Source organism: Amphiprion ocellaris, chromosome 22 (genome assembly GCF_022539595.1).
Source record: "Amphiprion ocellaris isolate individual 3 ecotype Okinawa chromosome 22, ASM2253959v1, whole genome shotgun sequence".
Lineage (NCBI taxonomy): Eukaryota > Metazoa > Chordata > Actinopteri > Pomacentridae > Amphiprion > Amphiprion ocellaris.
Genome location: NC_072787.1, coordinates 11,370,574 through 11,442,662, shown reverse-complemented (window position 1 = coordinate 11,442,662; position 72,089 = coordinate 11,370,574). Strand labels below are relative to the sequence as shown.

General features: G+C 39.9%; 5 protein-coding genes and 1 long non-coding RNA gene across 8 annotated transcripts; 4 read left to right on the top strand and 2 right to left on the bottom strand.

Moving 5' to 3' along the window:
- Nucleotides 1–8,809: 8,809 nt before the first annotated feature.
- On the bottom strand, nt 8,810–12,203 carry LOC129347975 (uncharacterized). Its single transcript, XR_008600348.1, has 2 exons — nt 11,547–12,203; nt 8,810–10,152 (listed from the first exon to the last, which is right to left on the bottom strand). It is a non-coding gene; the product is annotated as an uncharacterized LOC129347975 (long non-coding RNA).
- Nucleotides 12,204–14,828: 2,625 nt separating this feature from the next.
- On the top strand, nt 14,829–20,267 carry LOC111565921 (beta-1,4-galactosyltransferase 1-like). The gene is made up of 2 exons (XM_023266231.3): nt 14,829–15,531; nt 17,234–20,267. Exons 1-2 carry the CDS (start codon nt 15,091–15,093, stop codon nt 17,900–17,902), a joined length of 1,110 nt encoding a protein of 369 aa, XP_023121999.3. The 5' UTR covers nt 14,829–15,090; the 3' UTR covers nt 17,903–20,267.
- Nucleotides 20,268–25,268: 5,001 nt separating this feature from the next.
- Nucleotides 25,269–41,899, top strand: LOC111569747 (beta-1,4-galactosyltransferase 1-like). 2 transcript variants are annotated; one of them, XM_055007293.1, is made up of 3 exons: nt 25,269–25,697; nt 39,372–39,468; nt 39,589–41,899. In XM_055007293.1, the coding sequence occupies exons 1-3, from the start codon at nt 25,320–25,322 to the stop codon at nt 40,038–40,040; spliced, it is 927 nt and encodes a 308-aa protein (XP_054863268.1). In that variant the 5' UTR covers nt 25,269–25,319; the 3' UTR covers nt 40,041–41,899. The 2 variants fall into 2 exon arrangements, with proteins under 2 accessions (XP_054863268.1, XP_054863267.1); XM_055007292.1 differs by having other exon boundaries at nt 39,372–41,899.
- Nucleotides 41,900–47,167: 5,268 nt separating this feature from the next.
- On the top strand, nt 47,168–50,173 carry LOC111569749 (beta-1,4-galactosyltransferase 1-like). The gene is made up of 2 exons (XM_023272077.3): nt 47,168–47,569; nt 49,373–50,173. The coding sequence occupies exons 1-2, from the start codon at nt 47,174–47,176 to the stop codon at nt 50,039–50,041; spliced, it is 1,065 nt and encodes a 354-aa protein (XP_023127845.3). The 5' UTR covers nt 47,168–47,173; the 3' UTR covers nt 50,042–50,173.
- A 4,946-nt stretch (nt 50,174–55,119) lies between these two features.
- LOC111569748 (beta-1,4-galactosyltransferase 1-like) lies at nt 55,120–59,927 on the top strand. Of its 2 annotated transcripts, XM_055007317.1 has the most exons (3): nt 55,120–56,389; nt 57,154–57,250; nt 57,371–59,927. In XM_055007317.1, exons 1-3 carry the CDS (start codon nt 55,988–55,990, stop codon nt 57,820–57,822), a joined length of 951 nt encoding a protein of 316 aa, XP_054863292.1. In that variant the 5' UTR covers nt 55,120–55,987; the 3' UTR covers nt 57,823–59,927. The 2 variants fall into 2 exon arrangements, with proteins under 2 accessions (XP_054863292.1, XP_023127844.1); XM_023272076.3 differs by having other exon boundaries at nt 55,121–56,389; nt 57,154–59,927.
- Nucleotides 59,928–65,313: 5,386 nt separating this feature from the next.
- Nucleotides 65,314–70,605, bottom strand: amer2 (APC membrane recruitment protein 2). Its single transcript, XM_055007278.1, has one exon. It carries the CDS (start codon nt 70,404–70,406, stop codon nt 68,319–68,321), a length of 2,088 nt encoding a protein of 695 aa, XP_054863253.1. The 5' UTR covers nt 70,407–70,605; the 3' UTR covers nt 65,314–68,318.
- Nucleotides 70,606–72,089: the final 1,484 nt, after the last annotated feature.

The following is a 72,089-nucleotide window of genomic DNA, read 5'->3' as shown; positions in this document are numbered from 1 at the left end:
CATCAAATATGCTCCATTTGTTTTCCTAAGTTTTCAGCAAGAGAAGGAGTTAAAAAATATATATATAAGGAAAGGGTGACCATAACAGAAGGCATGTTTTTATATATAAATATGTGTCTGTGTGTGGTTAAAAGAGCAAAACTACAAGATCCCATGGATACAAACTGCTGGGCTTGGCTGGGTTGTCAAATACCTATGTATGAAATCTTAAATTGAGTGATCTTCTGTTACTGCATAAACTCAGTCTACAATGTCAGTCTTTTATCTTGTCAACTCTCCTCCAGATACTTTTTAATAAAACACAGAAATCTTTAAGCCAATGCACCACTTTTAAGTTTTGATGTGTTAGAATTCAACTCAGCTTTTTCCCTCCCATAAACCTTGGACAACCTATAATTTTCTCCACTTTTTTGACACAGAGCAAACTGACATTGCAACTTAAATTTACCGGAAAGACTTTTGTCCTTTTCTGACAACTGACTCTTGAAGTCCCCTCAATTATCCTTCACTAAACCTGGATTTACAGAAAGACATTTGTCACGAAACTGCAAAAACATCCCTTTAGAGCAGAAGTATTTAGTGTGTTTTGCTAAATCTCTGTGCCACACCACAGGATCCGTCGACTAGTTTGAGGTGCATCACAATCAGCCTAATTGGACAGGTGTTTGCAAGCCATTATGATACTAAATCGTTGTGTCAGTAGAAGAGCCCCAAAACAGCACGATTCCCCCAAAAACCTGCAGAAGGATTAGCACAGTAGTTAAGATGGGAGGGAAGGCTTTTAGGTGTCAGAGTTGAGAGAAATTAAGATGGGGGAGAGAGAAACACAGAGAGAAAGGGAAGGAGGGAGATTAAAGAAGAGCAGCACTCGCAGTGTGAAGTAAGCCATAATCATCTCTTGTCAGCCACCCCTAGTGGGACTATGTACCCCATACAGAGAAACAGAGACAGACATTAACACTCCACTCAACCACATGTCTCTCATTTATGCAAAGAAAAAAAATAATAAATGAACAGCAATAAACTAACACTTGCCTCTTTTAAAAGTATACACTACCAAAAACATGACGCAAAATAAGTGTTTAAATTGAGCTATTTATTGAAGTGTCAAAATAATATTAACAGATAAACAGAAAAGTCTCATATTTGATGGACTGGCACTAATTGACTTCTGTTTGTTTTGTTTTTTGCTCAACAAATAACAATAGAACCATTAACTATCACTTTTTTCTGTTGATCAACTAATTGATATTACAATTAATTACTCGGCTTAGCAGTACCTTGCTGCAGTGAAGAAAAGACAATCTGCTGGTTCTATCCTCCAGCACAAAGTTTTGATTGACCAATCATTTTAGCATTTAGAAACAATGTCCTGTGTTTCAGTAGAGCCTACAAGTGAGGGACGTAACACACAAGTCAACCTCAGAGGGTGGAAGGTCAAACTAGAAGATCGAACCTCTCTCCCAAGGGTTATAATCTTATCAGAGTTACACATATACACACTGACATACACAAAAAAAAAGCCTTTCTTCACCCGTTATTGGATAAGGCACACAAGCCTGGGGTGAGGCACTCAATGAATAGATCCTTATTGATTTCACCTAAACGCCTTGTACTGTAGGGCCAATTCAGCTTCTCAACAACTCACTCATGCTACATCTCCCCTACAAGCAACTAACCCCTACAGTCAACACACACACATAGTTTCAGTCTTCACTGCACCACATGCACACACACAACAAATCCCTCTCCCCACCACTCCAAGCTCTCCTACATGACCTCATGAAGTAGGGTGAGGCTCTTCACACATCTACCAACAGTAGTGGAAACAGAGCAAAATATCCCCTCATTGATCGGTTGACATCACCCAAAGGTCAACAAGCCAGCGTTCTCAGCGTTTTGAATGACCGACACCAGGTCCTTTTTGCAACCGATGAGCCATGAGAAACTCAGAGTACTCAAATGAGATGAGCTAAAAGTTTGTGTGCAATTTCAATCATTGAAGAGTGAATCTTTTCATTTTATTCCCCTTTTCTGAGTCATGTATTGCTTGTTTCCTAAACTGCTCTCAGCTTGAGTATTGTCTTTAATGAGGTTCAGTAACTTCAAAGATTTTTTATTTTTTGCAATCATGGATTTGACTATTTTTTGGACCATTCAATTAATGATTATGTGAACTTTTCCCAAGGTGTTTTCAGACCTACAATAATGGTGTTTTACCTATTACTGTATTTTCATATATGCACTTCAACCACAACATAATTTAGCAAAAATCATCAAATATCAATATTTTGCCTCTTCAAGTGTTGGTAACTGTGAACGCTCAAGAAAAGAACAAGATATTGGAACCAACAGACAACACACAACTAAAATATCCTAACTGGCCAATTAAAGTGTGCTACATGGATAATTTGTGAGTATACATATATACAGCTCCATTTCAGTACTGGGACTCTGTTTTGAGCAGTGCAAGTGCTATGTACATTCATATAGCAGCAAAACATACAACAAGGAAGTGTGGATATTAAATTGCACTGTAAAGTATTGTGGTTAATAAACTTTCAAATACAGTCTCAATTAGTCTTATTATTGGCTTTATCACTCTGAAACAGCTGTGCCATTCACAGTGACACATTTTAAACAGCAATTGGGAAGAGGTTTTTCCCGAAAACATTGTTGTCTAAATGATGTAATCAAGCAAAACTTAAATGCACAGCAACTTAAAATTTGCAGCCAGAGAAAGATGGTTAGTGGTTTTATTTAATCTGATGATATAAATAAAATGATGTTTCTAATGACAGAAATAAAAAAATGTGATGAATCTGTTTCTATGAGTGCTTCAGTCTGAGCTATATCAGTTTAGTTTCTGTTGTACCTCACATCGTAAGCAGTTACATTGTAGTGTAACATAACGTAATTCAAGAGCAAAACCTGAAATGTTTCTTTTGCTAACAAGAAAGTTGGAAAGGAGGCTATGACACGATGAGCCACTGTAATGGACATTTCCCACATAAACAACAGAATTAGTGATAACCAGTTGGGTGTTTGAAATATTGACAGCAGTTACCGTGTCACAGTCTGGTGTCATTTGCGCATGATTTACTAAAAGGTAAACACAATGAATGGTCATGCATAATGGCACTGCACTCTGGCATGGAAGTACTTAAATGAGAGGCTACTGATCCATCCTGCTGCCTTCAGATTGCTCCAGGGATTTAATGAACTGAAGGATAGGCTTTTCACACAGTATAAAGCAGCTGTGGACAACAGATACTGTAAGAATCACTTATACTACTTTACAGATCAATGCAGACTCTGTGACTGACGTTCAAGCCTCCAACACATAAGTGTTTTTTCTAGCCCAACTGAAACACATTTATTGGCTATGGTGTGATTCATTCAGATTGTTTATTTATATCTGAAGCATCAATCCATTGATGTATTCAGTTCAGTCCATTCTGAGCATCTGAGACCCAACATGAGTATTTTTACTGTTTTTTTCTATGCATTCTATAAATATATCCTATGCAGATTTATGCCACTTAAAACTGACTTTTACTAAAATGTCTTCCATGATGAAGATTTTCAGAAACTCTGTGCTAACCTTATGTATTTATACATAAATGTACAGCTACTCTTCCACTATACTGAAGAACACGTGTCTGCATCCGTCCACACATATGATTTCCCCCTTCTTTGATGTGGCATTGTTAGTAGCCTGCCAGAACTGGTAAGAGCTTTTTTTTCAGACATATATACACCAACATGGCTTTAGGGTTAGGGTTGTACTTCTGCCTTATATTTTGGCATGCTCTTAACAGCGGATTGTGATTTGGCATTTTCATGTTGACATTTTTTTTTTCTTGAGAACAAACCTTTTGAAATATACCTGTGCATGTGTGAACTTGGCCACTTTTTTCACCAAAACACCAATCATTCACACATCTGTGTACACTGCATTCTGTACTTGACTGCAAACAATCATACAGATGTACAAAGCAAATTTGAGGGTCAGAAAACTACCAAAATGTCAGAGTGCTCATTGATCCACCAGAAAAATGGAAGGTGAACATCAGTTTGACAGAAGTATATATCTTTAAACTATTGGAAGCTCATAGCGGGGTTCCAGGCTATCCGGGTTTAGTGCTAGCTTACACTACCTTGCTTTGTGTGTTTTCATGTAAATGCGCATACATGTGGACAATTACTGGTCTTACAGCTCTAGCAGATCATAAATCGCTGCATAAACAGCTCAATAATTTCAGAATGACTTACGAATAAATCCCATGACCTGCAAGTTGCCTTTATTCAGATTTTGGCAGATGAACATTTGACATCTAATTCACCATTTTCCAGCTTTCATGGCCTCCCATGATGTATTCATTTCTTTGTGTGCATGTGTGAGTACATGCAAGGACATCGGTGCGTTGTGTGTGTGTTTGCGTGTATGTATGTCACTGGGGTAATTAGGAATAGGAGGGAGGGAGAGATCAAAGGCACTTTACACCCTCCATTTCAGTTCTGATATGAGTGTATGTCGCTGTGCATGTGTGTCTGTCTGCATGTGTGTATATGTATGCATGTGTTCTTGTGTGATGATCTCCTCCCAGCTTTGATGCTGTAAGCTTCGCCGGTTAATGTACTACGGATAAAAATACTACACCATGTAATCTGGCATTTATCCCTCGAGAGCAGAAGCCCAAAATGTGACACATGTCAAGAGGAAGGAGGAAGCGAAGGGGGGAAGAAGAGCAAGTGCAAGCGGGGGGAGAAGAGAAGGAATAATGGAGGTAAGAGACCTAGAGACCGTTTCTTCTTCTGCTCTGAGATGATTCAAAGGTTGTCAGTGATTCTGCATGTGCAGAACAGTTCCGACTAATTATTAGAAATTAATTCAGCACAGTAAAATACAAAGGGAAGACAGATACCGAGTTCCTCAGAGATGCAATACGAATGTTCTTGCAGAGTCTGTAGAGTTATTGCAATCACAAAGCAGATCCTAAATGAATGAAGGTTCGTGTGTGTGTGTGTGTGTGTGTGTGTGTGTGTGTGTGTGTGTGTGTGTGTGTGTGTTGTCCAAATAATGTATGTCAGTTACATACAAACCTCCATCCACTTCAAAACAGCTCAGAAACAGTTCCATAGCCTCGTCATTCAGACAGGAAACTCTTAACAGCCTTTCTGACTTTTTGTGACTCAGATTCTGTAAACATAAGTATTAATATTGCCTCTGCATTTCTTTAAGGTGAAGCAGTTCTACTAGAACGCGAGCATTAAGCCATCATGAAGAGAGTCTAGATACACTGTGCTTTGTATAGGATGCTGAAAGAGGCATACTGGCTAGTAATGGTAACTGCATGCATTCTCTGCCTATATTATTGGACGATGCCATATTTTTTGTTACCTTTTAATGCAAATGTTATTTGAAAACTATTTCTGAACTTTATATTTTGTTCACATTCCTTATAAAAAAAAAATCCTACCCATGCTTTTCTGCCAAGCGGTTCACAGTGACAAACCTAGAGGAAAGTAAAACACTAGAAAATCTTTAGCAAACTGCTGCATTGCAGGATTTTACCACAGAGCTAAGCAGCTGTCAAACCTATCTACACCTGTTGGCATCTCTTATTTAACGTAAGTCTACTGCTATCCTATCCACAGGTATATTATGGAGGAAAACATAAGCGTCAGACCTCTTAGCAGATGTGAAATTGTTATACTAGTTGCACCTAATAGCCAAAACAAGCCCTATACACTATGTCAAAAACAGTGTGGTGGTAATTAAAAAAAAATTAAACCAAATTACAGCCAACAGATTGGGTATGGGGTGCTTATATCCATGGAAAAACAACAGCTAGACAACAAAGCAGCAGCAGATAACTGCTAACAAACGAACAAATGGTAATGAAAACATAACCTTTGTTAACACACAGCCTACACAATATACCGGCAAGAGTTCATAGTATTTATACACTGACTTTCTTACCTTTCCTAGGAGTCATGCAGCCCCTTAAAATTTGTTCATCTAAGTATATTTTGTCTGTATATATTATATTGAACTTCCAAAAATATATATTTTAAAAGAAAGTGGACATTGTTCTTCGAGGGGGGTTACCCTATGTATAGATAATTAAGGTTAGTTAAGTTTTTCTGTGTTGTTGTTGTTGTTTGTTTTAGTTTTTAAATAGATTTTTTAGTTATATAATTTCTTGGCCAGGGGCAGCTTCTTCTGTTTCTAACCAGCCAGCTGCAATTTTACTTGTCTTTGCCAAGAAATAAGTTAAGTTAGCTGGCAGCCGGAGACAGCAGAAAACACTGATCAAAAATACATATACAGCATGTATGTAAATAGACATCTTACTCAGAAAAAGTTAAGATTAGAAAAGGGCTCAGTTCAGCCAAATGTGTACCAAAAGTTTTTGAAATTCTCAACCACTGTGGTAATCCACCCCTTGGTCAGGTGTAGCTTAAAGGACATTGATCAGACGGTGTGACCAGTACACTTACATTTCTTCAACCAGCGACTATAAAGGGCTGCCTTGAAATGCAGCTTTATTTAAATGACATAAGACAAATAACTTAAAGAAAATGAGGATGGGCTGTCGGCGTGCTGGATGCTGGCTTATCAGTTAAGGCCATAGCCAGGCTTTTCAGCGTCCACAACTCCACCATTCGCCGCTTAAGGAATCTTTTTTAGACAGCATGGTACAACAGAAAATCTGCCACTCTGAATGAATGTGTCAGTGGAGGTGACATTATTTGATCTGGTTCCCCAAAATGTCCACCAACTTTGCCAAGACCTTCAGGAAGTGTAGCAAATTTAATGAAATATTACATGATATTTTTCTTTAAAAAAAGCATGAAATGTGAGCGGTATCAGTGTTTTCATCTGTCAGCAAGAAAAAAAGCTTATTTCTCAGAATGTCAAATGTATACATTAACCATTTTAAATAAAGTAACTTAGCAATTTTTTGAGTAGTGACTATTCCCCTCTGACCTGTGATGACCAAAAACAAAAAAGAAATAGAAGCAATGCTGCTACATTTTTTATAACATTGGCTGCAACTATTACATCAAATTCACCACACTTTCACAGTTGATATTCTCATTCAGCAAAGCAGAATAGGCAGGACCATGTTTTTACATGGTGGCAGGGAAATAAATGAGCATGGAAGTCTATCTACCGAAGAAGGAAAGGACGAGCGTTAATGAAGAGGGAAATGAGTGAACGAGTGCGTGAGTGAGGGAGACAGCTGTTTGAGGTAGGAAGTGTGTGACTGAGCAAACAAGTGAGGGAGAGTGAGCCTCTGCAGCGCTACCAATCAGGGATGGGAGCAGAAGATAGTTAGGCGTGAAGACCATACGTCAATGGGCCCTAATTGAACGCTTCGCCTTCGTTCTCCACTTGCTACTGACACATCACCCCGGGGCCTATTGGGAGAACACCAGCTTCACGTCACGCAGAAAACGAGAGCGATGGATGATGAGGGGAGTAGAGGATGGGGTGCTTGTCATTTTTCCTTCTCTAGGTTCTCGCCCCCAGCCCTCATGACTCACTGTAGGACTGATGTTTCCTACAACTTTTGAACAATTGGAACTGCCAACTCAGCTTTCTCTTAAACACTGCAAATGGTTGTAGGTGAAAGAGTGAAAGACTTTTGACCACAAAACTGCCTGATCAAATTCCTGAACAGGCTGGGAAAACCCCAGAGAGGAGAGAGGAGGAACAGCCTACTGTTCTTGAGCAAGGCAGCATAAATCCTAGTGGTGTTGGTGATGGCAGAGATTCACCAGAGGTCATGTCGCTGCTTGAGATGTGTAGTAATAAATCAAAAGCTGCTGGATCACCACCCCCTTTAAACTATCCAGAAATGAAATACACATTGCAGAACATTTTTGAGACAATAAGATTTTATTTCTGTGTGAATGATGGATGTATCGAGGAGGATTGGATACAGGACTCAAAGATGGCGCCCAATCACTTGAGGAAAATTGCTCATCTGGTGCATGAGGCCTAAAAAGGCTTCTGGCATCCTGGCTTGCTTCAGGCCCACTGCACATGCACATTAGTATTTTCTCTGCTGTCCTCACCTGCGGGTTCCAATATTTTGAATTGTTTGCCACCAAAAAGCTGTGCCCACTTAATAAAAGACTTTTAGCACCAGCCGATACGGTAACACCTGAATGAATTCATCTCCTGATTCACTCTCTAGTATCCGTTGTCATTTCCCTACTTGTGGTATGCAACATCTCCTCTTTCTATTTCAAGTGGCTACTTTTGTTTTGACGAGGGATAAGTTTAATGTTCACATCCAAACATTTCTTTGTTAGGTCTTTGCTGGTTAGACCACCAGTGAAGATAAATACAGCCTTTGAGCACAGTACTGCAGCATGACATTTTTAAAGTCATCAAAATAGACTTTATTTGGATTTTCCCGCTTGGGTAGGAGAAGCTCTGACAGCACAGGATGGCATTTCTTCACAACTGTCCATCGAATAAATTAACTCTTGCTTTATACAACTAAACATTTTTCAAAGCTTGTGGAGTCAATCCATTAACCATAGGTTCTCTCAGACAGCATTAACCCTAAAGATGCTGGAATTTACCTGGTATGAAGACGTTCTTCTGTTTGTGTTGGTGCAACACTGATTCAAATTGGTGTCAAATGTTGACGCATGAATTTCTAGTTCATAATGTACTTGTGATTTTATGAAATGACCTACAATTTAGGTGCGAACACTGGATTTTCTTAGTTTTTTAAAGAGATTTGAATAGGAAGGTTCAATGTAAGAGAAAAGGAAGAGCTAGAACGGTCCAACATCTTGATTCCTCAGTCACCAATTAGTTTCCTCACAGCTAGGAGTCAGGATTGATTTAAAAATTCACAATTACACTGGTTGCTGACAACTCAAAGTATGTGTTGCAAACATGACAAAGAGGTTGAATAAGTGGCTCGACTTCTCTAATAGAGACTGCATATTAATGGATTATTTTCAGTTCAAATAACTCCCATGCATTTCCATCATTTTAACGTCTGTGGAGTAAAAGCAGTGGAATGCAAATACCGAATATATCAAAAAAACAGATTTTGTCAGGCCATTTGGGCAATGAGAAGCAGGTGGAGTGCAGAGTAAGGTTGAAGAGGTGTGTGCACAGACGCACTCACGCACCCACATGCATCCACACACAAAGCGCTTTGTTCCCCGGGGTAGACCACGGAGCCGTCAAAACCACTCTGATTTTGAATTAGCTCTGATTGGCTGTCATTGCAGTGTGTCCCACACAGCTGAGACCACTCAAAACCACACACATACACACACAACACATACACACTTTTATGGTCTGGGCATCATGTTTCACTAAACTGCTGAGTTCTCTAGGCTGTAACTAGGGCTGTTTTAAGAGCTGTGGTTGAGTATAAATGTGAATGTGTATGTCTGAGTGTGTGCTCACATCTGTCTATACAACTGCAGAGAATGCGTGTATGCAGTGTATTCAAATTTTCGTACATGGACATGTTATTATGCCTCTTACAAGCTCTGGATATTCTATGAGGGTCTGCACTAGGACATTTCAAGTTACAAAAATCAAGAAAAACATGCTACATTGACATTTTTTTAAAATAACACCTTGTGCCTATCCTCCACAGACTCTGCTCTTGGTACCATTGTAGTTTCTGTCATGCCTGACTGAAACATCAAAGCTTTTTACAGCCATTTTAGTTACAAATACAGTGAATGCGAGCCATGTGAGAAATTCTTGGTGTTTTCAGAAATGAACATTATCTGCATGTATGTGGTGCTTTGTGTTATCAAAATAATCATCACATCCTACTGCACTGATTCTCTAAATCATCCCTTTATTGCTTGCAGAAGACTGACTGAAACTGCTGAAATGTCATTGCACCAGTTTTAAAATTGTTCTCGTCTATTTAATTAAGAAATTATATAGCTTTTGTATAAATGTCGCTCTGACACCACAAGCATGCATGCTAAGTAAAATGTTGAAACACGGCTCCAAAAAAAGCAGATCCGCCCACTTCCAGACGGATGCCACGGTGCCAGCAAAGGCTTGTGTGGCTAAATCAGCAGGGGTTTACCAGTTCTGCAGGCTCAGTTTGGGTTGGCTGTCCATCCAGCAAGTCAACTTTCCTGGATACAAAAGCAAAATGTGTCTCGGTAAGCATCATTCTCAAACTCAAGTCAGTGGGAGCAGCAAAAATAAGCAGTAAGGGGGATGTGTAAGAAAAAAAATCTATTAAAATTTTCAAACCAAAGCTGGATTCCATCTATACAGGCCTCAGGATCAGGTTTCTCTGTGAACAGCAGCCCATTTATCCAAAAGTGTGGTTAAAAACAGAACATGGAGTTGTCGCAGACAAACGTGCAGAAGCAGTAACACACACAAATATGTAAATACACTATATACACATATATAATATACATAGATATGTGTGTGCATATGAACATGTATTATCAATAAATGACATTGTGGGGGTTTGCTTTTCTCTTGGGGTCATAAAACCAAGTCCTGATAAGGCAAGCGTTAAAATTTAGTATGAGGATTTGGTTTAAGATAAGATTGAGTCGATTTATTGTTTTCCAAAGTAATGGAAATTGAACTGTTAGTGTGTTAGTATAAGAGACGTGAATTCCAGTAGGATGTTGCTGGCAGGCCCATTTCTTATTGGTTATACATTAGCACCATCTACTGGCAACATATATGGCTGCATATACTAGATCTATAGCTTTGTAAACTAAAACTAAAAATAATTTTAAATTTAACTTTACTAAAAAATGTGTTTTTCTTTTGACATTTTGAGCTTCCCTGTGCAGAATGTTGCCTCTGAAATTTGACTAGAAAACTGCTTTTACAGTCATCTATTAAAGTTTTATGTGCATGTGTACATATCAGCAGGATGTTGTAACATCACAACTATTGCAGGTGTGATATGGAAACATTAGAGCTTCTGCATTTCAGTGACATAGGAGGCATAATTTGTCTAGCAATTAAACTTTTGCTATTAAGAATATTTCCATATTCATTGAGTCTGTTTTTACATGACGAAGAAAGAGTACATGCAGTTTTAAAAATTGCAAGATATTGATTTAACTTGGAAAAAAAATCATGCAAAAAAGGAAAACATTATGCTGTAGCGGTTCAACTAAAAGATTTTGTTGTTGCCCCTACAAAGGTACAATGTTGAAACAATGTTGTAACAATATCAAACCTACTAACACAATCCTTCTATACAACAGATAAAGAGCAGAATACACGTTTACAATAATCAACAGCAATTATTTATTTTATAATCCAGTCCTGGTTTTCGTTAGTCCCTTTCGTTTACAGTCCGACCCGTCCAACACAAATAATCCGCTCCATGTTTTCCAACCAATCCCACCAAAGGAAAGATCCAAACAAGGAAGTGGGTTTCGACTGTTCATTCAGTTCCTAAGAAACACATAATCCATAGAAAAGCGCTGCCGTCCGGTTTGGAACGGAGGATGAACCATAAACGATGGAAAAGAAAATAAACCAAACTCACAGGCCCTCGTTGTTTCGGCGGAGATGCATGTGCCGCAGCTGGGCGTCCTCCAAGGAAAGTCCGGCTTGCGCCGGCAATCGGTAGCCGGTGACTGTGGAGAACTTGTTGGGTTTCAGTGGGGAGGCCAACACCATCAACTAACCCTCGCTGACTCCTCCGCCATACTGCTTTGGAGGCCGGCAGATATCAGGAAGTCGCAGGGCCGGCTCTCCCAGCGCCCGGAAAAGCAACCACCTTACTGGCTGGAATGATTATAACAATATCAAACCTACTAACACAATCCTTCTATACAACAGATAAAGAGCAGAATACACGTTTACAATAATCAACACCAATTATTTATTTTCTAATCCAGTCCTGGTTTTCGTTAGTCCCTTTCGTTTACAGTCCGACCCGTCCAACACAAATAATCCGCTCCATGTTTTCCAACCAATCCCACCAAAGGAAAGATCCAAACAAGGAAGTGGGTTTCGACTGTTCATTCAGTTCCTAAAAAACACATAATCCAAAGAAAAGCGCTGCCGTCCGGTTTGGAAAGCAGGGACTTGGTGGGAAATCTTTAATTTACTGATTATTTTTGCACTTCATATTTCTCTGAACAAGCTCATTTTGACAGTCAGAGAAGTTCAGACTGTTGCTCAGTTCAAAATGCTCTTAAAATCCCACCTGTACAGATAAGCATTTAAAATAATTGTATCACTTGTCTGTTTGGCTAGTGCCCTTTTAAATGATTCATTATCTTTGCTAATGTTTCATTGTTGCTTTGTATGTTTGTATGTATGATTTGTATGTTTTAATTTTTTTGTAAAGCTCACTGTAAATCCGGTTGTGAAAGGTTCTATGGATAAAAGTGTATTATAATTATATAATTATAATTATTTTTTTATCATTATTATTACTATTGGAATTGGATAATTTTTAAAACATTTTGAATAGTTCATGTTCGTTATTCAGTCTTGTAAATGTCTATTAAAGGTTTGAGACTGAGAAAAACATTCTAGTGTTTTAGAGGTTAAAAAGTTTGGCTTTATGATTTCTATCAGAACGCTTTTAGACAGAATTATGATTTAAGCAAACATATGATATCGTGGTTTGCATTTCAGGCTGTTTTTCATTCCTCAAAACTCAAGTTCAGTTGAATGCCAACATCAACATATTAACCATGTATATCACATAACTGAAGCAGTAATGAAAACAAAAACAAATCTCCAGGGTGAACACTATGAACCATGGCAAATGGTTTAATCTCCATCAAAGCTCTGGGAAAATTAAAGAATGTGGAAAAATGTGTCTTCAAAAAAAAAATCCTTTACAGCAATGTCAGTAACACTTTGTTAGAGTCACATTTGATGTACTTCAAGTATAATCAGTTGGTGGATAAAATCTAGTGAATACACTACAGAGCCTCAGCAAACCTAATCTGGGTCATATACTGATAAGAAGAGTTGGAAATGACACAAGTTGCACAGTACAAAAGCAGAAAATGCCACAATATGAGAAAACTCTGATGGCAGACGCAGCTCATACAGAGGACATTACATTGCCAAAATTTCAGTTGTCTTTGAACCACACAAGCATTCATTGCTAAAAGGGACACCACACTCCTTTAAGAATCCCATTTTTGACCAAACCCTGCTCAATGTACCAATTTTAGTTCAGACAACCTGTGTTTTTCATGTCAGCTAGGACAATACTTGTATTTAAATGATGAAGGGGTTAGAACGGTGGTGCATGAATTATATGGAGCAGCATGGCCTCCAGGTGTCACACAAAAATTATAAACGCTTCACTGTTGTTCCTCTGTTAAAACAGTGATGCAGTTTAAGGCCGCTGTCCCAAAAACACAGAAGTGCCACTAGAGGTCACTGTTAGTTTAACATCAACCTGCTGTATATATAATGTAAATGAGGTCATGAGTATGGTGTTGTATGGCTGTAAGAGGACTCCTGGGGCTCTCAGAATTATCTGGTTGAGCTTGTTCCAGTCCTGAAGAACAGTAAAGTTTATTCCAGACAGTTCCTACACACTGGGAGCAACACTTATGTAGCCACATTAGTCAGACAGTTGGTGCAAGTTTTATGCTAGCTGACTATGACAAATCCATAACCCCACTTCCTGCTATTGAACTCTCACTGCTGCAGAGCACAGCAAGGTTTGAAATGTAAAAGATTTTGGCTTTAAATCGAACTTAAAGTCTAACTTTGCTGGACAGGTAAGTGGTTCATAGCAACTATTGTCAGGATTTCTTTGAGAAGGGATGATTTCTTTCCCCTCTTCCAAAATAAAGGCAAAAGTTCCCAAAAATAAATCCTAAACAACAGCTTGACTGGAGAACAAATGACATTAGTGTTGCGGACAACATTTCATTACTTGAAAACATACTCTCTCTTACTCTCTGGTAAAAAAAAAAATAAAATAAATTAAAATGATGGCATAGTATAGTTTTATCAATTTTTACCCTTATTTACACTGTTCTGAATGAGATCTTATTGTCAAAGCAAAGACTTGGACAAGGTTTACTGCATTTGTGTGTAGCATTCTCCAAGTCAACGGCAGCATGAGTCTGCAAAAATACAGTAAGACCTTACAAGGTTATCTATGGTGGTTTAAATATCATTATCAATATTTAGTTATTGATCTAAAGAAGACAAAAGTTCAAAATCATTGGTTTTACACCAAATATTAATTTACTAGCTGCACATTGTCCTGATGATTCTGTCTGTGAATCAAAAGTGATGAAGTACAACACGGTAGCTGAAACCAAACAAACAACCTGTAATTCATCACTGTGACCTCAGCAGCTCTCTGAACTTTAATGGAAAAAATGACAAAATGATTGACAAACACATACATATGCTCTTTAACAGAAGTTGAGCACACATATTTGCAGCTTTGTAGCTGATCTAATGACATTTACTGTTGAATTTGTCAATCCGTACGAGTCTAGCTATTTCACTGAAATGAACATCGACTGTTTGTCATGTGGCTCAAACTGGCTGCATACTGTCAGGTGTTTCACACTTGGTGATTGTTCAGGAAACACGCCCATGTCAACAGGGGATAGTCACAACTTAACACAGGCTTCCTGCATGGTTAAGAACGAGTCAGACAACTATTCATTGTCTCACCAAGAACAAAGACAACATAGAAGCACATCCACTGCTGTGTTGTGTGTTAGTTTGTGAGTTCAGTGGAACAGATCCAGAGCAGAACTTTGAGCTGAACTCGGGTTTGTTCTCAGAAACACTCAGACCCTCAGCAGCCTCCCATCAGAACAACACGCAGCAGAACATTAGCTTTATTTGCTAAAATTCATCAGAACAAACTGAGACCACGTTGTCAAAACTAGTCACTCAGAAAACAAGAAAAACTCGTTCGGTCATCCACGTCCTAACCGTCATTTCAGAGCACTTTAACCACTGACAATATATTTTTTTTGGAGGTGGAGACTATCGGCAGTTAACCTGCAAAGAGGAATGCTCTTTGCAAGTCAAAGGCGTTCCCAGTAAAAGAGCCAGCAGATGTTTTTTAATTTTTTTTTTTTATGATCTTGTTTTGTTCAATCAGATCAGGTTGGGCCACACAACACGCAATTTTTAGGACAGCAAAAATGATGAGAAAACTCAGCTTCTTGGTAGCTTTAGTTCTCCTCAGTCTGGTGTTTTTTGCTGGGGTTTTACTCTACAGCAAAGACAGCTTTTTGACTTATTTAACAACAACCTATGCTGTGGCAAATGGAAACTACACATTTTCCGGGAGGGTAAAAGAGACTGAAGACCCAAAAGTCAGCCAAGGAATGACACATATGCCGGCCTCTATGAACAAGACTTTGGGACCCTGTACTGACCCCCCTCCAAATCTTCTGGGACCTCTCCAAGTGGAGTTTAACTTAAGTCTGACTTTGGAAGAGGTGATAAAGGAGATCAGTCCTGCTCTCCAGGAGGGAGGAAGGTACAAGCCGCCAGACTGCATCGCAATACAGAAGGTAGGTGAAGGAGTGGAGAAGCAAATGAATTTACTTTTTAAAATAAGTGAAAATAATGATTAAAAAACTGCTTGATTTGGAAGTGTTTACTATTATTTATAATCCCTGGAATTTATTTTAAAAATAAAAGTATTTAATTTACACTACCAGTCAAAAGTTTGGACACACCTTCTCATTCAGTGGTTTTTATTTCATTATTTTCTGCGTTGTAGATTAATACTGAAGACATCAAAACTATAAAAGAATATATATGGAATTATGTTAAAACCAAAAAGTTTTACAACTTAAATGTTTATTTAAACATTTGTTTTGTCCATTTGAAAGTAAAGCAAAGGTTTTATTTTTCCTTGTAATTTAAAATTCTGTACTGACAACATCAACATTCACAACATTCTACAATAAACTGAATCTGAATTGATTCTATTTAGTTTGATCAGTTACAATATAGACCCTGACAGTTTATAGGTTTTGTTTAATTCACCTTTTTTCTCCCATACACAATATAATTAAAATATACATGTTTCCTTCTCATCAAACTACAATACACCACAAACACATAAGTGCAATGGAACAGTCAGTTCCATTAATTATGATGCATATGAAAAAAAATAAAGACAATTGCAATTAGAAAAAAATGCTACAGTTCTGGTTGATCTTTAATTAGTCCTGAACCTTTGTTGTGAAAGATTTATGTGTAATTAATGTGACCTCATTTGGTGAGATGACTGTGCGTTAAGTTACTGTGTTGCTGCCGTGGCTTTGGATACATGTGATGTGGCAGTTATGTCACTGGACCTTACCTAACCCTTAACTTTAGAGCCTGACTGTACAAGGGCATACAATAAGAAATATGAGAGAAATTCATACAGCACATAAATAACTGGGCTGCCTGAATGTTGTATGTAGTGTTTGATTAATTTAAAGCAATTTCAACTCTTCATCATATGTTGAGCAAATCTGAGCTGCAGATCTGACATTATTCCTAACTGAGAACAAATACTTCTACTTATTGATTTGTATGAATGAGATTCGGTAAAAGAAAAAAAACTGCACCTCCCACTGCAGCCACGATGCCATGAATAGCTCAGCTGTAACCAACAGTCACATGACAAAAAATCAGGGACTTCTCAGCTGAACTGGACTGAGCTTCAGGAGACATATATGGAAACTAAGTTTCAAAAATCTATAGTATAATATAGTATTTTTTTTCCCCAGCATTGTTAACACCTTATGACACTTGAAAAAAGTTGTAGATGCTGATTCTGGGTATTTAAATTTTTTGTAAGTTAGATCATTCAAGAAGTTCAACTTCAGGTTTATAACTTTGCCATTCTGCCCAGAAGACATTGTGGAGTTTTCTCTCTCTCTCTCATCTAGCCACACTTTATATTACAGGTAAATATCAATCTACAATGAGCAAGAATTTCATTTAACAGGGCCAAAAAAATACTCAGTTTGGGGTGCAGAGGGTGAAAGTAATTTTCACACTATCATGCATTTCTTTTACTTAAAAATGGACAAAAGGGCATTTTATGATGTATTTTATGACTTGCTTTATTTTTAATGTTTGATTTTTATGTAAAGCATCTTTGAGTGTTTTGAAAAGCGCTATACAAAAAAATGTATTATTGTTATTGTTGTTGTTGTTGTTGTTATCATTATTTATTCCTTCATTCCTGTTCCTTCATTTTCTTTTGATTAGGTGGCAATCATCATCCCATTCCGAAATCGGCATGTGCACCTGAAACAATGGCTGTATTATCTCCATCCTATATTGATGCGGCAGCAGCTGGACTATGGTGTGTATGTCATCAACCAGGATGGAGATGGACTGTTCAACCGGGCTAAACTGATGAATACAGGATATGTTGAAGCCCTGAAGCAATATGATTATGACTGCTTTGTCTTTTCTGACGTAGACCTGATTCCCCTAGATGACCGCAACCTCTACAGATGTTTTGACAATCCCAGACACTTGAGTGTGGCTATCGACAAATTTAACTATGTTTTACCCTCTGAAACCCTCTTCGGTGGGGTCTCTTCATTTTTCAAGAATCAATTCTTGAAAACTAATGGCTTCTCGAACACTTACTGGGGCTGGGGTGGTGAGGATGACGATATGTGTAAGCGAACCCTCTTCCGTGGGATGTCCATTTCTCGGCCTGACGCTGACATTGGAAGGTACAAGATGATCGTACATAACAGAGACTTGCACAATGAGGCCAATCCAGAGAATGCTGAAAAAGTGGGACACGCCGAGACAAACATGGATGAAGATGGGATTAATTCCCTGAAATACACAGTCAAGGAGATTGTGAAGGGTGCCTTGTACACTTTTATCACTGTGGATATTCAGGCTCCAGCAAGCTAAAAAACATTTAAAACTACATTTGGCATTTAATAAATTTGAGTGAGACATAACATTTTTTTAAAATTTGAAGGTATGTTGAGGTATTTAGAGATAAAATACAACACGTTATCAAAGATTAAACCAGTGATTTTTACATTTTTATTTTTATTTTGCCTTCTGGCATCCTAAAAGAAAGCAGGATACAGTCACGCTGACGGACTGATTCTGATGTGATAGCAGAAGTACTCAGGTCTGCCACTTTAAGGAGGGACAACAATCCAGAATGTATGGCTCGTAAATGATCTACACAGGTTGATGCAAAGATTAATATTTCTGTCTGAGATCTGACGATTACTGATCGAGGTCAAAGTCTATTTTGAAACCAGTCCCTATGAATAAATAGTATATGGTGGTGAAGGGATTTTATATCTTGTTTTACATTTACTTGTACAATTATTAATTTCAATCAATCAATCAATCAATCAATCAATCAATCAATCAAAATTTATTTATAGAGCACTTTACAACACTCAAAGTGACCAAAGTGCTTTCCAGTTAAAATCAAACAGTAAAATTAGAAATAAAAGCAAATTAAAAGAAAGCAACAATAGAACACATAATAAAATCAAATGAAATCAAATAAAATGAGATAAAATAAGATAAAATGTCACCACATTACTGAGTATTAAAAGCCAGTCTGAAAAGATATGTTTTGAGCCGGGGTTTGAAAAGGCCAAAGTCGGTGATGGTGCGCATGTCAGGGAGCAGTTTGTTCCAAAGCCTGGGTTGTACCTGGCATAATTTAGTTCTATTGATTCCTATTGGATGTCTGACAGAAATGCAACATCTTTTATATTTTTATTGTTGTCATATGGGACACAGGGGAAAGGTAATATGTCAGTGAGAAACCTGTTATTACATTTGTTGTTGAAAATTGTTTATACTGTTGTTTTCACTATTTTTGGTTGTCACAGTTTAAGAATGACAATTGGATGATTATTATTGTGGCAGTAATGCAATGGTATATGTATATGTTTCTTTTGGATGGAAGGGGTTGATATTTATTCATAACCTTTGCAGCAAACATAGCATTCTGTACAGTACCCATATATATGATGATGTCTTGTGGTCAGCAAAAATTTTTTTTTAATTAAACAATTGAAAAGAATTGTACTGAAATGTGTTTCTTCTACGGTTTAGCACCTAGCTTGGCCATGAACATCAAAACTAAATAAAGTATGAGCACATTGGGAATGAGACACAATCTACATTAAGTACAATTGTTCAATAGATTCAAGATGCAAGCTACAATATTAACAAACATTATTTACCATCTGATCAGCAGATATACTGTAGCTGTCTTCTTTATTCATTCCCATTTTTACAACAGTGTAAATTTTCCCAGGAGTCAGTTACAGTTTCTTCTTTACTGGGGTGCTTTGCATTCTAGAGACTTTGTAGGTTTGTCCCTCTACGTAAAACTGCCTTTGGACAATCGATCTTCTCCTACAAAGCAATAGCAGAATGGAATAAGCTTCCCACTGAACTAAAGACAATAACTGATTTTAAAAACTTTTGTAAAGAGAATAAAAAATGGATCCGGAGAAACCAAACCTGTCAGCATTGACAGTCCTTGAAATGACATTTTTTTTTTTTTTTAATCGTGTAAATGTGAGAACATGAGATCCTTTTTTAAACAAATGTGATGCATTGCTTTTCTATCTTTACTTGTTTCTCTCTTGCCTGCCCCAAGGACTGCAGATGGAAACTAGCGAGTACGCTATAATCTGGTACAGATTATAGCGTACTCGACCAACACACACCGGCAAAGTAAGGCAGATTAGACTAGCTAGCAGCAGTGTCACACACATGAAGACAATGAGCAGAACGATCTTCAGTGGGAAGTTGACGGGCCGGTGGTACGGCTGGAAACCCACTGGACCGCCCTGCTGCAGAATGGCCTGATGGGCAGCGTGAAGCCCCTCCCCCAGACTGGGAGTCAGGTTGTTGTTATGGCGACCGGGAGGGTTATTTGGTTGGTTGTGTTGCGCCTTGGAATTATCCTCTAATTAAAATTTAAATACACCTGCTAAAAAGTTAAAAACACATGGTATTAAGATATAATTCATGATTCAAGACAAGTTAAAAACATAATTCATAATTGTTTGCAAAGGTAAAAAAAAACATTTAATGCTGATATGTACAATAACATTGATTGTGAATGTGTACCTGCAGTGTTATTACATAGTCCTGTACCTTTAAGAAAGAGACACGCAATGACTTGTGGGAAGGCAAGTCCCGACAGTGTGTTGTAGTAGCAGAAAAACAAAAGAAATGCTTGAAGTTACTGAACCGAGGGTTGTTAATAAAAGTTGCCCAAAACGAAGATGAACCTGAGTCTGGCCGTTCATTTCATGGGTGCAACAGTTGTCCTCGTCTTCATGGTCGCCCAGCAGGTGTGAGTGAAGGTCAAACACATATCCAGCTGTGAATGTCCAACCTTGTGTTTAACGTTCTTCTGTACATGGTCCCTGTGAAATAAACTAATCATAATAAAAAAAAAAGTTTCCATTGTAACTGTCTTGGATCATATCAGGTAATTTGACCTGTCACTTTTGTCACAAAAAGGAAAGTAGGAAAGACAGTGTCAGATTTGCTCATAGTTTGCTCAGCAAAAATCCTGCAATTCTTTTTTTTTCTTTGACTGAAATAATCAGATGTTGATCTCTGCTTTAAATCTGCTCTGGTTTAGTTAGTATGAATTGCTACAGACTGAAATTTATTTAAATGCCAAAGTGCCTCAATTATGTCTAACTTTTTCAGATCTTCATTTCCAATCACCATAACTTTTTGACGGTGTCTATAGTTTTTAAATTACTTACATCAAGACACACAAAGTTGTTTGGTCGTCAATAAGCCAATCATCATCTAAAGTGCACTGCAGTAAAGCCAGAACTTCTTTATCAAAAAGTATGGATGACAATGACAATAATCTATTCATTCTATAACATATTATGTTAAAGGACATAATTAGTGCTTAAACTGTCCATCCATTTTCTTCTGCTTATCTGGGGCTGAGTCGCGGTGGCAGCAGGCAAAGCAGGTCATTCCAGACGTCCCTCCCACCAGCGATGCTTTCCAGTTCATCCTGGGGGATCCTGAGGCATTCCCAGGCCACACAAGATATATAATCCCTCCAGCGGGTTCTGGGTCTGCCCTGGGGTCTCACTGAGGAGCTTCTTAAATATCTTGGCAACCTCTGCCACGGATATGGGCAAAGATACCTCCGAGTCTTCATACTCTGCCTCCTCCAGGAATGACGTGTTTACAGGATTCAGGAGTTCCTCCAAGTGCTCTTTCCACCGCCTGACAATGTTCCCAGTATGGGTCAGCAGTTCTCCACCTCGACTGTACACGGACTGAGTAAAGCCCTGACTCCCTTCCCTGAGGCGTCGAACGGTTTGCGAGAACTTCTTCGAGGCCAACCGAAAGTCCTTCTCCATAGCCTCCCTGAACTCCTTCCACAGCTGAGTTTTAGCTTTCACAACTGCCGCAGCTGCAGCCATTTTGGCAGACCAGTACCTGTCAGCTGCTTCAGGCGACCCCCGAGCCAGCCAGGCCCAAAAGCGTCCTTTTTCAGTCTGACAGCTTCCCTCACTGCTGGTGTCCACCAGTGAGTCTTTGGGTTGCCGCCGTGACAAGCACCAGTGGCCTTCTGGCCACAGCTCCGAACAACCGCCTCTGCCATGGAGGCTTTGAACATGGCACACTCAGACCCCATGTCCTCAACCTCCCCTGGGATGCAGAAGAAACTCTTCCGGAGGTGAGAGTTGAAAACCCCATGGACAGGGTCCTCCGCCAGATGTTCCCTCACTACGCGTTTGGGTTTACAAGGTCTGTCTGGCAGTCTTCCCTGCCATCAAATCCAACTCACCACCAGGTGGTGATCAGTTGACAGCTCTGCTCCTCCCAATCACCCCCTCCAGGTTTCTCCATCGTTGCCCATGTAAGCGTTGAAATCCCCCAGGAGAACTATGGAGTCCCCAGGTGTTACCCCTTCCAGGACACCACCCAGAGACTCCAAGAAGGCTGAATACTCTGAACTGCTGTTCGGCGCATGTGCACAGACAACAGCCAGAGTTTTCCCCTCTGTAACACGAAGTCGCAGAGACGCGACACTCTCGTTCTGCGGGGAGAACTCCAACAAAGCGGCACTCAGCTGGGGGCTCATGAGTATCCCCACCTCTCACCCTGGGCAACTCCGGAAAAAGAGAGAGTCCAACCCCTCTCTAGGATTTTGGTTCTAGAACCCTTGCTGTGCATGGAGGTAAGCCCAACTATATCTAGCTGGTAATACTCCACCTCCTGTACCAGCTAAGGTTCCTTTCCTAAACAGTGACGTGACGTTCCATGTCCCCAGGGCTAGTCTATGTCACCAGGGGGCGGTGCGCCAAGGCACCCGCTCCTTCCTACTGACCGGTGGGCAGAGCACCAGACCCCGATTTCCTGCCCTGCAGGTTGTGGTCCTACTGCCCATGTTTCTTCTTTGGGCTGTGCCCGACTGAGCCCCCCAGGACGCCAAGACTCAGCCACCAGATGCACTCTTGCGATGCACTCTTGCAAGGTAGCGGTTTCACCTTTTTGTGCTGTCATTAGGGTTTTTCTTAATCGCTCTTAGTCTGGTCTCTCCCCCAGGACCAATTTGCCTTGGGAGACCCTACCAGGGCCTAATGCCCAGGACAACATAGCTCCCAGGATCACAGAGACATTCAAACCTCTCCACGATGATAAGGTGGCGATTCGACATCAGGTGCTTAAACTGTGTTTAAAGTAAATATGAGAACAACCTTATAGTTTTTTAGGGGTTAAAAAGGTTGGTTTTTATGATTTGTATTAGAACGCTTTTAGACAGAATTATGATTTAAGCAAACATATGATATCATGGTTTGCACTTCAGGCTATTTTCATGCCTCAGAACTCAAGTTCAGTTGAATGCCAACTTCAACATATTAACCATGTATATCACATAACTGAAGCAGTAATGAAAACAAAAACAAATCTCCAGGGTTAATACGGTGAACTATGGTAAATGGCTTAATCTCCATCAATGCTCTGGGAAAATTAAGGAATGTGCCTGTAAAAAAAAAAAAAAAAAAAAAAAAAAACAGTTCTTCCTTTACAGCAATGTCAGTAATACTTTGTTAGAGTCACATCTTATGTACTTCAGGTATAATCAGCTGGTGCATATAATCTATAGTGTATCATTACCAATATTTAGTAATTGATCTAAAGAAGACAAAAGTTCAAAATCTTTGGTTTTACACCAAATATTAATTTACTAGCTGCACATTGTCCTGATGATTCTGTCTGTGAATCAAAAGTGATGAAGTACAACACGGTAGCTGAAACCAAACAAACAACCTGTAATTCATCACTGTGACCTCAGCAGCTCTCTGAACTTTAATGGAAAAAATGACAAAATGATTGACAAACACATACATATGCTCTTTAACAGAAGTTGAGCACACATATTTGCAGCTTTGTAGCTGAACTAATGACATTTACTGTTGAATTTGTCAATGCGTACGAGTCTAGCTATTTCACTGAAATGAACATCGACTGTTTGTCATGTGGCTCAAACTGGCTGCTTTGTTTCAGTGGAAAAATGTGTGTAAGCGTGTATTGATGTTACATGAAATCCAAATCCCAATGCAGTTTATGCTGTATTTATTTAACACTATGTGTTCTGGATCACGGGGCTGCACAGTGGCGTAGTGGTTAGCACTTTCGCCTTGCAGCGAGAAGATCCCTGGTTCGCGTCCCGGCTTTCCCGGGATCTTTCTGCATGGAGTTTGCATGTTCTCCCTGTGCATGCGTGGGTTTTCTCCGGGTACTCCGGCTTCCTCCCACAGTCCAAAAATATGCTGAGGTTAATTGATTATTCTAAATTGCCCGTAGGTGTGAATGTGAGAGTGCTTGTTTGTCTGTATATGTAGCCCTACGACAGACTGGCGACCTGTCTAGGGTGTCCCCTGCCTTCGCCCGAGTCAGCTGGGATAGGCTCCAGCCCCCCCGCGACCCTAATGAGGATGAAGCGGTGTATAGATAATGGATGGATGGATGTTCTGGATCACACTTATTTGAGTACTTGAGCAATGTTGTTCACATACTCAAACACACAGTAATCCACCTGAAACTGAACCTCTCACTACATTCTCACATTGAACACAAAATAAATGATGCAATCAGGATTATTAGCCACAGGTGTGAGGCCCAACCTGATCTGACTGAACAAAAGAAGATCATCAAAGAAAATTAAAAAACAGTCTGCTGGCTCTTTTACTGGGAACACCTTTGACGTGCAAAGAGGACTGCAGGTGTTTCAGTTTAACCGGTGATCAGGTTAACTGGCGATAGTTGCCGTCTCCAGATGTTTCGTCCGCAGATTCCTCACGATCAGACCTGGATTTACGTGAAATAAAGATACCAGATAAAGAAGACCTCGCCGAAAAACGTCGGCATCACTACTTAATAAAGTCTGTATCCATGTAAATATCATCTACAGACAGTAAAAAGAAACGTGCGGGCCGAAATAAAAAAAACACGTATTTTTCAAGTATGGTGAGAGGATTCGAAACCACGTAATCCAGCGCTAAAATTACGAGGCCACCGTTTTACTCATTGTGCTACCGATCAGCTCTGCAAGCATTACGCTTCATCCACATAGATCACTGCCATCCTGTCAGGTGTTTCACACCTGGTGATTGTTCAGGAAACACGCCCATGTCAACTGGGGATAGTCACAACTTAACACAGGCTTCCTGCATGGTTAAGAACGAGTCAGACAACTATTTGTCTTACCAAGAAAAAACACAACATAGAAGCACGTCCACTGCTGTGTTGTGTGTTAGTTTGTGAGTTCAGTGGAACAGATCCAGAGCAGAACTTCAAGCTGAACTCGGGTTTGTTCTCAGAAACACTCAGACCCTCAGCAGCCTCCCATCAGAACAACACCAACATACATTCCAACAACATAACAACCTTTTTGCTTAGTCTAAAAGCTCTTGGAAGTCAGATACACAATAAACGAGTTCATACAAGGAACTGAAAGCAATGTTGTTCACATACTCAAACACACAGTAATCCACCTGAAACTGAACCTCTCACTACATTCTCACATTGAACACAAAATAAATGATGCAATCAGGATTATTAGCCACAGGTGTGAGGCCCAACCTGATCTGACTGAACAAAAGAAGATCATCAAAGAAAATTAAAAAACAATCTGCTGGTTCTTTCACTGGGAACACTTTTGACGTGCAAAGAGGAATGCCTGCATTCCTCTTTGCACGTCAAAGGCGTTCCCAATCAAATGATCTTGTTTTGTTTAAACAGATCAGGTTGGGCCACACAACACGCAATTTTTAGGACAGCAAAAATGATGAGAAAACTCTTCAGCTTCTTGGTAGCTTTAATTCTCTTCAGTCTGGTGTCTTTTGCTGGGGTTTTACTCTACAGCAAAGACAGCTTTTTGACCTATTTAACAACAACATATCCTGTGGCAAATGGAAAATATTCATTTTCCAGGAGGGTAAAAGAGACTGAAGACCCAAAAGTCGGCCAAGGAACGACACATATGCCGGCCTCTATGAACAAGACTTTGGGACCCTGTACTGACCCCCCTCCAAATCTTCTGGGACCTCTCCAAGTGAAGTTTAACTTAAGTCTGACTTTGGAAGAGGTGATAAAGGAGATCAGTCCTGCTCTCCAGGAGGGAGGAAGGTACAAGCCGCCAGACTGCATCGCAATACAGAAGGTAGGTGAAGGAGTGGAGAAGCAAATGAATTTATTTTTTAAAAGAAGTGAAAATAATGATAAAAAACAACTGCTTGATTTGGAAGTGTTTACTATTTTTTATAATAGTGGAATTTATTTTAAAAATGGATATCTCAACTAAAAGTATTAGTCGTAGTTAAGTTACTGTGTTGCTGTCGTGGCTTTGGATACATGTGATGTGGCAGTTATGTCACTGGACCTTACCTAACCCTTAACTTTAGAGCCTGACTGTACAAGGGCATACAATATGAAATATGAGAGAAATTCATACAGCACATAAATAACTGGATTGCCTGAACATAGTATATAGTGTTTGATTAATTTAAAGCAATTTCAACTCTTCATCATATGTTGAGCAAATCTGAGCTGCAGATCTGACATTATTCCTAACTGAGAACAAATACTTCTACTTATTGATTTGTATGAATGAGATTCGGTAAAAGAAAAAAACTGCACCTCCCACTGCAGCCACGATGCCATGAATAGCTCAGCTGTAACCAACAGTCACATGACAAAAAATCAGGGACTTCTCAGCTGAACTGGACTGAGCTTCAGGAGACATATATGGAAACTAAGTTTCAAAAATCTATAGTATAATATAGTATTTTTTTCCCCAGCATTGTTAACACCTTATGACACTTGAAAAAAATTGTAGATGCTGATTCTTGGTATTTAAATTTTTTGTAAGTTAGATCATTCAAGAAGTTCAACTTCAGGTTTATAACTTTGCCATTCTGCCCAGAAGACATTGTGGAGTTTTCTCTCTGTCTCTCGTCTAGCCACACTTTATATTACAGGTAAATATCAATCTACAATGAGCAAGAATTTCATTTAACAGGGCCAAAAAAAATACTCAGTTTGGGGTGTAGACGGTGAAAATAATTTTCACACTATCATGCATTTCTTTTACTTAAAAATGGACAAAAGGGCATTTTATGATGTATTTTATGACTTGTTTTATTTTTAATGTTTGATTTTTATGTAAAGCATCTTTGAGAAAACACTGTTATGCATGTACTTTGATGTCCTGCTGGATTTCCCTGCTGACGTCTGACGTTACGGTGAGCGTATTGCGTCACTTCCTGTTGTAGCGCTGTGTTTAGTGATGGCTGATCGAGGCTTTGTTGTATGGAGGACTAAAAGTGCCAAAATTAAATAAATAAATACGTCATTAAATAATTAATTAAATATGTCATTAATTAATTAAAATTGGAATTAAATATTTCATTAAATAATTAAAATTGGAATTAAATATGTCATTAATTAATTAAAATTGGAATTAAATATTTCATTAATTAATTAAAATTGGAATTAAATACATAAATGTGTTATTAAATATGTCATTAATTCATTAAAATACCAATTCATTTTAAGTAAAAAACATATTTCATTATTTCACTATTTAATTAATTATTTCATGGTCCTTGTGTTGCAGTGGATCATGAATTTATTTTATCTGTCAACCTCGCCTGTCAAAGTCGGTGGGCGGATCCTAACACCTGATTGGTTACCCTGCACATCAAGTCAAGGCAAATCGATTCCAGATAATGGATTGACGCAGAGCTTGTGAACACATTCCGATACACTGGGTGGCGCTATTCACCTCTACGTTGGTTTGGATACTCAATAAAACAAAACTTTATTAGCAACCGCTAAAGACTCGGTCCTCTTTCCCAAATGTTGATACATGCGGTGCAAGACAAATTTTCCTTTAGCATTTCCTTTAGCATCTACTCGGCGCGCCACGGCTCGTCTCGGTTTAGTTGTTTTTCCATTACATTGAGTACCACCTCATCGTGGGTTGAGTCGTCATAGCACGGTGGCCCGAAAGTCCCTTACCGTCATTTCTGTGCGACACAAACGCAATGCAACAATGTACATGGAGGCGATAGTACACCTGCTGCTCGGTCTGTGGCTTTCTGTCAGATTCAGAGTAATAGAAGAGTCGGAGAAAGCTGAGAGCGGCGAGTCGAAACACTCAGGAGACACACAGGAGAGTTTGGGAGGCGATACAGCAGTATCAAGCTGAAGACGAGGATATGAACGAGACGACATATGAGGGTAAGCTAATGCTAGTTCGCTAGCTATCGTGTATCAGTCCTGTGAACGACCCTGTAATGGCTGCAGTTTGTCGCTATTAGGTATTAAAATATGTATGCTGTGTATGTGTTTCAGATGCTCTCTGATGAGACTTCATGGGATTTACCTGAAGCAGCAGCACATGAGCCTGCAGTGGCACAAGGTGTAGAGGAGGAGGGCAGAGATGTACAGGATGCACTGATGCACTACGTGTCATGCAAAGTTATTCTTCTTGTTATACTTCTGTTTTTCTGTCCCCGGACTGCTATTGTTTTCTTTAATGCAATTCTGACAATAAACTTTTGTAGATGTGTCTATGCTATTGTTTGTTTGTGAAGGTTAGCAAGATTAAATAAAAAATTAAACGCCAAAACATTAAAACAGCTGTTTTAAGAAAATACCAGTTTGATAAATCAGTATTGCTTTGGTGTAATTCAGTCACCAGAATTATGAACCATAAAGGAGTTTGTGTTAAAACATGTTAAATCCCATTAAACACAAATACATTATTAGGGAATATAGAATTGTTTGGTTCAGACTGTTGACTCTTTTCCTACCAGTGTCTTAACAGACAAAATGAAAAGTTATGATGCAATCACATAAGTCACAAAATAGTTTATTAGTCAGCAGCAAAATCAAAACTATTTACAATGTGAAAAGTACAAACTGTGGTGGGCCTCTCCTACAGTGGAGGGCTAAAAGTAAAACTATATACAACTACAGGTGCTGGTCATATAATTAGAATATCATGAAAAAAGTTGTTCATTATTTCAGTAATTCCATTCAAAAAGTGAAACTTGTATATTATACTCATTCATTACACAGAGACTGATATATTTCAAATGTTTATTTCTCTTAACTTTGATGATTATACCTGAATACTAACAAAAATCTCAAATTTGGTATCTCTGAAAATTAGAATATTGTAGAAAGGTTCAATATTGAAGACACCTCTAATCAGCTAATTAACTCAAAACACCTGCAAAGGCCTTTAAATGGTCTCTCAGCCTAGTTCTGTAGGCTACACAATCATGGGGAAGACTACTGACCTGACAGTTGTCCAAAAGACAAGCTTTTTCGTGATATTCTAATTATATGACCAGCACTTGTAAATCTCAAGTCTATGGGAGGTGGACTCGCTCACACTCGCCGGCTGCCCACTGCCTACCCAGCTACCCCAACTGCCCCAGCACACCCAGGAATGACTGGTTGAAGGCAGTATTCTGGGCCATCTCCTCCCGCTGCAAGGCAGCTTCATTCTCTCTTGCCTCGCTGAGGAGCAACCAGATGTTCTCATCATGCTGGGCATGACTCCACTCCTCCTCAGCCTGCATCTCCACAAGTACGCTAGGAAGGTCCAATTTTCTGTGGCCCCCTTTCCTCTTGCCTAGACCAAAGACAGAAAAGTGATCAGAGTCAGCTTTAATGGCCAAGTAAGTACACAATATACACAGAATTTGGTTTCGGCTGTTGGTGTCATCCTAGGAATATGGAAGAGAATAATAAAAAATAAACAATAGAAAGAGGAACAGGGAGGAAAAAGAAATAGTAGTAAAATAGAACACAATATAAACAGAAATGTACAGCTAGACTGGAATGTATGAACACATTAGCAAAATGGTAATTGCTATAAACACAGTAGTGGTGATTTTTGTGTACAGGGCACTGTAGTCCAAATGTCCAGGGTGAGTGGGGTCTCTGATGATGTTTTCTGCAGTCCGTACTATGGGCTGTAGTCTGTTTCTGTCCTGCTGTGTGGTTGATCCTGAGGTGCACAGGACAGATTGTATGACTGCAGTGTAGAACTGGATCAACAGCTCATGTGGCAGGCCATGTCTCCTCAGCTGTCGTAGGAAATACATCGTCTGCTGAGCCTTTTTCAGGAGGTCCTGAGAGATTGTAGTCCCCAGGAGCTGGAAGGACTCCACAGCTATGATGTGATGTGTTTAGCCACCCGTCCATCCATTTTCAATCATGATCATGTCTTTGATACTTTAATAAACTTCTGGCACTCTTCGCTTTAACCAAAGCACAAGCAGTAACTGCTCCACCACAAACAAAAACGACGTGGTGTGAACTTCATTTCATCCTGTGCACATTTTGGAGTTGCTAAGAAGAGCTGTGTTTTCTCATTTTTATGTATATTTTCATTCAGTTTCACAGCTACCTAGTGACTATAAGAAGAATGGTTGCAATACTACACCGCACCAGAACGTAAATTAATTAGAGTGACTTACTTGTTAAATCAATGGAAAATAAATGCAGCTGCATGTGTTCTGTTTATGTGTCACTGTAGCTACATGTAGCTTTCATCAGGCGTTCCTGAGCTGGCTGCTGCACAGTTTGCATTTACACCTGCCTCAATTCTTGGTCATTGGTCTCGTTGTTCTGATCATGCTTGCAGGCATTTACACCTGTAGTAATAATAATACGAAAATCAACCATGCTCTCTGTTTACCGTGTCTTACCGGTGATAAGACGTTGCTGTGACGTGCTGGTGTCGGTGTCCGAGCTGGTGCTGGAGAGGAGACAGGGCAGCCGGGGGCTCCGCGACGGAGGTGGAGTAGGCTTCGCATGTGGAAAGGGATTCTTGAACAGAAATAAACACTCACTCTAAGTACAAGAAAAACACGGCATGCTGACTGAAGTATTAGCTTCTGAGAGCTAAACGTTAGAAACAGCAGCACGAAATACAAGCAGAGCACGGAGTTAGCGCCGATGGCTAACTAGCTATCTTATTGTCTGCTACAGGAGACAACGACGTTACTTTCTAAAAATACTTGTTTGCTTAAAAGAAGGTTGCCACCAATGGAATAAATGATGTATAAGTTTCTTGAAGTCACAAACACTCACCGTCCTCGAACGTCTCCAAAAATGCAGCGGCTGAGTCTCCCTCCTGTTGCTCGCCGGTGCGGTGCCAGTAAATAGCTTCCATTAAACCTCTTCCAACACCTCCTGGTTGACCCACGCCGGCCGTTGTGGTCCTGGGTGGACCGATAGTCACTTTTGAGCTTTTTCAGCTTCTCCCTACACTGCTTCTGTCCTCTTTATATACAGTCTACTGTATATGTGAGCGGCCATCCGCTCAGAGACCTCCTGATAAACTTTCTCCGTCCAGCTCTCTCTGTATTCTTTGGTCCGCCACCAAAGACAAAGTCTCGACCTCTTCATTCACCCACGGTACAGGTCTGGCTGTCACATTAAAATTATGAAGAACAGAGAGTTTCGTGAAGAGCAATGCACACCGTCGCTGTTTACAGTCATTTTTTAATGCAGGATTTTGTTTTCGTGCTGAAGTTGCTCTGTGTCGTCACTCCCTGTCCAATCAGTGGCCTGCACTATGTAAACGCCACATTATCGGCTCATCTCAGCTCGCTGGGAACCTCAGCCGAGAAGGTGCTGAAAATTAGTCCGTATGGAAACGCTCGCAAACAAAGATGAGACGAGCCGTACCGTGCCGAGTAGATGCTTGTGGAATCGCGGCTAAACAAAGACGAGCGGAGCCGTGCCGCGCCGAGTAGGTCCTAAAGGAAAAGCGCTCGACACTCTGAGCATCGCTGCAATTTGACAGGCTGGTAATCCACAAAGAACGTGATGTTCCAGAACTTCCCTCGGTATGCCAAACGCCCTGGTCCCTGTGTGTGCTCCTGTTGCACCCTGGTACCAGAAAACCGGCGGAGTACTTCCTCTAAATTTGCAGTCACTCTACGGTCAACATCTTGGTCGGAAAGTGCGGACATAACTTCAACAACTTCAATAAATTCCTCTGCTTTACACGCTACATGCTCGCGGTCAGCAGGTCCTGCTTCCACATACTCTGCAAGGTCTAAAATATCTCTCACCAACTCTCTAGAAAGTTCACAGCGACTCTCCCTCTACACAGCCTCCATGTTTAGAAAGACTTCTACTTCCGGTTTCAAGGCAGACAAAAGCAGTGGATTAGACTAGATTCACGTTAGTCCCGCCCACGGACTTTGACGGGCGAGGTTGACAGATAAAATTAATTCATGATCCACTGCAACACAAGGACCATGAAATAATTAATTAAATCGTGAAATAATGAAATATGTTTTTTACTTAAAATAATTGTTATTTTAATAAATTAATGACATATTTAATAACACATTTATGTATTTAATTCCAATTTTAATTAATTAATGACATATTTAATTCCAATTTTAACTAATTAATGACATATTTAATTATTTAATGATATATTTATTTAATAACACATTTAAGTATTTAATTCCAATTTTAATTAATTAATGACATATTTAATTCCAATTTTAATTAATTAATGAAATATTTAATTCCAATTTTAATTAATTAATGACATTTAATTAATTATTTAATGATGTATTTATTTATTTAATTTTGGCACTTTTAGTCCTCCATATTGTTGAAGCTTCGACACTTCATTCAAAACATGGTTCAATTACTCGAGGCTTCACTGACACACAGTGCTCGAGTAGGACATCTAGTGGTCAATAAAATGAAGTGCAATCGATTCATACTGATTGGTTCATGGATCGTTTTGGATTTGATTCGCAATGCACGTTCCTGTTTGACTACACTAGATGATTGTATCTGTGCTAGTGGCTACAATAATGATAATATTACTAGTAATAATAATGACAATAACTATTGAAGAGCATGTTTCTTATTTGCCATGTTTGTCTGTAACCCGATATACTCTTCACTTATATTCTGTGTTATGAAACATTTAAACAGTGCTGCTACATTCATGAGATGTGCTCTATAAATACAGACTGATGTAATTTTCACATGGGGCTGGTGCAAATACAGATTATATTGTGGATTTTGATAAAGTATGTCATGGTGTTAATTGGTAAAGAGGTTGGTAAAGAGGGTGTGCTTGAAAACAGATCAGTGGGTGTGCTTGTGTAACTGGATATGATTTTTTTATATAGAAATAACAATTTATCAACAGTTTTCGGACTCAAGGGGTTTCTTCTTTTACTATCTCCACAGCCCTGAAAAAAACCTGTTCACACAGCACAGATGAGCCTGGTATCACACAGCATACACTGGACCTGTGAAACAATCACTTACCAAAGTCAATAATAATTTGAATGCATTCAAGTAATTTTCCATTCCATTGAAATTGGGCATTGGCTCCTACAGGCATGCACTTCAAGGACAACAATAGTGTAATTATATTTTCTACAGCAGCATCATTGTACATGAGGGCTTGCCCTGAGTTTTCCAGTGTAAATACCGGTGAAATAAAAATAACATTTGTAGTTATCTTGTTACCCGGCAGCAAATGGAAATTATGCCATGCACAGGACCTTTTCCTGATTGGCTCCTGCTGCAGCTCTATCTATCTATCTATCTATCTATCTATCTATCTATCTATCTATCTATCTATCTATCTATCTATCTATCTATCTATCCATCCATCCATCCATCCATCCATCCATCCATCCATCCATCCATCCATCCATCCATCCATCCATCTATATCTATATATACACTACTAATTGTCAAAGCAACTAAGTCAAAGCAACTAACGACAGCAACAAAACCAACCTACTCTGCGGAAAATCATTGAAATGAACGACACTAAGGGATCTCCTATCCCGGAACACACTCGATCCCGCCCAGTGAGTCGCATAACAAACCGAACCAATCAGGTGATTCGAAGCAGTTGAGTGCTTCAAACGTCACTGAAGTGATTCAAACGTCATGAGTCACGTGACCAAAACACGCCTCGGCACAGTGGCTCGATACGTTTGCTTCATGAGCTACAGCGCATGTGTCGAAGCTTCGGGTATCAGAGGACCATCACTAGCTGTGTTGTGTTCTGTGACTGTTGTAGCTTATCCACTCCATCTAATTTGATATTCATTAAATCTGTGTAGCGGTAATATTTGAATCGTAACATACACTCGTTTTCTTCACGCACCCTCTCAGTACTTAATTCTAAGTTAATCTGTTATCTCTGTCCGCTAGCCTAGCACTTAGCATGGCTTCTCCCTCTTCCTCTCCTTCTCTTTCCTGCTCAGTGTGTCACATGTTTAGTTACTCCTCTGCCTCCTTTAGTGATAACGATACCTGTAATAAATGCAGTCTGTTTGTAGCTTTGGAGGCGAGGCTCTCTGAATTGGAAGCGCGGCTCCGCACCATGGAAAACACCCCGCTAGCTGTTAGCCAGGCCCCCTTAGCCGGTGCGGACCGCAATAGCATAGCTGCTAGTGTAGCTTCTGCTAGTGTAGCTTCTGCTAGCCGTCCCCTAGCAGCTCCCGAGCAGCCGGGAAGTCAGGGTAGCTGTGTGACAGTTCGTAGGAAACGTAGTCCGAAGCTCAAGCCCGCTGTCCCGGCACACCACAAACCGCTTCACGTTTCTAATCATTTTTCCCCACTCAATGACACACCCGCTGAGAAACCAACTCTGATCATTGGCAGCTCCGTAGTCAGAAACGTGAAGCTAGCGAGACCAGCGACCATAGTAAAATGCCTCCCAGGGGCCAGAGCGGGCGACATAGAAGCAAATTTGAAACTGCTGGCTAAAGATAATCGTAAATACAGTAAGATTGTTATTCATGTCGGCAGTAATGACACCCGGTTACGCAAATCGGTGGTCACCAAAATTAGTGTGGCATCGGTGTGTAACTTTGCCAAAACCATGTCGGACTCCGTAGTTTTCTCTGGACCCCTGCCTGATCTGACCAGTGATGATATGTTTAGCCGTATGGCATCGTTTCGCCGCTGGATGTCTACGTGGTGCACTGCAAACGACGTTGGCTTTATAGACAATTGGAGCTCTTTCTGGGGAAAACCTGGTCTGATTAGGAGAGACAGCATCCATCCCACTTTGGCTGGTGCAGCTCTCATTTCTAGAAATATGGCTGATTTTATTAGAACTCCTAAAGCATGACAACCCAGAGTTCAGACCAGGATGCAGAGTTGTAGTCTTCCACACCTCTCTGCAGTTTCCTCTCAGCTGTCACCCTCCAGTAATTAGGTTAGCTTTATTGAGACTGTGTCTGTCCCCCGACCACCAAAATTCAATAAATTACGCAAATCAAAAATAAACAAAAGACATAGTAACCATAAAAATCTAATTAAAATTAATACCACTATTTCAACTGAGCGAAGAAACAGGACAATTAAATGTGGTCTGTTAAATATTAGATCTCTCTCGTCTAAATCTCTGTTAGTAAATGATTTGATAACTGATAACCAGATTGATTTGTTCTGTTTGACTGAAACCTGGTTGCAGCAGGAAGAATATGTTAGTCTAAATTAGCGTTTCTCAAATAGTGGGGCGCGCCCCCCTCGGGGGCCGCAGAGGCATGTCAAGGGGGGCGCGAGCGACTGGGAGGAAAAGGTCCTTCAACACGGAACTAATTAGCTAAACTATTGTTTTAACGTCGGCATGTTTTTCGCAGCGTACAACAATACTGAAATTGTGCTGACCCCATAGAATGTATATGCCATAGATATAAATAATAATAATAATGATCTTCTGTATATATCTACGGTATATGCACTGGCCGTTCAGACTCCGAAGTACAGACTCCAGAGAACGGGAGAACGCATCGTTAATGTGCAGTCGGAACACCAGCGTACTTGATCACGTCACATACTCCTCTCATCTCCTCCGATTATTTTTACCAGCGATGTCAAACATACGGCCCGCAGGCCAAAACCGGCCCGCCAGACGGTCCATTTCGGCCCGCAGGTCGGATAAAAATTACTGTAAATGGTAAATTTGTAAAACTGTAAATTTAAAATAATTTCTAGACCTTGACAAGTTGTTCTGATCATAAAGTAAAATACTAGATTGTTCAGTTCCAGATAGCTGTGACTGAATGTTTTGTGTTTTTGTAGATAAACTGTTATCTGGCAGTTAGAATGCATGTGTAAATGACGAACTGAGGCATAATAGGCTACTGTTGAAACCGAACGTATTTTCCGTAAGAAATTTCAGGTTCATAATGTTTTGTAAAAAGATAGTTCATTAAATCTGAATATTTTCACAATGTACTTTTTTTTAAAAAAAACTAAAACAAAGGGGAAAAGTTGGAGTTGTGGTTATTTATAGGTTATTATGCTGTGATTTTACTGGTGGGGCCCACTGGAGATCAGATTGGGCTTTATGTGGTCCCTGGACTAAAATGAGTTTGACACCCCTGATCTTTACTGTGAAAAACAACAAAATGGAATCAGATAAAATAACACAGCCCTGCATATTCACATTTTAATATTAAAACAGTTTTTTTATATATATATATATATATATATATATATATATATATATATATATATATATATATATATATATACACACACAAAGTTATGGGTGGGGGGGTGCGGAAGTTTTTTGTCCTCCGAAGGGGGGCCCGACAGAAAAAATTTGAGAACCACTGGTCTAAATGAATCAACTCCTACTAGTCATACTAACTGTCACGTTCCTCGAATCACAGGCCGAGGAGGAGGAGTGGCAGCAATTTACCTCTCTAGCTTAAAAATGAACCAGAGACCTAAACCTAGTTACAGTTCATTTGAAAATCTTACTCTCAGTCTCTCTCATCCAGATTTAAAAGCTCAGAAACCAGTTTTATTTGTTGTTGTATATCGTCCTCCTGCTCCTTACTCTGAGTTTTTATCTCAATTCTCAGACTTTTTATCTGATTTAGTGCTCAGCTCAGATAAAGTCATTATTGTGGGTGACTTCAACATTCATGTTGACGTGGACAGTGACAGCCTTACGACTGCTTTTAATTCCATATTAGACTCAACTGGGTTTTCTCAACATGTAAATAAACCAACTCATAGTTTTAATCATACCCTTGACCTCGTTCTGACTTATGGCATAGAAATCAAACAGTTAACAGTATTTCCCCAGAACCCTCTTCTTTCTGACCATTTTATGATAACATTTCAGTTTACAACAATAGATTGTATAGGAGTTAAGAATAAATATCATTACAGTAGATGTCTGTCTCACAATTCGGTGACTAAATTTAACGAAATAATACCCTCTCTATTTAGTCCAGCACCACTTACTGATATAATGGAAGGGAAATATTATAATTTTACCCCCACAGAAGTGGATTATATTGTTAATAATGCTGCAGCCTCACTGCGTACAACACTTGATAGTGTTGCACCTGTAAAAAAGAAAGTTATATCTCAGAGAAGACCTGCTCCTTGGTATAATTCCCAGCTGCGAACTTTAAAGCAGGCGTCCCGAAAGCTGGAAAGGAAGTGGTACTCCACTAATTTAGAGGAAGTTTATGTAGCTCGGAAAAATAGTCTAGTAATTTATAAAAAAGCTCTTTGTAATGCCAGGACAACATATTATTCATCTTTAATAGAGGAAAACAAGAACAACCCCAGGTTTCTCTTCAGCACTGTAGCCAGGCTGACAAAGAGTCAGAGCTCTGTTGAAACTTGTATTCCTTTAGCTTTGAGCAGTAACAACTTCATGAGCTTCTTTACAAATAAAATTATTACGATTAGAGAAAAAATTAATCTGGCCCTTCCTGCAAATGTCACAGATGTATCATCGAGTACAGATACTTTAGAAGTGGCTGTAAGACCAGATGGATATTTAGAATTTTTCACCCCCATACATCTCTCTGAACTCATTTCAATAGTTTCTACATCCAAACCATCAACATGTCTTTTAGATCCTATCCCAACTAGACTGTTCAAGGAGGCTTTACCTTTAATTAATTCCTCAATGTTAGATCTGATTAATCTCTCTCTAGTAACAGGTTATGTACCACAGGCTTTTAAGGTTGCTGTAATCAAACCTTTACTTAAAAAGCCCACTCTAGATCCAGATGTTTTAGCCAACTATAGACCAATTTCCAACCTCCCATTTCTCTCCAAAATTCTGGAAAGAACAGTTGCAAATCAATTATGTGAACATTTACAAAGGAATAGCTTGTTTGAAGAGTTTCAGTCAGGCTTCAGAGTGCATCATAGCACAGAAACAGCTCTGGTGAAAGTTACTAATGACCTGCTCATAGCGTCAGATAATGGACTGGTCTCTACACTTATTTTATTGGACCTTAGTGCAGCATTCGATACAATCGACCACAAACTTTTATTACAGCGACTAGAACATTCTATTGGCATTAAAGGGACAGCACTGGACTGGTTTAAATCCTACTTATCAGACAGGTTCCAGTTTGTGCATGTCAACAATGACTCTTCTGAGCATACTAGGGTTAATCATGGAGTTCCTCAGGGTTCTGTCTTAGGACCAATACTGTTCACATTATACATGCTTCCCTTAGGCAATATTATTAGGAAGCACTGTATTAATTTCCATTGTTATGCTGACGACACTCAATTGTATTTATCTATGAAGCCAAATGAAACTAATCAGCTAGCTAGACTGCAAGATTGTCTTAAGGACATAAAGACCTGTAATGACCTATAATTTCTTACTACTAAATTCAGACAAGACTGAAGTCATTGTATTTGTAACAACCAATCTCCATCATATCTTGAAGACCTGATAGTACCATATTATCCTAGCAGAACTCTTCGCTCTCAGACTGCAGGCTTACTTGTTGTTCCTAGAATCTCTAAAAGTAGAATGGGAGGCAGAGCCTTCAGTTATCAGGCGCCTCTCCTGTGGAACCAGCTCCCAGTTTGGGTTCGGGATGCGGACACCCTCTCTATTTTTAAGACCAGGCTTAAAACCTTCCTTTTTGACAAAGCTTATAGTTAGGGCTGACTGGGGGACCCTGACGGGGTGAGCTGGTGTTTTCATTTGCAAAACTGACTTCCCCTCTTGACGTCCCTTTAGTCTGCCCCTAGTTATGCTGCTATAGGCCTAGACTGCTGGGGAACCTCTCTGGATGCACTGAGCCCTTCTCTAACTACCTATGTATTTACTATATATACACCATTATTGCATTACATTCACTCTGTTTCTTTCTGTGTCCTTTCTCCGAGTGTCCCTGGTCCCAGAGCTGGATGCTTCAGATGTGTGGCTGTGTTTTATGGTCCTTGTGTCCCACCCCCCACCTCTCTATCTCTACCCCTCTACCTCTTCCCCTCTACCTCTATCCCTCTATCTGTATCCCTCTATCTCTACCTCTACCCCTCCATCTCTGTCCCTCTACCTCTTCCCCTCTACCTCTATTCCTCTATCTGTATTCCTCTATCTCTACCTCTACCCCTCTATCTCTACCTTTCTACCTCGTCTGTCCCTCTCAACCCACCCGGCCAGCAGGCAGATGGGTCCCCCCACATTAGAGCCGGGTTCTGCTCGAGGTTTTTTTCCCTGTTAAAAGGGTGTTTTCCTTGCCACTGTCGCCTTTTGGCTTGCTCTGGGGGTCAGGCATATGGGTTCTGTAAAGCGTCTCGAGACAATTTGACTGTAATTGGCGCTATATAAATAAAATTGAATTGAATTGAATTGAATTGAATTGAATTGAATTGAATTGAATTGAATTGAATTGAACTGAGTGTTTTGAAAAGTGCTATACAAAAAAAATGTATTATTATTATTGTTGTTGTTGTTGTTGTTGTTGTTATCATTATTTATTCCTTCATTCCTATTCCTTCATTTTCTTTTGATTAGGTGGCAATCATCATCCCATTCCGAAATCGGCATGTGCACCTGAAACAATGGCTGTATTATCTCCATCCTATATTGATGCGGCAGCAGCTGGACTATGGTGTGTATGTCATCAACCAGGATGGAGATGGAGTGTTCAACCGGGCTAAACTGATGAATGCAGGATATGTTGAAGCCCTGAAGCAATATGATTATGACTGCTTTGTCTTTTCTGACGTAGACCTGGTTCCCCTAGATGACCGCAACATCTACAAATGTTTTGACAATCCCAGACACTTGAGTGTGGCTATCGACAAATTTAACTTTATTTTACCCTATGACACCATCTTCGGTGGGGTCTCTTCATTTTTCAAGAATCAATTCTTGAAAATTAATGGCTTCCCTAACACTTACTGGGGCTGGGGTGGTGAGGATGACGATATCTATAAGCGAACCCTCTTCCGTGGGATGTCCATTTCTCGGCCTGACTCTGAAACTGGAAAGTACAAGATGATCAAACATAACAGAGACTTGCACAATGAGGCCAATCCAAAGAATCCTGAAAAACTGATACACACAGAGACGACCATGGATGAAGATGGGATTAATTCCCTGAAATACACAGTCAAGGAGATTGTGAAGGGTGCATTGTACACTTTTATCACTGTGGATATTCAGGCTCCAGCAAGCTAAAAAACATTTAAAACTACATTTGGCATTTGATAAATTTGAGTGAGACATAACATTTTTTTAAAATTTGAAGGTATGTTGAGGTATTTAGAGATAAAATACAACACGTTATCAAAGATTAAACCAGTGATTTTTACATTTTTATTTTTATTTTGCCTTCTGGCATCCTAAAAGAAAGCAGGATACAGTCACGCTGACGGACTGATTCTTATGTGATAGCAGAAGTACTCAGGTCTGCCACTTTAAGGAAGGACAACAATCCAGAATGTATGGCTCGTAAATGATCTACACAGGTTGATGCAAAGATTAATATTTCTGTCTGAGATCTGACGATTACTGATCGAGGTCAAAGTCTATCTTGAAACCAGTCCCTATGAATAAATAGTATATGGTGGTGAAGGGATTTTATATCTTGTTTTACATTTATTTGTACAATTATTAATTTCAATCAATCAATCAATCAATCAATCAATCAATCAATCAATCAAAATTTATTTATAGAGCACTTTACAACACTCAAAGTGACCAAAGTGCTTTCCAGTTAAAATCAAACAGTAAAATTAGAAATAAAAGCAAATTAAAAGAAAGCAACAATAGAACACATAATAAAATCAAATGAAATCAAATAAAATGAGATAAAATAAGATAAAATGTCACCACATTACTGAGTATTAAAAGCCAGTCTGAAAAGATATGTTTTGAGCCGGGGTTTGAAAAAGCCAAAGTCGACGATGGTGCGCATGTCAGGGAGCAGTTTGTTCCAAAGTCTGGGCCTAGTGACTGAAAGGGCTCGATCACCCTAGTGTTTGTACCTGGCATAATTTAGTTCTATTGATTCCTATTGGATGTCTGACAGAAATGCAACATCTTTTATATTTTTATTGTTGTCATATGGGACACAGGGGAAAGGTACTATGTCAGTGAGAAACCTGTTATTACATTTGTTGTTGAAAATTGTTTATACTGTTGTTTTCACTATTTTTGGTTGTCACAGTTTAAGAATGACAATTGGATGATTATTATTGTGGCAGTAATGCAATGGTGTATGTATATGTTTCTTTTGGATGGAAGGGGTTGATATTTATTCATAACCTTTGCAGCAAACATAGCATTCTGTACAGTACCCATATATATGATGATGTCTTGTGGTCAGAACTGCCTTTGGACAATCGATCTTCTCCTACAAAGCAATAACAGAATGGAATAAGCTTCCCACTGAACTAAAGGCAATAACTGATTTTAAAAACTTTTCTAAAGAGAATAAAAAATGGATCCGGAGAAACCAAACCTGTCAGCATTGACAGTCCTTGAAATGACGTTTTGTTTTTTTTTTGTTTTTTTTTTAATCGTGTAAATGTGAGAACATGAGATCCTTTTTTAAACAAATGTGATGCATTGCTTTTCTATCTTTACTTGTTTCTCTCTTGCCTGCCCCAAGGACTGCAGATGGAAACTAGCGAGTACGCTATAATCTGGTACAGATTATAGCGTACTCGACCAACACACACCGGCAAAGTAAGGCATATTAAACTAGCTAGCAGCAGTGTCACACACATGAAGACAATGAGCAGAACGATCTTCAGTGGGAAGTTGACGGGCCGGTGGTACGGCTGGAAACCCACTGGACCGCCCTGCTGCAGAATGGCCTGATGGGCAGCGTGAAGCCCCTCCCCCAGACTGGGAATCAGGTTGTTGTTATGGCGACCGGGAGGGTTATTTGGTTGGTTGTCCTCGTCTTCATGGTCGCCCAGCAGGTGTGAGTGAAGGTCAAACACGTATCCAGCTGTGAATGTCCAACCTTGTGTTTAACATTCTTCTGTACATGGTCCCTGTGAAATAAACTAATCATAATAAAAAAAAAAGTTTCCATTGTAACTGTCTTGGATCATATCAGGTAATTTGACCTGTCACTTTTGTCACAAAAGGGAAAGTAGGAAAGACAGTGTCAGATTTGCTCATAGTTTGCTCACAGCAAAAATCCTGCAATTCTTTTTTTTTCTTTGACTGAAATAATCAGATGTTGATCTCTGCTTTAAATCAGCTCTGGTTTAGTTAGTATGAAGTGCTACAGACTGAAATTTATTTAAATGCCAAAGTGCCTCAATTATGTCTAACTTTTTCAGATCTTCATTTCCAATCACCATAACTTTTTGACGGTGTCTACAGTTTTTAAATTACTTACATCAAGACACACAAAGTTGTTTGGTCGTCAATAAGCCAATCATCATCTAAAGTGCACTGCAGTAAAGCCAGAACTTCTTTATCAAAAAGTATGGATGACAATGACAATAATCTATTCATTCTATAACATATTATGTTAAAGGACATAATTAGTGCTTAAACTGTCCATCCATTTTCTTCTGCTTATCTGGGGCTGAGTCGCAGTGGCAGCAGGCAAAGCAGGTCATTCCAGACGTCCCTCCCACCAGCGACGCTTTCCAGCTCATCCTGGGGGATCCTGAGGCATTCCCAGGCCACACAAGATATATAATCCCTCCAGCGGGTTCTGGGTCTGCCCCGGGGTCTCACTGAGGAGCTTCTTAACTATCTTGGCAACCTCTGCCACGGATATGGGCAAAGATACCTCCGAGTCTTCATACTCTGCCTCCTCCAGGAATGACGTGTTTACAGGATTCAGGAGTTCCTCCAAGTGCTCTTTCCACCGCCTGACAATGTTCCCAGTATGGGTCAGCAGTTCTCCACCTCGACTGTACACGGACTGAGCAAAGCCCTGACTCCCTTCCCTGAGGCGTCGAACGGTTTGCGAGAACTTCTTCGAGGCCAACCAAAAGTCATTCTCCATAGCCTCCCCGAACTCCTTCCACAGCTGAGTTTTAGCTTTCACAACTGCCGCAGCTGCAGCCATTTTGGCAGACCAGTACCTGTCAGCTGCTTCAGGCGACCCCCGAGCCAGCCAGGCCCAAAAGCGTCCTTTTTCAGTCTGACAGCTTCCCTCACTGCTGGTGTTCACCAGTGAGTCTTTGGGTTGCCGCCGTGACAAGCACCAGTGGCCTTCTGGCCACAGCTCCGAACAACCGCCTCTGCAATGCAGGCTTTGAACATGGCACACTCAGACCCCATGTCCTCAACCTCCCCCGGGATGCAGAAGAAACTCTTCCGGAGGTGGGAGTTGAAAACCCCATGGACAGGGTCCTCCGCCAGATGTTCCCTCACTACACGCTTGGGTTTACAAGGTCTGTCCGGCAGTCTTCCCTGCCATGAAATCCAACTCACCACTAGGTGGTGATCAGTTGACAGCTCTGCTCCTCTCTTCACCTGAGTGTCCAAAACATACCACCGCAGGTCTGACAATACGACTATGAAGTTGATCATCAACCTTTGACCTAGGGTGCTCTGGTACCAAGTACAATTATGAGTAGCCTTATGCTCGAACATGGTGTTTGTTATGGACAATCTATGACTAGCACAGAAGTCCAATAACAGAACACAACATGGGTTCAGATCGGTCAGGCTATTCCTCCCAATCACCCCCTCCAGGTTTCTCCATCGTTGCCCATGTAAGCGTTGAAGTCCCCCAGGAGAACTATGGAGTCCCCAGGTGTTACCCCTTCCAGGACACCACCCAGAGAAGGCTGAATACTCTGAACTGCTGTTCGGCGCATATGCACAGACAACAGCCAGAGTTTTCCCCTCTGTAACACGAAGTCGCAGAGACGCGACACTCTCGTTCTGCGGGGAGAACTCCAACAAAGCGGCACTCAGCTGGGGGCTCATGACTATCCCCACCTCTCACCCTGGGCAACTCCGGAAAAAGAGAGAGTCCAACCCCTCTCCAGGATTGTGGTTCTGGAACCCTTGCTGTGCGTGGAGGTAAGCCCAACTATATCTAGCTGGTAATACTCCACCTCCTGTACCAGCTAAGGTTCCTTTCCTAAACAGTGACGTGACGTTCCATGTCCCCAGGGCTAGTCTATGTCACCAGGGGGTGGTGCGCCAAGGCACCCGCTCCTTCCTACTGACCGGTGGGCAGAGCACCAGACCCCGATTTCCTGCCCTGCAGGTTGTGGTCCTACTGCCCATGTTTCTTCTTTGGGCTGTGCCCGACTGAGCCCCCCAGGACGCCAAGACTCAGCCACCAGATGCACTCTTGCGATGCACTCTTGCAAGGTAGCGGCTTCACCTTTTTGTGCTGTCATTAGGGTTTTTCTTAATCGCTCTTAGTCTGGTCTCTCCCCCAGGACCAATTTGCCTTGGGAGACCCTACCAGGGCCTAATGCCCAGGACAACATAGCTCCCAGGATCACAGAGACATTCAAACCTCTCCACAATGATAAGGTGGCAATTCGACATCAGGTGCTTAAACTGTGTTTAAAGTAAATATGAGAACAACCTTATAGTTTTTTAGGGGTTAAAAAGGTTGGCTTTTATGATTTTTATTAGAACGCTTTTAGACAGAATTATGATTTAAGCAAACATATGATATCATGGTTTGCACTTCAGGCTATTTTCATGCCTCAGAACTCAAGTTCAGTTGAATGCCAACATCAACATATTAACCATGTATATCACATAACTGAAGCAGTAATGAAAACAAAAACAAATCTCCAGGGTTAATACGGTGAACTATGGTAAATGGCTTAATCTCCATCAAAGCTCTGGGAAAATTAAGGAATGTGCCTGTAAAAAAAAAAAAAAAAAATAGTTCTTCCTTTACAGCAATGTCAGTAACACTTTGTTAGAGTCACATCTTATGTACTTCAGGTATAATTGGCTGGTGGATATAATCTACAGTGAATACACTACAGAGCCTCAGCAAACCTAATCTGGGTCATATACTGATAAGAACAGTTAGAAATGACACAAGCTGCACAGTACAAAAGCAGAAAATGTCACAATATGAGAAAATTCTGACCACAGACGCAGCTCATACAGAGGACATTACATTGCCAAAATTTCAGCTGTCTTTGAACCACACAAGCATTCATTGCTAAAAGGGACACCACACTCCTTTAAGAATCCCATTTTTGACCAAACCCTGCTCAATGTACCAATTTTAGTTCAGACAACCAGTGTTTTTCATGTCAGCTAGGACAATACTTGTATTTAAATGATGAAGGGGTTAGAACGGTGGTGCATGAATTATATGGAGCAGCATGGCCTCCAGGTGTCACACAAAAATTATAAACGCTTCACTGTTGTTCCTCTGTTAGAACAGTGATGCAGTTTAAGGCCACTGTCCCAAAAACACAGAAGTGCCACTAGAGGTCGCTGTTAGTTTAACATCAACCTGCTGTATATATAATGTAAATGAGGTCATGAATATGGTGTTGTATGGCTGTAAGAGGACTCCTGGGGCTCTCAGAAATATCTGGTTGAGCTTGTTCCAGTGTCACAGTGGTTTAGTTGAGCTTGTTCCAATCCTGAAGAACAGTAAAGTTTATTCCAAACAGTCCCTGCACACTGGGAGCAACACTTTTGTAACCACATTTGTCAGACAGTTGGTACAAGTTTTATGTGAACTGACTATGACAAATCCATAACCCCACTTCCTGCTGTTGAACTCTCACTGCTGCAGAGCACAGCAAGGTTTGAAATGTTACTTACTTTCTATTTCATTCACTGACAAAAAAAACAAAACAAAACAAAACAATTCAATACAATACAAAAACAAGAGTTTCCAAATTTCTAAATGAAAGGGAGCAGGAAGAAGAATAAACCTATGTAATCTTCCTCTTTATAAATGTAAAAGATTTTCGCTTTAAATCGAACTTAAAGTCTAACTTTGCTGGGCAGGTAAGTGGTTCATAGCAACTATTGTCAGGATTTCTTTGAGAAGGGATGATTTCTTTCCCCTCTTCCAAAATAAAGGCAAAAATTCCCAGAAATAAATCCTAAACAACAGCTTTACTGGAGAACAGATGACATTAGTGTTATGGACAACATTTCATTACTTGAAAACATACTCTCTCTTACACTTTGGTTTTATCAATTTTTACCCTTATTTACACTGTTCTGAATGAGATTTTATTGTCAAAGCAAAGACTTGGACTAGGTTTACTGCATTTGTGTGTAGCATTCTCCAAGTCAACGGCAGCATGAGTCTGCAAAAATACAGTAAGACCTTACAAGGTTATCTCTAGTGGTTTAAATACCTTTACCAATATTCAGTTATTGATCTAAAGAAGACAAAAGTTCAAAATCATTGGTTTTACACCAAATATTAATTTACTAGCTGCACATTGTCCTGATGATTCTGTCTGTGAATCAAAAGTGATGAAGTACAACACGGTAGCTGAAACCAAACAAACAACCTGTAATTCATCACTGTGACCTCAGCAGCTCTCTGAACTTTAATGGGAAAAATGACAAAATGATTGACAAACGCATACATATGCGCTTTAACAGAAGTTGAGCACGCATATTTGCAGCTTTGTAGCTGAGCTAATGACATTTACTGTTGAATTTGTCAATGCGTACGAGTCTATTTCACTGAAATGAACATCGACTGTTTGTCATGTGGCTCAAACTGGCTGCTTTGTTTCAGTGGAAAAATGTGTGTAAGTGTGTATTGATGTTACATGAAATCCAAATCCCAATGCAGTTTATGCTGTATTTATTTAACACTATGTGTTCTGGATCACACTTATTTGAGTACTTGAGCAGTGCAAAACACAACATAGAAGCACGTCCACTGCTGTGTTGTGTGTTAGTTTGTGAGTTCAGTGGAACAGATCCAGAGCAGAACTTCAAGCTGAACTCGGGTTTGTTCTCAGAAACACTCAGACCCTCAGCAGCCTCCCATCAGAACAACACCAACATACATACCAACAACATAACAACCTTTTTGCTTAGTCTAAAAGCTCTTGGAAGTCAGATACACAATAAACGAGTTCATACAAGGAACTGAAAGCAATGTTGTTCACATACTCAAACACACAGTAATCCACCTGAAACTGAACCTCTCACTACATTCTCACATTGAACACAAAATAAATGATGCAATCAGGATTATTAGCCACAGGTGTGAGGCCCAACCTGATCTGACTGAACAAAAGAAGATCATCAAAGAAAATTAAAAAACAATCTGCTGGCTCTTTTATTGGGAACGCCTTTGACGTGCAAAGAGAAATGCAGGCAGCAGAGCTCTGAGTGGGCTGTTGAGTACACAACACGCAATGTTTAGGACAGCAAAAATGATGAGAAAACTCTTCAGCTTCTTGGTAGCTTTAATTCTCCTCAGTCTGGTGTCTTTTGCTGGGGTTTTACTCTACAGCAAAGACAGCTTTTTGACTTATTTAACAACAACATATCCTGTGGCAAATGGAAAATATTCATTTTCCAGGAGGGTAAAAGAGACTGAAGACCCAAAAGTCGGCCAAGGAATGACACATATGCCGGCCTCTATGAACAAGACTTTGGGACCCTGTACTGACCCCCCTCCAAATCTTCTGGGACCTCTCCAAGTGGAGTTTAACTTAAGTCTGACTTTGGAAGAGGTGATAAAGGAGATCAGTCCTGCTCTCCAGGAGGGAGGAAGGTACAAGCCGCCAGACTGCATCGCAATACAGAAGGTAGGTGAAGGAGTGGAGAAGCAAATGAATTTATTTTTTAAAAGAAGTGAAAATAATGATAAAAAACAACTGCTTGATTTGGAAGTGTTTACTATTTTTTATAATAGTGGAATTTATTTTAAAAATGGATATCTCAACTAAAAGTATTTTATTTACACTACCAGTCAAAAGTTTGGACACACCTTCTCATTCAGTGGTTTTTATTTCATTATTTTCTGCGTTGTAGATTAATACTGAAGACATCAAAACTATAAAAGAATATATATGGAATTATGTTAAAACCAAAAAAGTTTTACAACTTAAATGTTTATTTACACATTTGTTTTGTCCATTTGAAAGTAAAGCAGAGGTTTTATTTTTCCTTGTAATTTAAAATTCTGTACTGACAACATCAACATTCACAACATTCTACAATAAACTGAATCTGAATTGATTCTATTTAGTTTGATCAGTTACAATATAGACCCTGACAGTTTATAGGTTTTGTTTAATTCACCTTTTTTCTCCCACACACAATATAATTAAAATATACATGTTTCCTTCTCATCAAACTACAATACACCACAAACACATAAGTGCAATGGAACAGTCAGTTCCATTAATTATGATGCATATGAAAAAAATAAAGACAATTGCAATTAAAAAAAAATTCTACAGTTCTGGTTGATCTTTAATTAGTCCTGAACCTTTGTTGTAAAAGATTTATGTGTAATTAATGTGACCTCATTTGGTGAGATGACTGTGCATTAAGTTACTGTGTTGCTGCCGTGGCTTTGGATACATGTGATGTGGCAGTTATGTCACTGGACCTTACCTAACCCTTAACTTTAGAGCCTGACTGTACAAGGGCATACAATAAGAAATATGACAGAAATTCATACAGCACATAAATAACTGGGCTGCCTGAATGTTGTATGTAGTGTTTGATTAATTTAAAGCAATTACAACGCTTCATCATATGTTGAGCAAATCTGAGCTGCAGATCTGACATTATTCCTAACTGAGAACAAATACTTACTGATGTTGTTAGGACTTAACCCCAGAACCCACAGATGGGTTTGAACATATGTTATCTGTTAAAAATCTCCAAAATTGCATTGTCTATCAAAAAAAATAAAAAAGACATTAGATTGTCAACTTTCCGATAATCCATGAACTAGTTATCTGTGACATGCAGTTCTCCATGTCAAAACTTTAAGCTTAAAATTGTGATATTTTATCACAACCATTTTATTTGACAAAATAAGTCATTTGCATGAATGAGATTCGGTAAAAGAAAAAAAAAACTGCACCTCCCACTGCAGCCACGATGCCATGAATAGCTCAGCTGTAACCAACAGTCACATGACAAAAAATCAGGGACTTCTCAGCTGAACTGGACTGAGCTTCAGGAGACATATATGGAAACTAAGTTTCAAAAATCTATAGTATAATATAGTATTTTTTCCCCAGCATTGTTAACACCTTATGACACTTGAAAAAAGTTGTAGATGCTGATTCTGGGTATTTAAATTTTTTGTAAGTTAGATCATTCAAGAAGTTCAACTTCAGGTTTATAACTTTGCCATTCTGCCCAGAAGACATTGTGGAGTTTTCTCTCTCTCTCTCATCTAGCCACACTTTATATTACAGGTAAATACCTATCTACAATGAGTAAAAATATCATTTAACAGGGCCAAAAAAAATATTCAGTTTGGGGTGCAGAGGGTGAAAATATTTTACACACTGTCATGCATTTGTTTTACTTAAAAACGACAAAAAGACATTTATTGAACCAAACTTCTTTCATTTTCTTTTGATTAGGTGGCAATCATCATCCCATTCCGAAATCGGCATGAGCACCTGAAACACTGGCTGTATTATCTCCATCCTATATTGATGAGGCAGCAGCTGGACTATGGTGTGTATGTCATCAACCAGGATGGAGATGGAGTGTTCAACCGGGCTAAACTGATGAATGCAGGATATCTTGAAGCCCTGAAGCAATATGATTATGACTGCTTTGTCTTTTCTGACGTAGACCTGGTTCCCCTAGATGACCGCAACATCTACAAATGTTTTGACAATCCCAGACACTTGAGTGTGGCTATTGACAAACATAATTTTCACTTAGCCTACAAAACCTACTTCGGTGGAGTCTCTTCATTTTTCAAGAATCAATTCTTGAAAATTAATGGCTTCCCTAACACTTACTGGGGCTGGGGTGGTGAGGATGACGATATCTATAGGCGAATTGTCTTCCAGGGGATGTGCATTTCTCGGCCTGACTCTGAAACTGGAAAGTACAAGATGATCAAACATAACAGAGACTTGCACAATGAGGCCAATCCAAAGAATCCTGAAAAACTGAGACACACCCAGTGGACCATGGATAAAGATGGGATTAATTCCCTGAAATACACAGTCAAGGAGATTGTGAAGGGTGCATTGTACACTTTTATCACTGTGGATATTCAGGCTCCAGCAAGCTAAAAAACATTTAAAACTACATTTGGCATTTAATAAATTTGAGTGAGACATAACATTTTTTTTTAAATTTGAAGGTATGTTGAGGTATTTAGAGATCAAATACAACACGTTATCAAAGATTAAACCAGTGATTTTTACTTCTTTTTTTGCCTTCTGGCATCCTAAAAGAAAGCAGGATACAGTCACACTGACGGACTGATTGTGATGTGATAGCAGAAGTACTCAGGTCTGCCACTTTAAGGAGGGACAACAATCCAGAATGTATGGCTGGTAAATGATCTACACAGGTTGATGCAAAGATTAATATTTCTGTCTGAAATTTGACGATTACTGATAGAGGTAAAACTCTATCTTGAAACCAGTCCCTGTGACTAAATAGTATATGGTGGTGAAGAGATTATATATCTGGTATTGCATTTACTTTTACAGTTATTAATATGCATAATTTAGTTCTATTGATTCATATTGGATGTCTGACAGAAATGTAACAACATCTTTTGTATTTTTATTGTTGTCATTACTGTTACTGTAGGTGTTCATTGTAAATATGGGTCACACAGAAAAGGTACTATGACAGTGAAAAACCTGTTATTAGATTTGTTGTTGAAAATTGTTTTTACTGTGTATCATATCAGGTAACTTGACCTGTCACTTATGTCACAAAAGGGAAAGTGGGAAACACAGTGTCAGATTTCCTCACAGTTTGCTCACAGCAAAAATCCTGCAATTCTTTGATCTCTGCTGTAAATCTACTCGGATTGAGTTAGTCTTAATTGATCTAGAGTGAAATTTACTTAAATGCCAAAGTGCCTCTATTATATCTGACCTGTTCAGATCTTCATTTCCAATCACCATAACTTTTTGACGGTGTCTACATTTTTAAATTACTGACATCCAGACACACAAAGTTGTTTGATTGGTCATCAATAAGCCAGTCATCATCTAAAGTGCACTGCAGTAAAGCCACAATTCCTTTATCAGCAAGAATGGATGACAATGAAAACAATTTGTTTATTCTATAACATATGTTGAAGGACATAATTTGTGCTTAAACTCTTTAAGGTAAATGTGAGATGTTATATGGCTCATACATGTCAAGTTATGATATGAATGAAGGATTTTTATGGGACAAAAAATGTGTGTTGAAATGGAGAGGGGATCTGAAAGTTGTTGACTGTTCTAATTTAATTTCATGATGGTACAATTAGCTTTCATACATTTTAAAAAAAATTGTACACTGAATACTCATCTCAGGGGAATTTGGACATTCTGCTTGCTGGAGATTCTATAAAATATATATATGTTTTAAAAAATAATGCAAAAAATATATATGCAATGTGTCATGTATCCTCATTTTATTCATTGCTATGTTAAATAAATAAACTCATATTTTTGTTGAAAAAAGTTTCTGAATACTATTCATTGTCTCCTTTTTTTGCATTTACATGGACAGAAAAACTAAAATGCTGAAATCCTTTTACAATCCCATTTTTGACCAAACCCTACTCAATGTACCAATTTTAGTTCAGACAACCAGTGTTTTTCATGTCAGCTAGGACAATACTTGTATTTAAATGATGAAGGGGTTAGAACGGTGGTGCATGAATTATATGGAGCAGCATGGCCTCCAGGGGTCACACAAAAATTATCAACACTTGACTGTTGTTCCTCTGTTAGAACAGTGATGCAGTTTAAGGCCACTGTCCCAAAAACACAGAAGTGCCACTAGAGGTCACTGTTAGTTTAACATCAACCTGCTGTATATTTAATGTAAATGAGGTCATGAGTATGGTGTTGTATGGCTGTAAGAGGACTCCTGGGGCTCTCAGAATTATCTGGTTGAGCTTGTTCCAATGTCACAGTGGTATAGTTGAGCTTGTTCCAATCCTGAAGAACAGTAAAGTTTATTCCAAACAGTCCCTGCACACTGGGAGCAACAACTTTGTAACTATATTTGTCAGACAGTTGGTACAAGTTTTATGCTAGCTGACTGCGACAAATCCATAACCCCACTTCCTGCTGTTGAACTCTCACTGCTGCAGAGCACAGCAAGGTTTGAAATGTTAGTTTGTTAGTTTCTACTTCATTTATTGAAACAATTCAATACAATACAAAAACAAGTTTCCAAACTTCTGAATGAAAGAGAGCAGGAAGAAGAAGAATTAAACCTATGTCATCTGCCCCTTTATAAATGTAAAAGATTTTGGCTTTAATTTATACTTAAAGTCTAACTTTGCTGGACAAGGTCAGTGGTTAATAGCAACTGTAGTCAGAATTTCTTTGAGAAAGGATTATCTCCCTCCCCTCCTCCAAAATAAAGGAAACAATGCCCAAAATTAAATCCTAGATAACAGCTTTACTAGAGAACAGATGACATTAGTCTTGTGGACAACATTACATGAAAACATACTCTCTCTTTCACTTTGGTATCAAAGAAAATTCTGGGATAGTGTGTAGCATTCTCCAAGTGAACAGCAGCATGAGTCTGCATAAATACACTGGATGGACAAAAAAAAGTTACCATCTGGATTTAACTGAGCAGGTAGGTAAGAGCGGGGCTGCACAGTGGTGTAGTGGTTAGCACTTTCGCCTTGCAGCTAGAAGATCCCTTGTTCACGTCCCAGCTTTCCCGGGATCTTTCTGCATGGAGTTTGCATGTTCTCCCTGTGCATGCGTGGGTTCTCTCCGGGTACTCCGGCTTCCTCCCACAGTCCAAAAATATGGTGAGGTTAATTGATCATTCTAAATTGCCCGTAGGTGTGAATGTGAGAGTGATTGTTTGTCTCTGTATGTAGGCCTGCGACAGACTGGCGACCTGTCTAGGGTGTCCCCTGCCTTCACCTGAGTCAGCTGGGATAGACTCCAGCCCCCCCCCCCCCCGCGACCCTAGTGAGGATTAAGCGGTGTATAGATAATGGATGGATGGAGGTAGGTAAGAGCCTTCCATTGGATAATTACTGCAGTGATGAATACGTTTCAGCAGATAATAGCTTATTTAACCCTTTCTGATTCAGTGAGGAGCTTCACATTTCTTAAACAACCATGTCTGAAGACATATCCTGTAGTCATGGAAAGGATATTAATGTGTTTCAGCAGGGTCAAATTATTTGCCTGCATCAACCAAAGAAAACAACTAAGGAGATTTCTGAAACTACTAAAATCGGGTTAAGAACAGTCCAACGCATTATTAAAACCTGAAGGATAGTGGTGAACCATCATCTTCGAGGAACAAATGTGGTCGGTCATGTAGTCTGATGAGTCCAGATTTTCCCTGTTCCAAATTGATAGGAGCATCAGGGTAAGAAGAGAGGTGGATGAGGTGATGCACTCATCATGGCTAGTACTTACCAGCCTGTGGGGGTTAGGGTTATGATCTGGAGTTGGTCAGGTTCAGCAACGTTATGTTCCCAAAGAATGAGGTCAGCTGACTACCTGAAGATACTGAATGATCAGGTCTATCCATCAAGGGAATTTTTCTTCCCTGATGCCATGGGCATATTCCAAGATGACAATGAGTGGTTCAGGGAGCATGAGACATCATTTTCACACATGGATTGGCCTCAACAGAGTCCAGACTTCAGCCCCATTGAGAATCTTTGGGATGTGCTGGAGAAGACTTTGTGCAGTGGCCCGACTCTCCCATCATCAATACAAGATCTAGGTGAAAAATTGTTGTATCTCTGGACAGACATAAATGCTGTGACACTGCAGAAGCTTATCGAAACGATGCCACAGCGAATGAGTGCCTTACTCAAAGCTAAAAGCGGTCCAACAAAATATTAGTGTGCGACTGTTTTTTTTTTTTGGCCACGCAGTGTATATTAAGATCTTACAAGATTATCTCTAGTGGTTTAAATACCTTTACCAATATTCAGTTACTGATCTAAAGAAGACAAAAGTTCAAAATCATTGGTTTTACACCAAATATTATTTTATTAGCTGCACATTGTCCTGATGATTCTGTCTGTGAATCAAAAGCTATGAAGTACAACACAGTAGCTGAAACCAAACAAACAACCTGTAATTCATGACTGTGACCTCAGCAGCTCTCTGAACTTTAATGGAAAAAATGACAAAATGATTGACAAACATAAGCATATGCTCTTTAACAGAAGTTGAGCACACGTTTGCAGCTTTGTAGCTGACCTAAAGACAGTTACTGTTGGCTTTGTCACCGAGTACGAGTCTAACATTTTACTGAAATGAACATCGTCTCTGTTTGTCACGTGGCTCAAACTGGCTGCTTTGTTTTCAGTGGAACGTTTGTGTACTGATGCTACATGAAATCCAAATCCCAATGCTGTTTATGCTGTGTTTATTTAACAAACTTGAAAATAGAACACTATGTGTCCTGTATCACACTTATTTAAGTACTATTAAGATATTAAATAATAAAGATGGGTCTCTACAGTTTATTTGTATGTTTAATGTATATAGTTTTATTTATATTCAATAAATTTTTAACCAATCTGGGAGCATCTTAACACTTGCAAAGTAGGGTATTGGTTTTGTATGGAATGTATAGATTATAAAATAACAAAGAAAAATGTATTTTTAGAAATTTACAACAAATCACATAACTGAAAGGATAATAAACATTCTATTTCTCAGTTCAGTAATGTAAGCAAATACTAAGGAAATGCAGTCATGCCATTCATATTCAAATTTCCTGTTCCATGCTACAAACCACCCTGCAATCCCAGGTGCAGGAAATGTGAAACCTGTAAATGTGTACACAAAACATGTAAGATCTATGGCGCCATGTGTGACCCTACCATTACATTACATTCGTTGTTTTCTTCTTCTGCTTAACATATTCCAGTTTGTTGTGTTCTGATAAATTACACAGCATACAACACACACGACTCACTGTTATATTAATACTTTGTCAAAATGGAGTAGCTGTTCATCTCGAGGTGTATTGTTCCCACTGAAACCAAAGTCAGAGTGGGTGTGATCATTGTTACGAAAACCAGCCCCATTTGTCAACCTTTATGGTTGACCAGTGTCTTCAGTTGTGCTGGCCCTCCCCTCACTGATCTTGTGGTTGGTTAGCCTGCACATAAATCAGAAGTCTGCAGTGTAGGAGAGTTATCAGTGACGTTGTAGGGGGGAAGTTTACTGGAGGTGGAAATACCCTCAGTTTTGTTTCACATAGCAACGGACAGTCTATCACGCTGGCTGAATTGTTTAAAAGGTTTTGCCTTCCTAGGACAAATATCAGAAGAATACAGGCAGCAGACAGAATCATATGGACATCTATGCATTTCATGGAGCAGGCGTGGGCAAGTCTTAGTTCCTGGAACACAAGGATCACACACAATATACACACAAGGATCCTGTTTGAGGACGCCTTTCTTGGCTGACAGCTCCTTCTGGGTTGTTTGGGAACTTCTTAAAGAGTTGGAAGGAAGCTGCCGGTTTGCCAGGTTTGACACGACACCATCTACCACACACCAGTAGAGGGTCTAGTGTGACTACATATTTGAATTACTTTTTATTTGTGGTAATACAATTGTTAGTGTATTATTTTTATTTCATTTTTTAAAATGAATTCTTTAGTATACTAAATAAGCAACTTTCAATTTAATACATGACCTTTTTGCTTAGTCTAAAAGCTCTTGGAAGTCAGATACACAATAAATGAGTTCATACAAGGAACTGAAAGCAGTGTTGTTGACATACTCAGATCCACAGTAATCCACCTTGAACTGAACCTCTCACTACATTCTCACACTGAACATGAAAGAAATGGCACAATAGTGATTAATTATTAACCACAGGTGTGAGGCCCATCCTGATCAGCTGACTTGAACAAAAGAAGCTGTTCAAAGAAAATAAAAAACGATCTGGTGGCTCTTTTGTTGGGAACACCTTTGACTTGCAAAGAGAAATGCAGGCAGCAGAGCTCTGCTGAGTACACAACACTCAACATTGAGGACAGCAAAAATGATGAGAAAACTCTTCAACTTCCTGGCAGCTTTTCTTCTCCTCAGTCTGGCGTCTTTTGCTGGGGTTTTACTCTACAGCAAAGACAGCTTGTTGACTTTTTTAACAAGGCCATATCCTGTGGCAAATGGAAACTACACATTTTCCTGGAGGATTAAAGATGTTCAGCAACTGTGGGTAAAGGGGTCTGAAGACCCAAAAGTCAGCCAAGAAATGACACATATAGCGGCCCCTACGAACAAGACTTTGGGACCCTGTACTGACCCCCCTCCAAAGCTTGTGGGACCTCTCCAAGTGGAGTTTAACTTTAAACTGACTTTGGAAGAAGTGAGAAAGGAGATCAGTCGTCCTCTCCGGGAGGGAGGAAGGTACAAGCCGCCAGACTGTATCGCAATACAGAAGGTAGGTGAAGGAGTGGAGAAGCAAATGAATTTATTTTTAAAAAGCAGTGAAAATAATGATGAAAAAAACAACTGCTTGATTTGGAAGTGTTTACTATTATTTATGATCCTTGGAATTTATTTTATCCCAACTAAAAGTATTTAATTTATATAGTGTAATATGTAAAAACTTTGATAGTTAAATCAGCAACAGTTTGTATTTTACATTTTAAATGTAGTATGGACTAAACTGTGTGATGGCTGGAAAAAGTTATATCGACGTTAGTAGGTTCTTTGGACATTTATCATTCAGTTTTATGTGTGGAAGTCCATGTTTAATTGAATTTTATTTTTGGTACTTTGCTTCTATCTTCTTTTTCTCTTAAAATTTCAACAAGTACAAATAATAAAACTTTTTTTTAAGTAAAAACAGACAATACTACAGCCACTGACAATTTTCAAATTTTATGTCACTAAGTATCAAGGTAAATACAACTTAAACGTTTATTTACACATTTATTTTGTCCTTTTGAAAGTAAAGCAAAGGTTTTATTTTTCCTTTTAATTTAAAATTCTCCACTGACAACATCAACATTCACAACATTCTACAATAAACTGAATCTGAATTGATTCTATTTGATTTGATCAGTTATTAAATAGACTCAAAACACTCAGTTTGGGCTGAAGAGGGTGAAAATATTTTACACACTGTCATGCATTTGTTTTACTTAAAAACGACAAAAAGACATTCATTGAACCAAACTTCTTTCATTTTCTTTTGATTAGGTGGCAATCATCATCCCATTCCGAAATCGGCATGAGCACCTGAAACACTGGCTGTATTATCTCCATCCTATATTGATGAGGCAGCAGCTGGACTATGGTGTGTATGTCATCAACCAGGATGGAGATGGAGTGTTCAACCGGGCTAAACTGATGAATGCAGGATATCTTGAAGCCCTGAAGCAATATGATTATGACTGCTTTGTCTTTTCTGACGTAGACCTGGTTCCCCTAGATGACCGCAACATCTACAAATGTTTTGACAATCCCAGACACTTGGCTGTGGCTATGGACAAATTTAACTTCCGCTTACCCTACAAAACCTACTTTGGTGGGGTGTCTTCACTTTTCAAGGATCAGTACTTGAAAATTAATGGCTTCCCTAACACTTACTGGGGCTGGGGTGGTGAGGATGATGATATCTATAAGCGAATCGTCTTCCGTGGGATGTCCATTTCTCGGCCTGACTCTGAAACTGGAAGGTACAAGATGATCAAACATAACAGAGACTTGCACAATGAGGCCAATCCAAAGAATCCTGACAAACTGAGACACACCCAGAGGACCATGGATGAAGACGGGATTAATTCCCTGAAATACACAGTCAAGGAGATTGTGAAAGATGCATTGTACACTTTTATCACTGTGGATATTCAGGCTCCAGCAAGCTAAACCAGGCTGCAACCTGTGGATCCTGGATTGTTGCTCATTATTGATTTATTGGTGTTTCAGTCTCAGAAGTTAAATAAGTGGGTGGTACTACATGATTCTTCTGGGTGTTTCTCTGTTTTTAAGATCTCAGCGAATCTGCTAGGTGGGCCTTTTATTAACAAAGGACAGTTGTGTGTGTTTATGTAAGGTTTTGTATGGAAACCTTGTCTACATGTGTCTGTCTGTCTGAGGTTTATTTTACATCGATTTGCTTTATCACAATCTTTAAATGACAATCATTGTTGTCTAGATGTGAAATATTATGCATCCACAGCATTTTTCTCACATTTCTGACTAAAGTGAGAGAGAAAATGTTTAAAACTACATTTGGCAATAAATGAATATGACAGAGAAACAACAGACTTGGTACTTAGTATGGTACTTGAATATATTTTTGATGTACTTTGAGGTAGTTAGAGATAAAATACAAAAACAACAGTAATTTTACATTTTTTTTGCCATCTGACATCCTAAAAGAAAGCAGCATATAGTCAGGCAGATGGTTCAGATATCTGAGATATCTATAAATTGTTATGACAGCTCCACCAACACTTGGAAGAATATAGCATAGGTTAATGTTCAAGTAACTGATTATGATGTGATAGCAGAAGTACTCAGGTCTGCCACTTTAAGGAGGGACAACACTCCAGAATCTATGGCTGGTAAATGATCTACACAGGTTGATGCAAAAGATGAATATTTCTGTCTGAGATCTGACGATTACTGATCGAGGTCAAAGTCTATCTTGAAACCAGTCCCTGTGAATAAATAGTTTATGAGGTGGTGAAGGGATTTTATATCTTGATTGGCACTTACCTATCTAATTATTAATTTGCATAATTTAGTTCTATTGATTCATATTGGATGTCTGACAGAAATGCAACAACATCTTTTATGTTTTTGTTGTTGCTGTTATTGTAGGTGTTATAGTTAATATGGGTCGCACAGGAAAGGCACTATGACAATGAGAAACCTGTTATTATTTTTTTGGCTTTATTAGATAGGTTTAGTTGAGAAGCAGACAGGAAAGTAGGGAGAAGAATGGGGGGAAGACCTGCAGCAAAGGACCGTGAGCTGGAATCCAGCCCAGGCCGCTGCATCAGAGACGGTTGTAGCCCTTGATCAAAGGTCACCTGCTCAACCAGTTGAGCTATCTGGGCACCCCACCTGTTATTAAATTTGTTGTTGAAAATTGTTTTTACTGTTGTTTTCACTACTTTTAACTATAACGGTTTAAGGATGGCAATGGGATGATTATTATTGTGGCAGTAATGCAGTGGTTTATGTATGTTTCTTTTTGATGGAAGGGTTTGATATTTATTCATAGTCTTTGCAATGCAAACGTAGCATTCTGCACGTAACCCACATATGTGATGATGTCTTGTGTTCAGTAACATTTTTTTTAATGTATTTAAACAATTGAAAAGAATTGTACTGAAATGTGTTTCTTCTATGGTCCAGCACTGAGCTTGGTCATGAACATCAAAACTAAACAAAATATAAGCACATTGTGAATGAGACACAATCTACATTAAGTATAATTGTTCAGTGGATTCAAGATGCAAGCTACAATATTAACAAACATTATTTACCATCTGATCAGCTGATATACTGTACTTGTCTTCTTTACTCATTCCCATTTTTAATACCGTGGAAATTGTTCCGGGAGTCAGTTACAATTTGTTCTTCACTGAGTTGCTTTACATTCTATAAGGTTTGTGTAAAGTTTCCATTGTAATTGTCTTGGATCATATCAGGTAACTTGACCTGTCACTTATGTCACAAAAGGGAAGAACAGTGTCAGATTTCCTCACAGTTTGCTCGCAGCAAAAATCCTGTAATTCTTTTTTTGTCTTTTCCTAAAATGATCAGACTTTGATCTCTGACTGAGATCTCTTGATCTCAGACTATCTACTAGTTATTCTGAATTGCTATAGACTGAAATTTACCTAAATGCCAAAGTGTCTCTATTATGTCTGACCTGTCTTGGCCAGGTGTCCCTTGGAAAATAAATTTTTAATCTCAAGGAACTTCCTGGTAAAATAAAGGTTAAAAAAATTTTAAAATTCTGACCTGTTCAGATCTTCATTTCCAATCATCATAACTTTTTGACGGTGTCTATATATTTAAACAAGAAAAGCACTAGGAGAGCCCAGTAAGCCAAGGCTGCTCAGTCGTATCATTTCCGACAGCTAAAATCTTGAAAAAATTTGTGGCAGAAATCACGGAACCACAGAATGTGACCATTTAATATAGATGTGCCCACAAACAAAATGACCTTGCGCTGAGCACAGGCGAGTGTTATGCATGTGTACATTATGTACAGATACCGAACTGCGTGACCTAAATATGTGGCAGGTGGTGGGAACTGATGGGACTCGGAAACACTCCCACAATTTAATCAATTGTTCCTTGTATCATTTTCGACGGACAAGTCCTGCTAAGTTCACAGTGGTGGATTTGTAGTAGGTTCGCTATCATGTGATCGTCAGCAGGCAGCTGATGTAGTGTTCACTTGTGTTCAGTCACCGCTATTTCCAATGATACAAAAATCTTTAACAAATCCGTGGATCCAGACTATAAGCCACATCGCTGCCAAAATCTAATCACTTGGTCCTTGTGTCATTTCTGACCTTTCCTGAAAATTTCATCCAAATCCATTAGTCCATTTTTGAGTAATGTTGCGAACAGACAGACACACAGAGTTTTTTGATTGGACGTCTATAAGCCAATCATTATCTACAGTGCATTACAGTAAAGCTGCAACTCGTTTGTCAGTAAGCGTGGATGACAATGACAGGAATCTATTTATTCTGTTCTCACATTATGTTCAAGGACATAATTTGCGCTTAAACTGTGTTTAAAGTAAATATGAGACATTATATGGCTTATATATGTCAAGTTATCATATGAATGAAGGATTTTTGTGGGAAAAAATGTGTTGAAATGGAGAGGGGATCTGAATGTCACTGGAAGAGAAATAGGGGACTGAATTGTGTTTTAATTTATTCTGACTGTTCTAATTTAATTTTGTGATGACACAATTAGCTTATAATGGTCTTATTGATCTTGTACAGTGAATACTCACCTCAAAAATAATGCAAAAATATATATGCAATGTGTCATGTAACCTCACTTTATTCATTGCTATTTTAAATAAATAAACTCATATTTTTATTGAAAAAAGTTTCATAATACTATTTATTGCCTCCTTTGGGGTGTTTTTTTTCATGTACATGGACAGAAAAAAATTAATATATTATATTATGGAGTGATAATATTGCATGTGTGCATTTAGAATAGAAATCTGTGTGTGTGTGTGTGTGTGTGTGTGTTTGTGTGTGCGTGTTTGCGCATGTGTGCGTGTGTGTGTGTGTGTGTTTTGGTTTGGTAATTAAAATTTTGAAAATCAATTTTAAAGAGATTAAAAATATTCATCATGTCCACCACAAAGAAATGAAACTTTTGCTCAGTTTCCCTCATTCTGAAATATTCGGCTCTTCTCCCTTGGGGTTCTAGGGGGCTGGACTGACCTGAGTACTTTCTTCAAAAACCCTTTTAGAATCTGCAGATTGTCTTTCTTGTTTTGTTTACCTCCTTCCTCCCCAGATGCGGGGTATCTTCTGGTAACAGGTATAGCTAGAAGCCTAAGGGGTCAGAGAAATATGACCTGGCAGTTCAGTCGAGCAGAAGACACTTTAGAAAGACTATTCAGTGGCGCTCTGCCCAAAATACTCACCACACTCAAAAACAGCTATACATATGTAGTGTGCCCCCTAGCCTGCCCAACCTCCTCATGAATTTTTCAGCATTGTTGCTCTAGTAAATGAGTGGTGACACAATATACTTTGCAGGCAGGACCAACCCATGTTAACGTTGAATTCATTATGTGAGACTGATTGAAAATCACGAAGATAAACTTATATTTCAGCACAAATTCAGTTTTTGTTAATTCAACATTTAGCACTAATTTCAAGGCATTTTACTCTGTCTAAGACCACTTTGTCCGATTTTAGATCATACAATTCTCATCACTCATCTTGTGATTCATAATTCAGTTTAGTCTGCTTCCTTGGAATCTAATCAAATATGTAATTCCTGTAGTTTTATTATTTCAATTAGCTATCAAGCTATTTCAGCTTCACTTAGTATAACACTGTACTATGTGGTCCTCACTGTATGCCAAACAGACACACCCACTGACAGTCAAAAGCTTGGATGGTGATGAATTATTGACAAGTGGGAGGATTACACAATACTGTCCTGAGAGGAACTGTGGCACATGTGAGAGAGTTTGACAAATGAAGCATGATAGAGGAGGAAGCAACACAAATGGAGAGAGGAAAAATAGTGTGTGGGGGGGGTTGCTTTCCCATGAGGTTGCAGAGGTGAAACCCAGGCGCGATGTGCTTAGAGGATGTGTGGTAAAGGTCAAAAGAATGACATCGCAATCATTGCTTTTCTGTTTTCCTAATCATTTCTGTTGGTTTATTAAGGGATGTGTATATCAACATGTAGGTTAGTGTGCATGTGTGTGTGTGTGTGTGTGTGTGTGTGTGTGTGTGTGTGTGTTTATGTGTGTGTGTATTTGCATAAATGTTTTACTGCACCAGTTCAACTCCAATCATGTCTCTCACACACTGTGTCAGCAACCCCCCATCCTCCTCCTCCTCCCCCCCAAACAGTCTCCCATCCACCTCCCTGCCCAGCCCCCTCTTTTCATTGGTTGACCTAGTGGAGTTACTATGGGAACGACTGTAGAGAGGCTGCCATGCAGAATGTGGGGTACAGCTTTTGAATGGTGCTCCATCACTCACACAAACACATGCATTTATCAAGGTCAGGAAACACCACCTAGCATCAAGGCAATATTTTTGGGAGTAAATATCAGCATGATGTTCACGTTTCTCTTTCTGTGAAATCGTTTTTTTTCTCACCAACACCTGTTTAATTCATTTTACTTCAATTGGCCCTTCTAAAAAGCCAAAAAATATATAAATCTGTCCCAGTTTCCAATATTGCTTAATTCAACTTGTAGTGGCGTTACAAATATAGACAGCAAAATTGTGTGCCGATTAACAAGTGCATTGATAAAATATTACAAATTAACTACGTCTGAGCACATGCTACCCTCCAACAGTGAAACGTAACTAAATATATTTATTATTGTATTCAATACAAATTTGAGGCACTTTATTTGACTATACACTCTACACTACATCTCAACGGGAAACATTGTACTTTCGACTTCACTATATATGTAGGAAAGCTTTAGGTACTTTACAAATTAAGATTTTTGCACACAAAACATATGAAGAACTTATAATGACTAGTGATAGTCATTTGACAAGAAGTTATTTAGAGCATTTCTTGCAATGTTCAGAATTATATTTATGAAGCAAACAGTCAATTCATACAGAAAATAATCTGCAGATTACTCCATAATGAATGTAATCGTTAGCTGCAGTAGGTTTCAAAATAGTTAAAAATGAGCTTCACCTCACACCAGTTACAATAAAATACTGCTATTATATGAATGCACAAGCAATAATAATCAAATTTAAGTACATTTTCCTCATTAGACTCCCATTCTTATGCTGATGTAACATTTTCAATCAAGACTTTTACTTTTAACAGAGTACTTTCACAGAGTGGTATTCCACCGATCAACCATAACAATAAAACTACCTCCCCAGTATAGAGTAGGTCCCTTTCATGCCACAAAAACAGCTCTGACCCATCGTAGCATTGACATGGGACCTCTGGAGGAGTCCTGTGGTGTCTTGCATGTTGTCAAGTGCTTTGGGTCCTGTGGGTTGCAGGGCCTCTGTGGATCAGGCTTGTTCCAGAGCATCACACAATGCTTGATTGGATTCGGGTTGGAGGTCCAGTTAACACCTTGATCTCTGGGTCATGTTCCTTGAGCCATTCCTGACCAGTTTTTCACCCATTTTCCCACTCAGGGATGTTACTGCTGTCAGGAAGTGCTTGACTGGATGTTGAGGTAGATGGTATATATCAAAGTTACATTCATGTTAAAGTTTCCCAGCAAAATATTGCCTTGTAAAGATTTGATCTGTGTTATCCACTTCACCTGTCAGCGGTTTTAATGTTGGGGCTGATTGGCGTGGTTTTAGTCATGTAAAGAATGTAAAAAACTTCCAGCACTGTTCAAGTAAGAAAAGGCACATTCATAGCCTTAAAAATAAACTTAGAAGAAAGTACATTTAGGAGTTTTGCCGTTACGGTCTTTATGTTTTCTAGGTACTGTAAGCAACTGACTGATCAACTTTGCTGTGTCTGTCAGTACTGAGTCATCTTGCCAATCAAAAGACACATCTCTGCTTGCACCACTCTTAAACAAATCAATAACTATTATCCCATTTTCCACTTGTCGCTGCTGTTCATCAAAAGTTACAAGAAGCTAAATGAAAGCTTCATTTAACTGAAGCCAGACAAATCCTTACTCATGCTCACAAGAAATCTCATTCTCCCACGTTCACTTTGCATTTCACCATAACTTCATCCCTTGTTCTCTCCTTCACTGGTTCATATAAGAAGTTTGTTGTTCAACACAAGCTAAATGCTCCCTGTTGTGCTCTTATACCAGATTTATGCACCAAAACAAACACACACATACAGGCTCAAACATGGCTCACACTGAGGACAGGCGTCCACATCCAGCACCCAAGCAGCAGATTAATGATGAGATCAGCTGACATAGACGCACACGCACCAGCGTGCACCATCCTCCCCGTCAACATCCCCATCTTTGATGTGGTGGGCTGGTACGAGTGAGTGTTATGGTCTTACGTAAGGCTTTTACATAAACCTCAGCGTGCAGAAACAGAGAGAGCTGGATGGAGAGGGAGGGGGGGATTGCTGCACCATTACAAAGGGGATTCGCACTGCACCAAATCCTCCTCCCACTACACATGCATACGCATCCACACCACCAACATATAAGCTTTTTCGAGCAACATGTATCTTTCTTCAAACAATGAAATCATCCCTTTCATCAATTTTCAGGACACTTAAAAAAATCATACACACAGGTTCCCGGTTCCCTATGCACATGCATCAGCTGCCTATTTTTTGTCATCATCATGGCTGCCTCTCCCTCTCTTTGTGCATCTTTCCCCACTGGAGACCAACAGCAGACAATGACACATCCACCAGGCTTTCATCGCAGCAGTCAATAAAAAGTATTGATAGCCTGTTACTCCCAAGCCAAGCTGACCCCGATCCGAGTGCAAACCACAACAAAAATGCCCAACAACAATACCATCTCTCACCCGATGTGTTCCTAAGGGATTTAAGCCACCAGGATATGGAAGTGAATTGGCAAAGAAGGGGAGGAAAGATCCATCTTATTTAGCTCTAATTATAAAACTCCACCATGTGTGTTCGTTCTTGTGTAAATGTTGTTACAAAGAGTCGGGAGTTCATCTATCAGCGCAAATACAGTTTTATTCATTAAAAATGAATAGTGGAAAGATTTCACACTGTAAAACAGACACACTGTAACAAAAAAAAGGGAAACATAAAACATAATGGGCTCTTCTTTGCAGCAAATGATCATTGGAAGGCCCACATTTATAATGAAACAGAAAAAGAGAAGAACCAGTCAGCAAAAAATAAGGAACTGAATCTGGGGACAATATTTTGGCCTCAGGGGTATGTACGTATACGCCAGTGCAATGGATCAACTTTCATTTTCACCATGTCAGACCTGGAAGAGGTGGAGGAACAGGGAAATTCTAGTAACACAAACTTTGTTATGAGGAACAGAGTGACATCAACAGAAAGGAATGCCCTATTAGAGCAAAACCAGTGAAACATATGACACATAATGATCAGTCGTCCTGTTCATACTTGCGTGCTCTTGGTTAATTGTAGCATTAACATAATTTCATTGGCAGCAGCGTGGTTTCCCATTTATGAGGCAAAATTAGCTTTTTTGAACTCTTCAGGCAAATAATTTGGTCAACAATCTACACTCACGACAACTGTTTTGTATGATTTTTTTTTACTAGAAATACTTTGGAGATGTACATTGTTGCCATGTGCACCACCCCAAAACACAACATAATGTCATCATCTTTTTTCATTAAATCACTCATTTGTCAATCAGCGCTCAAGAGAAGGGAAATGTGATTGTAGATTAAATTAAAAGAGCAAAGGGCACAACATAGGCAGAGAAAACATGAACCAAGGTGAGTATTCTCTGCTCCCCAAGTGACCTTCAGTCTGCCCTCTTTATGTGCCTAGAAACGTTCCTACTGCAGACCTGGAATCAAGTTACTCCATGGTCTGCCTATGCTACACCATCAGGGGCCTGAAAAGATATCTGAACCTGGAGCAATGCTGTGGATCAATCATTACATTCTAAATGAGATTGAAAGCTATCATGAGCAAGAATGACCCTCAAGTGCCACTGGTGCCCTGGTGGTTAGGATTAGGCAAAACTTGCATCATCGTCAATGTCTTTTCCTCTGAAAATCCCTATAACTTGTCTCATTGAATCACTAACAAAGGCCTTATAAGACTGCAATACACCCCCTCATTTTTAAAACAAGTGGCGCTTTTTGCAAGGCTACACGCACTGTGTAGTAGTTTGTCTTCATTTTTCGAAGCATGGGGGATTTAGAAAACAGCAAAATCCACCATTTGCCTTGCCCCTACAAAACAGGGGCAAAGAGGAAAACAAACAAATACAAGAAAATATATATCGACCAGTGATCTATAACAATGTCAAGCTACATTCAGATTCACACACAGCTGTGGTGGTTCCTGGAATTAAGTCATACAATGTTTATTAATACAACAGCCAGAAGAAGAAGGGTGAAGGTCTCTGAACTGACTTAGAATCAGTTTCCAAACTTTGCTTTGTAGTATGTTTTGACTCTCTGAAACTGGCTGACACACAGAAAGCCTCTTTGTTATCCATTCACTTCAACCTGTACAGTGGCCATGCTAGTAGAGAAGAGAGAAAAGAAAGCAGTGAAAAGAAGCTGGTGCAATCACAGTTTAAGATCCGTGCAGAATGATTTAGGAAAGAGTAGCCTATAAAAACAGTATGAAATCCAGTGAAGAAAAAAGTACTGACTAGAAAACAATGTGTTTGTGCATGTGTCCTTTGAGAGGAAAGTTATCCAGTATAGCTACAAAGACAGTGCCAAAGGTTGAACAGTGTGCAGATATAAGATCCTTCAGCATTAGATGATGTTCCCTGACCTTTGTGCCTCGGGTGTGTGGCACTGCATGCAGAGAACAAGAGAGACTGTGTGTGCAAGTATGATTTTGTATGTGTGTTTGTGCTGAGTGTCTGTCTATGAGTAATGAAGCATCAGTGCAAGGGTCCCTCCAGGTAAAGTATTGCGATAGTTTTGCAGGTTTCCATTGGAAATGAAAAAAAAATTGTAAATCCCAGAGACTGACATCCTATGAATGTACTTCCTGTGATGCACTAGGGTATATAAGTGAGGTCCAAATGCAACCGGCTGAAGCCAAACTTAGTCCATCCATAATAAAAAATTAAACAGTCAAAAACAGAGGATGTGTCCCCCTCCAGAAACATGAGCTGTGTGGCCTTCTGTTTGTTACTGCAAAGCAGGTAAGTAATAAAAATGGTTCAGATCTCAGTGTCCCTTTGTATCTTTGCACATCCAGTTTAATAATAGCGTGTGATCAGAAGACCATCTTCAAAAAGTGACTAATACGAACAACAGCCAAACAAAAAAATTGTAGGTTATTAAAGGCTGTGTATATTGTTGAGTCTGTTTCAGATTAACAGAAGCTATAAAATCAAGAATATGTGTTTTTTAAAAACTTTGGCTCTAAAATCAGAGGATTAGGAGGTAATTTGTTAGGGATTAGACAGAATGACAAAATAATAATAATAATAATAATAATAATAATAATAATAATAATAATAATAATAATAATAATAATAATAATAATAACAATAATAACCTTTGATTAGATTAGGTCCAGCAAATTGAGTTATGCCAAGAGGAATTCCATAAGAAAAATGTGAAAGATAAAAAAGGTGCTCTGCTTTTTGTTTTCAGTCAAAGTGGCTTTTAAACTGTCAGCAGGTCAGGAGCTTTTCCAAGAACTTACAAGGCCAGTGTGTCTTTTGCGAGTCCATGGATTGTCAATAGTCAACTTCAAAAGTTCCAGCGAGAGCTGTGAAATGTTAACCCAGCTTTTTGGAGTCTCCTTGTGACTTTCTCAAGTGAACAAAACCCCTTATTCTAGTGTAGTCCGTCATAAGCCAAAAAAACCGAAGGAATGAGAGCTTTTAAGATTTGAAAGGAATTTATAGGCTGTTAACTCTGCAGCTCAACATTTTTCTTGGTCTGGGAAAACTTTTGGCTTTGCATAAACAGCACTCTAGTAATGTGCACCCAAGTCCAAAAGTTAGCATGAGAGAATCACCTGTTTGACAGAAACTACTTCTTGTGGGAAGCTCCTCTGGTTGTGCTGCCAGGTTTGTTTCCAGAGCGACGGACAGGTACCTTGGATACAGGGATTCTGGTGCGAGCTGGGGGAGGGACTTGGTTCTTTGGCTGAGGGGATTCAGCTTCTAGAACAGACGACAGGGCTGACTGGCTTACGGAATGAGGAGGTGGGGTTTGTTGTTTGTTGCTTACAGGGATCTTGGACTCTCGAGGAAGGCTGGCGCTGCCTTTCATTGATCGGAAGGAGGAAGAAGAGGAGGAGGAAGGGGGAGTTGTTTGGGAGGTGGGGCTCATTTTGTATTCAGTAGATGGAGAGGGAGTACTGTTTAGATCTTCATCTTCCCCCTGATCCTCTCCTTCCTCCTCGGGATCATTGTAGAGGTCATACAGGTGGTCTCCAGAGCAGCTGTCCCTTGATAGGGCCATCTGTTGGTTCCTCTGCAGCCCGCTCTCGTCTGGTGTTGCTGTAGGTGTTGCTGAGGGTGTGTCCCAGTAGCCCTCATCACTAAGGGGCTCTTTCTCACCAGGTGATGTTGGATGACGGCCATGTGAGTGAGGGAGAGGGGGCTTAGCTGCCCTGCTTCCTGCTCCCCCAACTATTGGAATCTTACTCAGTCCTAATGCCTTTACCTGGGGCACCTTTCTGTCTGTGCTCCGGGAGGCTGAGGGAAGGTGACAGCTAGCGGGGTTGGTACGAGGGGGATAAGTGGAAGTGGGGGTAGTAGATGAAGGCTGATGCGATCGGGGCAGTGCAGGGGAGTTGTCTCCTGTAGAAGGCAGCATGTGCCAGAGCCCCTGCATGTCAGCGTCATCCACACCTTCTGGGCTTGCCATTTCTTCCCCTCCACCCATGTAGGCCACCACACCACTACCTGCTGGGTGCTGCTGTGGTGGAGGAGGCGCCCGGGTGCGGGCCGGGAGGGAGGCAGATGCTGAGCTTGGGGAGACAGAGAACATGGGCTGGGTCAGCTGAGAAGGTACAGAGGGTTTAGATGGGGAGCCCCGACACGCGGCACTGGTGATACCAACTGCTCTCCCACTGCTGGCTCCCACACTCCCCCCTCCTCCCCCACTGCTGCTGCTGCTGGTGCCACTGCCCCCATTACCCACTGGCCCCTCCTCGTCTGCATCAGCAATAATGTCTCCACAGCCCGTCAGAGAATCGAAGCTCTTGAGGGACGTGACATCAGTGAAGAGGAGAGAGCAGAGTCGGTCCACCGAAGGCTCTGAAGGTGGGTCGCCCGTGCTGCAGTGATCCAATGGGGGTGTAGCAAGGGAGGGGGTGAGGCTGGAAATTGACGCTTTGGCTTTTTGGATGGGTGGGCGCAGTGGCGAGTCAGTAGGTATGTAAGGAAAGGGGGAGTCTGGCTCACCAGATGGCCCTGGCATGGCAACACAGTGTGGGGGTGTTATGGTAACACTAGTAGTGGGAGTCTCTGCTGCTTGGAGGTTGTGTCCTGCTTCTGCTTGCCCACAGTCCTCCTGGTGATGATGCGGAGGTGGTTCAAGGGTGAGAGTAATATCCTTCACCTTTTCAGAGTCAGCGGTATCTCCATCCTTCTCCTTCTTACCTTCCACCTCTTCTCCATCTCCCTCGTTAGTTTTTTCTTTACGTCTCCACCGCATGCTGCTAAAAAAGCCCTTAAGGCCCCTCCCTCTTCTGACAAGCCCCGCCCCTCCATTTTCACTTGACCTAAAACTCCCACGTCGGAGAAGAGAGAAGAAACTCAGCGATTTGCTGAGAGACCTCACAGGTCCCGCCTCCAGGCTGGCAAGTCCGTCACCTCTCTGTCCATCAGCATCGTTGTTGGAGCTCGTTAGTCCATCGTGGGTTTTGCTCCTCACAAGCTCCACCGATGCTGCTGAGCTGTTCCCATTCAAAGAATTCCCATTGTCAGAATTCCCGTTGTTTCCACTGTTGGTAGCCCCTTTGTTCCTGAAGGAAAAGAAGCTTGCCATCCCAGAGCCAGTGCGTCGCTTCCCAAAGAGTTTGAAGGCAGCTTTGTTGATCTTCCCTGTAGGCTGGGGGTCACACTGAGGGGCCACAGGAGGCTCCACACACTCCGACTGCACCTCCATTATCTAGCACTCTATCGCTCCCACTCTGTCGTCTCTCCCTCGAGCTCTCTAGCTGCTTCTCTCGCCTCTCTCCTTCTGGCCACACATGCACTCACCCTTTCTCTCTGTTTCCCTCTCTCTCTCTTCCTCTCTCTCCCTCCACCCTGCTGTCTGGTGCTCTTTCACTCCCGCTCTGACTTGCTCTAACGCCTGCCTGCTGGTTTTCTCTGTCTGCATCCCTCCCTCCCCTCCCCTCCCCTCCCTCCCTCCCCTCCCCTCCCTCCCTCCCCTCCCCTCCCTCTCCTCCCTCTCTTTCTTTCTCTCTCTCTTTCTCACACAAGCACACACATGCATGCTGGGTGCTGCTCCTCACTGTATCCATGGCAACTGGGTGGGCTAAGCAGCTTTCGTCAACGTTGGCGGGGCGCCAGTGTCTGTCCTCCACTCCCTCCCCCATCCTCTTCCTCCTCTCTTCCTCCACCTTGCTTGTCACTGATACACTGTCCTCTCTTTTATTTAAACTGTTCATTATTTCACAATCCTGCAATTCACTGCCTCCATCCTTGCATGTGTGCATTTGTGCTGCACATGTTCCAGAGTGTCTGGAAAGCATGTCAACACGCACACACACCCACCAATGCATTATGACGGATTAGACATGAGTTCAATGTGTTTATGTGAGCTCTTTCTCAATGGGTCATGAGACGGGGTGTAATGGCTAATTATAAAGACTGCTTGCATACTTGTTTGGATTTGATCTTTTTACATGTCTGGAGAACATGAGCCATGGATGTGGGGAAAATGTAACAAGTGAAGGCAAACTGTCGAACAATATAACTTTTGCATATGAACATTTTTTAAAGGATATGTTTTACTGTATCCTCTTGTGAGGTAGGTCATGTCAAAGCTTTGAGCAAAGAGTAGCTTGGCATTACAAATTTATTACTGCTCTGCTTATTAATATATTTGAGCGTGAGTGAGGAGTAGATGAAAATAAGCGTATCAGAAGCCTGAATTAGGGGACTCAAATGCGCAACCTGCTGATCAACAGTATGAGTGGGCTTAAGCTGGGATATGGATTTAGTAAAAAATATTTCAGTGCTGTCTCACACACACACACACACACACACACACAAACACACACACACACACACACACACACACACACAGCATACCCTCCACTACAGTTTCATCCAGACATATAGGCCATATGGCTTCGAGCCCTCTTCCATATGGGCACACATGGGCAGGTGTCTGAGAGTTATGACAACACATCTAACTGTCTTCCTGTCATCCTTGTTTATATTTGTGGCTGTGCATTAACAGTCATGCAGCCAACAGTACAACCTTTCTTTTCACATTAGTTATACTGTTAGCACATACCTTGGCAACTAGAGGAGTTTCTGTGTGCACGCTGAACTATTAACTGTTAATTAACTGAAGCAAAAGGCAGCGTATCGCATTAACTTGTTGCCTTTTGTTACTGCCCTCTTCTTATTCTTGATATAATTCACTATATATATGTGTGTGTGTGTGTGTGTGTGTGTGTGTGTGTGTTACATCAGTGCTTTCTTATGTTTATGAAACATATTTTTGCAAAAGTTCAGTGTTAAAATGTGTTAATTAAGGTTTTAGAGAATAAAATGAAATAAAAAAATTAAGTTTAAATGGGTGCTCCGATTCTCTCTCTTCATTTTGTGTCTC

Coding starts and splice junctions, on each gene's coding strand:
- LOC111565921 (XM_023266231.3), top strand. CDS start 15,091: ATGATCTTGTTTTGTTCAATCAGATCAGGTTGGGCCACACAACACGCA. Junction 15,532..17,233: donor ACTGCATCGCAATACAGAAG/GTAGGTGAAGGA, acceptor TCTTTTGATTAG/GTGGCAATCATCATCCCATT.
- LOC111569747 (XM_055007292.1), top strand. CDS start 25,320: ATGATGAGAAAACTCTTCAGCTTCTTGGTAGCTTTAATTCTCTTCAGT. Junction 25,698..39,371: donor ACTGCATCGCAATACAGAAG/GTAGGTGAAGGA, acceptor TCTTTTGATTAG/GTGGCAATCATCATCCCATT.
- LOC111569749 (XM_023272077.3), top strand. CDS start 47,174: ATGTTTAGGACAGCAAAAATGATGAGAAAACTCTTCAGCTTCTTGGTA. Junction 47,570..49,372: donor ACTGCATCGCAATACAGAAG/GTAGGTGAAGGA, acceptor TCTTTTGATTAG/GTGGCAATCATCATCCCATT.
- LOC111569748 (XM_023272076.3), top strand. CDS start 55,988: ATGATGAGAAAACTCTTCAACTTCCTGGCAGCTTTTCTTCTCCTCAGT. Junction 56,390..57,153: donor ACTGTATCGCAATACAGAAG/GTAGGTGAAGGA, acceptor TCTTTTGATTAG/GTGGCAATCATCATCCCATT.
- amer2 (XM_055007278.1), bottom strand. CDS start 70,406: ATGGAGGTGCAGTCGGAGTGTGTGGAGCCTCCTGTGGCCCCTCAGTGT.